At 34.5% G+C, this 72,089-nt stretch overlaps 2 protein-coding genes across 3 annotated transcripts; one reads left to right on the forward strand and one right to left on the reverse strand.

The window, feature by feature from the left end:
• The first annotated feature begins 6,068 nt into the window (after nucleotides 1-6,068).
• CHMP2B (charged multivesicular body protein 2B) lies at nucleotides 6,069-33,884 on the forward strand. Its single transcript, XM_028504972.2, has 6 exons — nucleotides 6,069-6,359; nucleotides 19,809-19,900; nucleotides 25,088-25,282; nucleotides 28,842-28,944; nucleotides 31,883-31,989; nucleotides 32,185-33,884. Exons 1-6 carry the CDS (start codon nucleotides 6,326-6,328, stop codon nucleotides 32,293-32,295), a joined length of 642 nt encoding a protein of 213 aa, XP_028360773.1. The 5' UTR covers nucleotides 6,069-6,325; the 3' UTR covers nucleotides 32,296-33,884.
• A 3,915-nt stretch (nucleotides 33,885-37,799) lies between these two features.
• Nucleotides 37,800-52,976, reverse strand: POU1F1 (POU class 1 homeobox 1). Of its 2 annotated transcripts, none has more exons than XM_028504957.2 (6): nucleotides 52,832-52,976; nucleotides 49,891-49,962; nucleotides 42,184-42,408; nucleotides 39,953-40,117; nucleotides 39,101-39,161; nucleotides 37,800-38,210 (listed from the first exon to the last, which is right to left on the reverse strand). In XM_028504957.2, exons 1-6 carry the CDS (start codon nucleotides 52,974-52,976, stop codon nucleotides 38,000-38,002), a joined length of 879 nt encoding a protein of 292 aa, XP_028360758.1. In that variant the 3' UTR covers nucleotides 37,800-37,999. The 2 variants fall into 2 exon arrangements, with proteins under 2 accessions (XP_028360758.1, XP_028360757.1); XM_028504956.2 differs by having other exon boundaries at nucleotides 49,891-50,040.
• Between the last annotated feature and the right edge of the window lie 19,113 nt (nucleotides 52,977-72,089).

Below are 72,089 nucleotides of genomic sequence, written 5' to 3' on the forward strand. Positions count from 1 at the left end.
GACTATAAAACCAATGATGTGCAGCCACACACATTTAGGGCGCTCATTTAGCTTTTACATTGAGTAAATGTCTGACTGGTCTGACTCATGCTTTATGGCATATATATTTAAAGGCAAGATTTGAGAAAGAGAGAAATGAAGTGAATTTCTGGGACTATTAAGGCATGAAGACAGAAATTCTAGTAAAAATTCTAAATTTTAACACTAAAATATGGTGAGCATGCTGAAACAAGAGGAAAATATTGCATATATAATTTGGCTTGAAATATACAGAAGTTGTCCATGTGTTTGAGATCATCTCATTTGAGTGTTGTCCTTTAGTCAGGTAGAGTAAGTGCTGCCTATCCTCTCTGAATTTGGAGAAGTTGAGAGCATGGAGAAGTGTAGAGGTAGTGCACTCAGAAGAGTTGGGAACCAGGGAGGAAAGGCAAAACAAGAGATCTTTCTCTAGCTTACTGTTCCCTGGAGTCAAACCTTGTCTTCTTCCGTGAGTGAATGTTGGAAGTGGCAGCCTTAGACACTCCACACTCTTCACTGTCCTTGATGATTCATAAAGGGGTAAATGCCTCAAACGTGCTTAACGTTAATCAATGCAAAAGTGAATGGATGTCTCTAGTGATACATGAAAAGTTCTCTGTTTGGGTTAAACTTATTTATTAATCAAATAAAGGATCAGAAGGACTGAGTAGGAATTCATATTTTTAAAAATGTACTAAAAGCTATACATAACTAAAAGTTTGAGGAATTCAAAGAGTATGAGAGTCAAAAATGCTAATGGAATCAAAGAGCACTATTAGAAATACAGTGCAGAACAAAGGAGGTAACAAAAGGCCTAATTCCATGATAGGACCTAAACCATTATGTTCCACCTGAGACACAAAATGAAAGGAAATAATTAGGTCAGCAACCTGGGTGGTAAAAATTTGGACATTTAATGGATGAATAACAGAAGTTTAATTTGGAGAACTGTTGGGAACTGCCCTGCCTGGTTTCAGAAGCTGTAACCCCCACCAAGGCTAAGGCTGAGGGAGCGACCTTGGGACTGTAAGCCACTAAGGAGACAAAAGCTATCTCCCTGACAGGAGTGCCACTTCCGCTCCTTTTACTTCATCCATAACTGGCCCCCAGTGCTTGGTCGGTTAGCCAATGATGGGTAAGATTCCCCAAGGGGGAAATGACCTAAGACAGGCACAATCACAAGGGAGGCCCCCAAGGGAGGACTTGGGGGCTACAGCAAAAGGAAGTGATGGACCCTCACCCCTTGGCTTTGACAAAGCCTGAGTCCTCATTCTGTTTGCAAGAAGTCTCCTAATCTCTTGGCTGCCTTACTTCCCCTGCCTGACTTAAGCCTGAAACAATGACAGAGGGTGGTGCAACCCTGTGCTGGAAAGGGCAGGTTCCCCAGGCAATTAGGCCTAAGAAAGGATATGTAAAATCCTGTGAAAACTGCTTTGTTTAGAATGCTGACAATGAAATGATAAGGGTCCAAGGAAAAAGTAAGTTTTTTCCTCAAAGTTTTACAGCTCTTTAGCTATCTGACCCTGACTCAAAATAGGCCCTCAGAGTTCTTTGTTATCTATTGTTTGATCCTTACTGCTTGACAATGATTAATGAGCTTTACCTGTATTCCTGTGCAAATGAACCCAATAAAAGCCCATTGAGGAATAGGCTCCTGGCCCTTCTCCTTTGAGAGATCAGCCACCTTTCTTCCCCAAGCAGATCATGTCTTGGTAGACTTATTCTCATCCATGGCAGCCAGAGGGTGGGGGGCTGCGGGCAGAGCTCCCCCCCACAGAGAACAAATGTGTGTGGGTGTGCACACAGGTGTGTGTTGTAATGATCCAGATTAGAGATGAAGGTGACCTAAACCAGGATGATTCAAAATGGTGAAATGCTATGTCTTTTTGGCTTAATCGTATCTTTAAAGGTGAAGCCAACAATATTTGAAAGTATTACACACCAAGGTATTGGAACTGAGCTATACATTATTCATAATAAAATTTCAGATGTTAAAGGAACTGTAGAAATCTTCCAATAAAGACTTTGGCCCTTTAAAAGAATGTCTACAACAACCTGCTCCTGCTTGAACATTTTCTTGCCAATGAGCTTACTATCTCACACAGCACACCTCCCATTTAAGAATAGCTCTGGTGCTAAGAGCTCCTTCTCTTTTTAAAATTATGGTTATATTAATAATATTATCATTTATAATTGGCATACAATATTATATTAGTTTCAGTTGTTGTTGGGGGAAGCCCCAAACGACTAAATTCAGGTTCGATTCTGGAGAACTGACATGTAGCCTTATTCAAATTCATAAGAGCTTTCATAGGAGAACATACACAGTGGGCAAAGCAGCTGCTTCTCCCCAGTAGTGGCCAACAGGGAATAAATCCACCCTCCCTCCAGGACAGGATCTCCTTTCTATAGGGGATTAATAGTAAAATCATATGGTAGGTAGTCACATAGACCACCAGAAAGAACAATGCATTTCTAGGTTAACATAAATTTACATAAAAACCTTTTTTTTGTTTGTTTCTTTTGCTCATCAGTTTTGGTTCATGTTCATGTATTTAATGTGTGGCCCAAGACAACTCTTCTTCTTCCAGTGTGGCTCAGAGACAAAAGGTTGGACACCCCTGTGGGCATCAAACTCTTTCCTGGAGCTGAGGTTCATCTTTGGGCAGCATGCTGGCTTTCTGAGTAGTCAGCCACGCCTGAGGCTATAGGGGGTTAAACAGTCACACAAAAACAGAGTCCAACATTTCCCAGACACCTTTATTGCTGGAGACATACTGCATCTCTGAATGGCGTCCCCTATAAGTATATGACAAAATGATTCAATATTTGTATACATTTTGAAAATAATCATCACAATAAGTCTAAGTACCATCTGTCACCATACAGGGATAATGCAACATTATTGACTACAGTCCCCATGTTGTACGTTACATGCATAGGACTTAGTTATTTTGTAACTAAAGCTCTTTCTCTTATACTAAGCCAAAGCCTACTTCTCCACAATGGACAAGTATAATATTGTGATTTATAATAAGATATATAATTTGGTCTTTGTCCCTATCTCTGACCGAGCTCCTAAAGCCCTTGGAATTTCTTAAGCCATAAGAGCTATAAAGGTGCCTTGAAATTCATAGCAAACCCCTCTCAACCATAAGTGAGTTTATGTTAGTAAGGTGAGTTTTAGAAAGTACTGCAGGTTGGGGGCTGGTCACCTGGGAAGTCAGCCATGTGATTAGAGGGTTGGCACTCTCAGTCCTATCTCCCCAGCCTCCAGGAAAAGGAAGAGGGACAGCAATTCAATTTAGTCAACACTAGCTAATGATTTAATCAAGCATGCCAATGTAGTGAAGCCTCCATGAAACCCAAAAGGATAGGGTTTGGGGAGCTTCCAGGCTGGTGAACCAGAATGCTTCCATGTGCCATGGTTCCTGGGATTCAAATTCCAAGGGGAACAGAAGCTCCTGCATTCAGGAGCTTGCCTGTGCATCTTTCTTTTCTGGCAGTTTTTACCCTTTAATATCTCTTGTAATAAACCAGTGATCTAGTGAGCAAACAGGGTCCCCTGAACTGATCTAACAAATTAATGGAACCCAAGGAGAGGATCAGGGGAACCTCTGATTTATAGCTGGTCTGTCAGAAGCACAGGCAACAACCTGGACTTGCTATTGGCATTGAACTTGGGGGAGTCTTTTGGGACTTAACCTTTAACCTGTAGAATCTGATACTATCTGCATGTCAAGAGTTGAGCTGAATTATAGCACACACCAATGGTGTCTCGGATTGTATGGTCTGGGGGGAAAATAACACATTGGAATTGGTGTCAGAATTGTAACAAATGAATAAGAAAGATGAAAAACCTGGTAGGAAGGTGGGTAAGAGAAAAAGGGAGAGACTTTTTTTCACTAGTATGTCCCCAGCACATAGCATGGTACGTATCATTAGGTATACAATAAATATTTTTCATTGTCTAAGCAATTTGGAAGAAGAGCATTGGATCATAATGTGATCATAGTACATTAGTCAATTATTTCTTAATGAGATTTCAAAAGAGTAAAATTAAAATGTTTCCTCTATCCACTATGCTTATATGTCTTATTGACTCAGTGAGTTGTATGGATGATGGCAGTTTTAAATACATAAAAAATACTGTATTATTTGTAGTTTACAGCTTCTTGGTGTCCCAAATCTCAGCTATATTTAAGTGCATACCCTCTTTAAATAAGTGATATACATACCAAGTATGTCACCGCACTTTGGCCGCCAACTAATCAGAGTGGATGTCAGGCAGTCTGGTGCATATCAGCTAAATGTCAGCCTGCTTCAAAGTATGGGAGAATCAAGCTATTAGAGTGCTGAGTTTAAATACCACATATTTCTATTTTGTCTTTATTGTAATGAACAAGCCCTGTCTTTAGCTCCTGCTGTGCACTTTTGGAGGGTCTTCCATATGGTTGCTGCTAAGTATTCTGGCATTTCCCCAACTGTTACAATTGGGTCAGTGGGGGGCTCTGTAGGAGTAATAAAACAAGGGTGACTGCAGCAGGGAGGAGTACTATTACTACACACATAACAGCTCATTGCTACTCAAGCATTCAAGCACAGCTCAATGCCATTCATTAAAACAGGCAGTGAAGGCAAACCTCCTTTTTGCCAGAGTTTATTCCAGGATAAGACGAGGCCTTGGATGCTGAGACTAAGTCTCTTCATTTACAATTTTCTCTTTCCTCATTTCTTCACCTTCCCATAAAATCTGTAATAACTTGAGGAGTAATACAATTTTATCTTGCATATTATTATGTCATTCTGAGAAAGTTTTCATGAACAAACTCTAGCTAAATTTTAGTAGCAACAGCAGGATTACCAGTGGCCCTGAGGGCTTCCACATCTTGTGAGGGGGGAAAAAAATTGGGGCGGGAAGTCTGAATACTACAAATACTTAAAAATCGTTGCGACATGATGCATAAACCCAAAGGTGGCTGATAATATTGATTTTGTTTATTGGAGTGTCTTCTGTACCAGAAAAAACATCTATAGAAAAAAAAGGCCATTATTATTTTTATCCTGTGGAAGGCAGTGTTGCTCAAAGCTCTAATAGATTGGGAGGGGAAAGTTCAAAGCAAACTTAAGATTCTAAATAGTGAAATAATACATTAAACTGAAATATGCGTATACACACAATGAAGTAAAACAATGAACTTAAAATCCTGATTCAAAGATTGTTTACATATTTATGCCTATACACACAAGGATTCTCTAAATTATTCATTATGCTTTACCTTTAACATGGCGTTTTACTTTTTCCACAGTATAACCAATATAGAGTTATGTGGTATTTTAATAGGTTCCCAGTATAGCCATTAATTTTTCTTTAGCGATTACAAGAAATCGAGATTTAAAAAAACAGGGTTGGCTACATACAAATAAGCATGGGCTTTTTTTGTTCATGTTTCCAGCCAAGCACTTTAAAGTGTTGCATTAAGAAAGTTGCTCCCATTTCCTTCTTCCTCCACCACCTTCAAGCCCAGAAACCCGATCCCTAGAGACCGACACGGGGTGGTCAGAGCCCTGGGCCCAGGGCCGCAAGTGAACGCTTCGGTCCTGCAGGCGGCTGCGCCGTGGACCACGAGAGCGGAGGGCACCGAGGCAGTCGCTGAACGAGTTAGTGAGAAAAAGAGGGTGAAATCCAGGGACAAGCACCTCAGCATTACAACCGGCCCCTGCACTTAAGAAAGTACTGATACTGACAGCAACTGGATAATCGTAATTCAACTGGTTCCAGACCACCCGGACTTGTCCTCGGACAGTGGAGACCCGTACTTCCAACTTCTCCCCGGACAAACGGGAAAGCGCTAAGCAAGGCTCAAGGTTGTCAGCACTGAGCCTGCCCACGAGGTCTCCGTCACCGCCCACAGCCTCCGAAGATCTGCTACCGCCGACAGCCTCTGCGGAATCTCAACGCCCAAACCCGGAAAGTGGGATACCCGGCCGCAGCTGAGGTGAGGGCAACTGTGGCGGCTTCAGGCGCCTCAGTGCGCAGGCGCAAGATCACAACGCGCAGGCGCCACCTACAAGTGACTTCTCCAAAAAGTGTCTTAGTTCGCAGTCACCTGAGCTCCGGGAGGCGGCTATTGCGGGCTTCAGGGACGCCGACTTCTGCGGTTCCTACTTGCAGACCCTGCCCTCTTTTCTTGTTCTTTAGCTTCGCTACCCCGAACCCTCCGAGGGCTAGTCCTTTCCTTCTTGTCCTTTCCCATTTGCGCACCAGACCGGGGCGAGCTGGGCCGCCTGGGCGCGGTTCTTGACCATGGCGTCCCTCTTTAAGAAGAAAACCGTGGATGGTAAGTTCCAGGCCTGGCCGAAAGGGCCCAGCTCTGTGTTTTCCAGACGTGTTTTGGGGGCTTCTGGCTGTGATTCTTGCTTATGTCCCTGGGGGCGGGGCAGGATCAAGGGGCCCCACAGGTGATTGACCTCGTGCGTCACTTTCTGCTTCCCATCTCCTCTAACTAGCCCACCTCAACAGCACCACCTGGGCGGTCTGGCTTCTCTCGAGTCGAGTAACAAGCCCCCCGCCCTATATTTTCCTTTAGCGGAATCCTGAGGAGGCAGGATGCTGCTAGCCCTTGAGTATCATTAGTCTTGATGATTTAATTAATTTCTTGATAGTTTTGCCTTCTTGGTTTCTTTAGTTTGTTGTGTACTACTTCTGGGGGCGCGAACCGGAAACCTGTGTCTACGGTGGGAGGCGTGGGGTTGGGTGCGGGTGGGGGATAAACAGGCTCCAGTTATCAAAATGAACTTGGGTTTGAGTTGGTCTTGTCTAAGAACACCCCATCAGCAGAGATGTGAAACAATTCTTGACTAACTCCAATAGAAAAATAAAAGAAACCCAAAGGAAGTGCCGGGATTGTTTCATAATGGATTTTTCTGGTTTGTGATTATCTTTTGCTCTCAGAAGTAAAAGATATGATATGTATTATCTACATAGAAGTTTACGTTTTAAGGTGCTTTTATTGTTCCAGACATTTAGGTCAGTGTCATCTTAATAGAAAAAAGTACATGTACAGGAATATGCAAATTGATGTTTATAAGCAATGCTTGTTTGTAATGTAAGTCCATATAACACTGGTTAGTCTTGATAGTCTTGATATTTTCATTGACTGCTACCAGGAATCAAATTCATTCAAGTTCTTTTAAAATAGTGTTTCCTATTACATGTTGAATCTGTGTTACTGGTGGTTCAGCCAAAGAATCACTTCTTTCTAAGGGTCTAACTCAACAAAAGGAGCAGTGGATATAGCTGGACAGAATGCACAATCCAGACCTGGGGTAACTCCTTCATTCTTTTTATTGACTATTCCAATGCCAGCAAAATTATTTTGGAGAGGATAACAAAGACATCATTTTTACTCTGCCACTCTGCCCTTTTCTTTAACACGTAACGTCATCTTACCCCTAATAATATACTTTTGCTTACTCTGAGTTGGTGAAAAGATTTTTTTTTTAATTTATTGACTTTTCATTAACTGAGACTTTTTAAAAAATCATTTACAATACCAGAAAAATTACCAAGTTGTTATAGGGTGTAATACAGTGATTTGAAGTGGGTTTTATGTGTGTTCTTCCTGAGAATGCTGTTTGTTTAATCTTTAACCTGGCACTTTATTTTTTCAGTGTTCCAATACTAACATTTTGATTTTCAATGATTGTATAATACTCCATGGAGGAAAAAAGATTCATTTCTTTATTATATAATTAGAATTTTACTATTGAAATTGAGATCAAATTGACAGTAACCAGAGGGGAGGGGAAGGGGGAAGGGGTTAATGGGGGAAAAGGGGGAAGGATTGTCAAGGAACTTATATAAAGAACACATGGACAAAGCCAAAGGCAAGTAGGATCGTGGAAGGTGAGAGGTGGGGATGGGTGGGGCCAGGGGACGTGGAGGAGGGGAAGTGGAGACAACTGTACTTGAAAAAAAAAAACACACAAGAAAACTTAAAAAATAAATAAATAAATAAGTATTTTACTAAGCAGAGGAAAAGCATTGCATCTTTCTTACTGTGATGTTACAAATTAATTTATTTAAAAAATTTGACATTAACAGCCAAACATCCTAGTTTTAATTGTTTAATATCTATTAAATATTTTTAAAGACTTAAATGTCAGTTCTATATTCTCATTGTTGTGCTTTCTGGTGCTTTTGCAATCTGGTGACTATTGTGTTTGAAGTGTAGAGCTGAATAAAAATAAAGTCAATGAGGATGTGCAATGAGGGTGTTTAAATGTATACTCATTTGCAGTTGGGTTAATTCATCCAAGAAATAATGTTTTTGCTAAATAGACTTATTTGGGTGGGGGGGAGTCTTAAAGACTTTTGCTAGGAACTATGCTACTGAATTAAAGATCTGTATGTGAAATTCCTGAATATAAATTTTGCCACCATGTACATTGACTATAACTACCAGACTACATACTTGATGTTTTCCGAAATTATCATGTCAATTCAAATCATTTAATGACATCTTAATTCTAGAACTGCTGTTATTTTGATACAGAGTTTTAATGCTGTGTTTACTCCTTGTTTTACTAAAAAGAAGTTGTTTTGTTTGTTTAAAAGGTAACAGCTTTCTTAGTAGTAATGAGGCTATATATTCTGAAGTTTAATGTATTATATGCATTTCTCCCAGATCTTTGGACTCGTTGATTATTGATCATAGTATCTTTTACTGTATGCTGTCTTTTTATCTGTTTCAGCAGTAATGAAATTCTGATATATAAAGGAAGCATGTAACTGTTTATACATCTGAAGAATAATTGAATCTTTTTGTCTCTTTGGATTGGCTGGAACAGTTGCATACTGTATCATTAAAGACTACTGCACATGTAAATTAAAAAGGGAGACAACATTACTGCACTTATTACTATTCAGTTATGTTTAATTCATTTTTGACACAGAGATGAACAAGTCTATGCACTGTATACTTTGTTACAGAAATTAATGAGAACTGTACCTCAATGCCATAGAAGAGAAAGATTCTTTTGAGTTTGAAATTACAGTTGAGTCCTTGATTTTCCTTTTACTGATTTATTTTATATATATATATATATATATATATATATATATATATATATATATTAGGGTAAAGTATTTTTTCCCTTAAGTGACAAATGGTGACCTATTTATTGGAGCTAATTATAAACCTGTAAATCAGGATGCCATGAGGGCTTGTCATAGATGCACAACTAAATATGCCTCTTAAAAAGTGAAGTTTTTTATTCACTGTTTAATTGTTGTCTGTTATTCTAAATAAAGACAAATTTGAGTTTCTACTCTAAGCCACCACCAAGTTAGTGTTTTGTATGCAGTATCTTATTAGAATTCTCACAACACCTGTAAGTACTGTTGTAACCCCTACTTTATAGATGAGGAAATTGAGAGGCAAAGGACTGAGTAGCTTGCCCAAGATCACACAACTACTAAGTGACAGAGCCAGGGCCTAATCTCTTTGAATATTATCATTGTTATTTTTTATTAGATAATCCTATGGCACAGTTTAATTTTGCTGTTCTTGCTAAGTACTTGGAATTCTCAACTTTTGGTAGATATCATGTTACCTTTAGTTTGTGAACCAGACTCTCTTCTCTCAGAATTCATAACAGAACTTTAATATCTAATGGTGGTAGAACTGGCAACAACTCTCCTTTTCCTTACTCTTTCTTGACCCAGCATTTCTTAGGTAATACTGTCCTTCCTGTTTTTGCTCTTCATCTCAACCTCCTGTAGAAGTAGCAATGTCTCCTATCTCTGCCTCTTTATTTCTCAGATGCCCCATTCTACAGCAGTTTGCTTACATCTCATGTAATGAGATTTTGCTAAGATCATCAATGACTTCTAGATAGCCAGACTCAATGCCTATTTGTGGGTGATCATCTCTCGGGCCTATGTTTTACATTTCACACTAGTAATAAGTTCTTCCTTAAAGCTCTCTTGGCTTCCATGACAAAATTGTACATTCTCTATTTGCATGATCTTATTCAAACTCTTATTATTTTGCTTATAATCTAAATCTTGGTGGATCCCAAATTTGTATCTCTAGAAATATTTTTCTGAGAGTCAGATCAGTATTTCTACCTTGAGGTCCCAGTGGGTTGGGACATCCCTTTGATGTCAAATCAAAGAGATTTCAAACAATTCATCACCATATCCTTTAAATTGGTTCCTTTCCTGGGTTCTCTTCCTCCATTGTTTGGGAATTCTTGATGTTGCCGCTTACCTTCAGTTAATTACCAAATCCTACTCCTTTTGCTTCTTAAATATTTGACACATAAGATCTTCCTCTATATGCCTTCAAATCCTTGCTGTCATTCAGATCCCGTTTATCTCGCACTATATTGCAGTCACCTTTCTGCTTTTTTTTTGCTATAACCAAACAGCCCTTAGATTGTTCATCTGCAAAGCTGCTTATGTGATTGATATACCTAAGACCTAGATCTTCCTATGTTACTCTTCAGTGTGAACTCCTTTATTGACTCTCTGGTACCAACAGGGTCATGTGGGTGCTTTTAATAAGGCAGTTATGGCTCTCTTTGATCTGACCATGTCTTTGGACATTTACTGTCCAACAACACTGTTCTCATATTCATCTGCATATACCATACTTGTCACCTTGACATATTTTCGCTTATGATTCTTTTGTGGAAAGAATTCTCTTCTAGATAACCTGGCCTATCTCAGGTTTTTTCCTTGTCTAGGAATTCTTCTCAAATTATGTTAAATCCCTTACTATTTATGGGTTTTTTTCTTTTTCTTTTTTGAAACATCTTCCTGATTTGCATTGATGGAACCAAAGTAGATCCTTGTGGTCTTCCAAAGTTGTATTATGTATTATGCTTATTCTAAGTTTTTCCTACATTCCATATTTGCAGGGTTGCAGAGTCCTGAGCATAATGAAAATATTTCTGTGCAGCAGTTTATAATTTAGAGACTAAACCCCAAAACAATAGGATTTACTAACCCAAAGTAGTGTTTCCAGTATCCAGAGCTTATTTTAGCCTACATCCATATTGCCACCTACCTTGAACTTTAATGCAAATTTAGAAATAGTTGGAAGGACATTACTAACAAACAGGATCAGAGGTACTTAGTCTTTGCCTCATTGGAGTGTTGTTATACATGTATTTAGTTGTCCAGCAAGCAGAACCTGTGGAGTTTTGACTCAGGAGAAATTTATCCAGAGGTCAGTTGTGAGGTCACATATCCAACAGCTCAAGAGGGAATAAAATCTACCATGTGTATAAACTGAATTCCCTCCAGAAACATATCTGCTTTCTTCCAGATAAAACACAGCATTCTCATGGTGCTACCCAGAGTACCCAGATCTTTCCTAGGATGATGTGTGTTCCCTTGGTACTTATTCTTCTGAGTATTTAAAAACTCAGATTTTACTTTCTATTTGGCTTCTACATTCTTGGCACACTAAAATACTACAGTTATTATTAATTATTGCACGTGGTATTCAGGAACACAGTACAGCCTTCTTAGCATTTTTCTGAGCAAAATTCTCCATACATTTAGAATGAGTATTTCTAGGAAGGTGACTTCCTTCTGTATTTCTCCATCGTTATCATGGCACTTGAGACTTCTATTTCTTTTCATGCAGTGATTGCCTACCTTCAAGTTCAGGTGTCTGAGACTTTTTTCAGAGGAGCCTTTCCTCTCATTCCCTTATTTATTTAAGATGAAAAATCACCTTGAGCAGTTTTGTGAACTTAAGTTGTTCTTGATGATAGTGCCAGAGTCTGTGTCTCTGAGAACCAAATGTGACCTAAAGATCTGCTGAGAGCCCATTTCAACACCTTCAGCTCTTCAAAAAAGCTGATATTTTAATAATAGTAAGAAATTCATTTCAATGAATTCCTCAGGGCTTGAGTGACTTTTGAAAGTTTACTGGTAGGAAAAAGAAAACATTCCTTTTTACTTTTTTTATGTTACCCTAGAGCTAGATCTCCTATTTTTTTCTTTAGTATTCTGTATCTTCCACGCAAGTCAACTTCAACCTAGTTCTTAAGTGGATCCTTGGTTCCCTGGACCATATTTAAAGCTGTTGATGCGATCTTCTACTGTCCTTTCTGCTTTCTGTAGTTTTTTTTTTCCTTTACCATGTATCAAAACTGATTGATTAAGCTGATACCGGTAATTCCTGCCTGATTTCTAGTATACTATTTCTGAAGCCTAAAAAACAAATTTACTTTGCATATCAAATTCTGATTCCTCCTCACCCACTTTCTCATTGTCATTTTCCTTTGGTTCCTAGAGCCAGCATTTTGTAGGTAATGACCTTTAATGTTTCTTTCTTATTCCTTACTCTTTGAACTTGTAGCATTTTTGTAGTTTTTTCTTCATTAACTCAAGAAGATTGTACATCCCTACATAGGCAGGACCCTTTTCTACTTTCTTATTCATTGGTGATCTCTGCTATGACTGCTTTTGCTGAACTCACATTCCTGGCTCTTCTTTTCATAGTCATGGTCAGGGTGTATCTAATACCCAGTATCCCACTATACCAGGGCCACAATGTCCGCTATTTCCAGGGATGACAGCTGAGGCAGAGCTGGTAGATGAAATCTAAAGGGTTACTCTCTCCTTGGGATCTAGATCCTCAAAACCAGTTAACAGAGATGGTAAAGCAGGATGTGGGAACATTCTGTGTTCCTATCTCAATGCATGTGATGGTTAGATTCAAGATAATTGACAGGAATAAAGCTGCATAAGTCAACATGATTTTTTCTTAAAGAAATACATTTAAAAGCAGAAAATGTAAACCTGAGCATTGCTGTCATGGGCTCCAGGTCTGGCTGCCCTGCAGCTCCACCATCTCCTGGGGTGCTGAATGGCTCCCAGCGGGCCTTACGTAGCACATGGTGTTCAGGTGTCTGCAACTCCTTTGGGCCCCATGCCTGGAAGCTTCACGGTTGTAGATGTTACCAATCAAAACAGGGCTCTGGTTGGTGGACTGTGCACTCAAGGTGACAGTCTGCCTTTCAAATGCATGCAGCTCACTGACTTCATCCTCAAGTTCCCCACACAGTGCCCACCAGAAGTATGTTTGACAAGGCAGATATCAATACAAAATAGGCTAAGAAGGTTGAAGCCAGAGGAACTGAATAATCAAGCTTGAAGTTAGGAAACTTCAAAAGGTGGCTAGCTTTTCTGAAAGCTTCTCCCAAAAAAGCACTTGCTGCTAAAGGTGCAGCTGCAGTAGCCGCTGCAAAAGTTCCAGCAAGAAAGGTGACGCTGCAGGCAAGAAGGCCCCAGCCCACAAAGTTCCCACCCAGAAAGCCACAGGCCAGAATGTAGCTCCTCCAAAAGCTTGGAAGGACCCAAAAGCTCTAGCCCAGAAAGCACCTGCTCCAGAGGCACCTGGCAAGAAAGCGTTAAGAATCTAAGAGGCTATTTTAAAAGTAATAGATGCACCTTTTAAAAAAAAGCAGAAAATATGCTGTATTAGATTACAACGTCCATCATGACCTTATGGTAAAGCACAAAACCCGGTACATGGTAGAGTGGATGCTGCTGTCTAATAGACTAGCTGGAATCCCGCTGAGAGGTGCGATCTGCGTGTCATGCCTCAGTGCTCATGAGACAGTAGTCCTGAATGGCCCTCCAAGCTTGAGACAGCCCCTTTTCTCAGAGGACAGACACTTAAAACAGTATTCCTCACTGATTAATGAATGTCCATAATTACAGTTGATAATTACTTTTTTTCTTTAATCCTCAGATTGCAAATTGCATGTAAATGAGCAGGTCTGGAAAGACAACCTTAATTCAAGTTGAGGCTTGGCCTCACACCTCACTACAGAATTTCAGTGAGCTAGACCGCATGGGAGGCCCTTTTAGATTTATTTATAATTTTTTTACTTTTTTTTCCTGTAAACAGATAGACCTTACTGACTTAGAACCAAAGAAGGCAGAATGACCTTTTCTGTCAATATCTTCTTAAGTCCAAAATTTAAGTCTGTGATTTTATTACCCTTAGTGCACATATGTAACCTTGTTCAGTATTTAGAGACTTAAAGGCTTGAAACAGGCTTTTAATGCCAAGAGTGGCCTGGGTAGCCTTTCTAAGTGTAGTGCTGGGTATAAGACAGTAGGGTAATGGCGGAGGGGAGAGCCGCCAGATTCCTTTTACCTCACCAAATGGTGACAGCGAAAGTATATAATACTTATCCTTTTGATATTTTTAGTTTGAAAGTATTCTATTACCACCTACTGTGAAATGCTTCACAAGAGATCCATAAGGTAAATGCAGCGCAGGAGGGTAAGAATTCAGGAGATGCTCTTTTACCTGGAGATGGAAGCAGAGGATGAACAGGAGCCAAGCACTCCATCTCTCCTAGATGTCAGCAATACCCTGTTCATGTTTCTGTCATTGTCTGGACTCAGAATGAAAAGAGAGCAAAGCAGAAAATTATGAGAGAAATAACTGATTATTTCAATGCTCTTTTTTTTCCATTATAGAACGATATATATCATAGTTCAGATTTTACTATTGTTAATATCAACCATCTTTCTTGATAGCCAGTAGATACTATCATACATTTTAAAGTAATGTGTTCAATATGTTTCTGAGGGAAATTCTTTTATATTTCAGTATATAGGTCTGTACTCCCTTAGATCACTGTTAACTAATATATTGGGATAGTAGTTGGCATTAAGATGGGAATACAAATAGATAAATAAATAAAATACATGCATTCCTTGCTCTTAGATGTAATTTGGGGGAGAAATCAAACCTACTAAGAAATAAATATAATGGAAAATAAACTTGGCCTTAAAAACATTGGAAGTGCCTTAGAACCTTTCTCATATTATTTCTTCTTCATTATCTAGAAAACAAAATCATTAAATGCTGGTTTAGCCTAGGAATTGTGTTTTAAAAATTAAAGAGTAATTTGTTTGTTTTATAGGATATACTGATCATCTCATATGGAAAATATTTTACTACCTTTTCCTACTGACCATAATATGTTTTAAGTATTATGACTCTATTTTAGTATATAACATTATATGCTCTCAGTTTATAGCTTAGAACTGTTTAAATATTAATAGGTTCTATTAACAATAGACTGTGAAATTTGCAGTAGTTAATTTTCTTTATTTTTCTTTTTCTAATATACAGTGACAGTTATGGGATACATAGTTACATAAAACTAAGAAAGGGGAAGTCAAACTATTTGATTAAATTATGTTTTGTTAAAGTTTTATGTCATAATTCTTTTTTTTTCAACAAGATGGCTACATCTATTCTTTACTCTGATTCTTTGACACTATGTGTCTCAAAAAATTCATTTCCATTGTAACACTTAACTATCTGGGGTTAGCACAGACCCCACAGGTTATGGGCTCAGTCCCACAGGACTGCCCCCACTCAAGATGTCAATCACAAGTCCTAGGTTGCCACCATTACTCCTGACCAACTGGCTATAAATTCAGGTGTCACTACAACTCCCTTGTATTTGACAATTCATTAGAAAAACTCTCAGAACTCAGAAAAGTGCTTTAGTTACTCTTACTGGTTTATTATAAGGATAAAACTCAGGAACAAGCAGCCAAATGGAAGCAAGGTATTGGGGCTGGGGCACAGAGCTTCCATGCCTTCCTGTGGGCCTGCCACCTTTCCAGTATGCAAATATGCTCACCAACCCAGAAACTCTAGCAGTCTCTTTGCTCAAGATATTATATAACCCAGTCCTTTCCTGCTCCCCTCTTCTCAAGGGTGAAGCTGGAAGTTCCCACCTTCTAATCAAGTATTTGGTCTTCGGGTAACCAGCTCCATCCTAAACGTCCCCCTTCCTGAGTGAAAAGACATTCCTATCACTAAGGACATTGCAAGGGTTTTAGGAGCCCTGTGCCAAGAACTCAGGAAAAAGACCAGCTATATATATTGTTTTCATTATGCCACCATAGTAATGAAAAAGGGTGTACTGATAGAATTCTAGATATGAGCAATCAAGGCTTCAGCAGTTGCTTTGCACCTGTGTTAATAATCTGGCCACAGTGTAATTTATTAATATGGTGGCTTCAGCATCACTATCAATATTTCATCTTATACTAAAAACTAGGGAGTTTTTAGAGCACAAACAGGTTATACTTCAAAAGTTCATTTGTAATTTCACAATTTTAAATTCAGAGCCTGTTTTTCTATTGAAACAGTAAGTAGTAAATGTTTTCATACCAATCATTGGCTTTAACAAGATAGGGAACTAAGTACAGAAAAAATGGGAGTGTTTGAGTATTGATGATGGAAAGGCTTATGATTTCTTTGAAAGATAGAGAAATGAGAGCTTTCTTTGCTGTTTGGTTTAGTGTCACTCTATAATGTCAGAGGAAAGATATTGTGTGTTATCAGCTGAATTGTGTTCCCCTCCCCAAAATCATTTGTTGAAGCCCTAATGCCTTATAATTATGTTTTTTGGAGATAGGGTCTTTTAAAGGTTAATTGAGATTAAATAAGGTCATATGGCTGAGCCCTAATCCAATAGAATTGGTTTCCTTATAAGAGGAAGAGACACCAGTGATGGCACAGGCAGAGAATTGGCCTCGTGAGGACACAGCAAGAAGTCAGCTATCTACAAGCTGAAGAGAGAGGCCTCAGGAGAAATACCTGCCAAGACCTTGATCTTAGCCTTCCAGCCTCCAGAATGGACAAAATAAATTTCTGTTGCTCAAGCCACTCAGCCTGTGATGTTTCTAATGGCAGTACTAGCAAACTAATAAATCATGTCATTTTAGGAGAGGATTTTTACCAGTGCTCCATGGAACATTAGGAAATGTTGATAGAGATCTCTTGAAAGGGGTCCTTGGCAGATATATTTGTCTACAGATACATGCCCTTCTTTTTTGTTAAATGAATTGTGTGTTTATCATCCAGAAGGAAGTGGCTGAGGGAAGAGACGTATTTCTCTTCATCTCCCCTAAAGATATGGCATGGTTTTATATTTATGTATATGAGGAACACAGATAATGTTTTCTTTGTCAGTCCTGAGCATGAGATATTCACCAATATAACTTCACTGAAAAACAGTAAGCAAAGAAGGGGAAATGGATGTCTTGTATGTAGGACATAGGAGCCCTGGCATCTTATTTTAACTTTTATTCAGAATATATGATGACTTGAATGTTTTTTATTCAGTATGAAATACTGTATATTTTTATTAATATGGGCCTATCATTATTAGGATTATATCTCTGATGACTTTATTTCTAGTTTGTCCAAAAGGCTTCTCAGCAGCATAACATAGTAGTTAAAATCAGAGGCCATGGAATCAGACCCCTTGTGTGTTCATCCTTGTGTATGAATCCTAGCACTTTTTCTCCCTTGGGCAGATTATCTCAGCAAATACCAATTTCCTCCTCTGAAAGAAGTGTCGTAATAGTACCTACCTACCTTTTGGGGTTGTGAAGCATTTAATATTGTGCCTGTTACTCAGTATAATTAGTGATTTTTATTCTGAGGAAAGGCATATTATACACAGAAACATGTAGTGCTTCATAAGTTGTGATGCTCCATCATTAAAAAGAATAATGGTTGCTGTTTTTATTGTTATTTTAGCTGAGGTGAAATTCACAGAATATTAACCATTTGAAAGTGGTCAGTGGCATTTAGTGCAGTCATAGTTGTGTGTAACCATTACCTCTAGTTCCCTCACCCCAACAACTAGCAACAAACTACTAATCTGTTGTTTTTCTGTCTTTATGGATTTATCTATTCTGAATATTTTGTATGGGTGTAAGCATAAAATGTGACCATTTGTATCTGGCTTTTTCCACTTAGCATCACATTTTTGAGGTTTATTTATGTTGCAGTAGTATCAGCACTTTATGTCTTTGTATAACTGAATAATATTCCATTATACTTACATACCTACCATAGTTTGTTCATTCATTTGCCTGTTCATGGACATTTGGGTGGTTTCCACTTTTTGGATATTGTGAATAGTGCTGCTATGAACATTTGTTTAGAAGTATTTGTTTAAGTACCTATTTCAACTTTTGTGTAAATAGCAGTGAAATTATTGGGTCGTAAGATAATTTTATGTTTAACTTTTTGGGGAACCATCAAACTTATCCACAGGGGCTGAAATAATTTACATTTCTATAAGCAATATACAGGGGTACCATCTATATCCTTATCAATATTTGTTATTTTCCTTTTTTGTTTTTGTTATAGACATTCTGGTGGATGTGAACTAGTATTTCATTTTCTTAATGACTAATGATATTGAGCATTTTTTCATGTGTTTATTGGCTGTTTCTTTATTTTCAGAGAAATGTCTTTTCAAATACTTCACCCAGTTTTAATGGGGCTGTTTGTCTTTTGTTTTTGAGTTTTTGGAGTTGTATTATATTCTGGATAATAGATTCTTACCATATACTCATAAATAGCATGCATATATTTTGTCCCATTCTGTAGGTTGTCTTTACACTTTATAATGTCCCTCAATGCAGTTTTTAATTTTCATAAAGTCCCATTTATTTATTTATTTAGTTTGTTGCTTATGCTTTTAGTGTCATGTTTAGGAACCCAGTGCCAAATTCCAGATCATACAGATTAACTCCTGAATATTCTTCTCAGAGCTTAATGATTGTAGTTCTTAAAATTGAGACATTAATCTTTGAGTTAATTTTCATATATGGCATGTATCAGGGGTCCAGTTTCACTCTTTCTCATCCTGTTGCCCCAGCACCATTTGGTGATGAGACTATTCTTTCTGTTGTTTTTTTTTTTTTTTTTAATTTACCTCCTGATTAAAAAAGTATTCCAGTGAAGTAATTAAAATAATTGATTCTGGAGACAGAACACTTAAGTTCAAATCTGGCATGGCACTTACTCCCTTGTGACCTTGGGCAAGTATTTAAACTTTCTAATATTCAATTTTGTTATATATAAAATAATAGAAAAATCAAACTTCTAGCATTATTGTGAACATTATATATTATAATATACATAAAACACTTAAAAGATTCCTGACAATGGTAGATCAGTTTTGGTAAGAATTACCATCCATATCTGTGATCCTTTGAAGAAATCACTGTTTAGTAACAGCTAACCATGATTATTGTTCATCAGGCCTAGACTAATAGTTTAATTCTTCAAAGGGTAAGACTGATGGATCTAGATGAACTGAGATAAATTAGACATCGAGGGACACTTACAGTATTTCAGGGCATTGTGTATGTTATTTACTCCTTAACAACAATCCTATTTCATAAGAAACCTGAGATTGAGAGTATTAACTAACTTTTCCAACATATGATCAAGTGGCAGAAATGGGATTCACTGGAAGATCTGCTGCTTCACTGTTACAATGACTTAGTGTAGAAAAAAGATTTAATAAACAAATGACCTTATTTCTTTTCCCATATAATACTGGAGTAAGAAAAGATAAAAAGGATGTATGTGTGTATGTGACATATATATGTGCCATATAAAACATTGTATACTAATCAGTTCTCCAAGGGAATGTTTTATTGTGATTTATATGTGCTTTTGGCTAAGCCTCAGACTAGAGCACACTTGCACTGACTTTTGTGTATAATCAATATTTATCATTGAAGTTTGACTATTTTACTGATTTTTAGTATTGTATATTAAATTGAAAAAAATTAACATCCAATAAATCAAGGTTTATTTTTGACTGACATCTCTCAGTTCAATATTTTAAATGGTATTAAGGAAAATTTTACAACCCAGGTACATTTAGGTTTCTTCTGTGCTTTTCCTTAGATGTAATAAAGGAACAGAATCGGGAGTTACGGGGTACACAGAGGGCTATAAGCAGAGATCGAGCAGCTTTAGAGAAACAAGAAAAACAGCTGGTAAGTAGAACATTAGAGTTCAGTTTAACTTTCCAAACAAATTTGGAAATTAGTGTCAGAATAATTAGCTAACCAGGAAGAAGACACATGGCAGGTGGTAAGTAATTTGTTTTACAAAGAAATGACATTTAACGTCTTTCTGCAGTTTCTGCTTACCTTTGTTTATTGTGTCATTCTGCTGACTTTTATCAGGATTCTGTGTATTCTCTTGATTATAAAATCAAATTATTGTTCAGTTTGTAAAAGTCATGAGTGCCTAGGAAGAAATACTGCTGAAAACAGCCAAATTATTCTCAGTTAATAACAAAGATAATGCAATCCTTGAAAACAAAAGAGAGTTACAAGAAAATAATTCGTAGGTGTCTTTGTGTTTTAATTTTCTATTTTAACCATCATTTTGTCTGTGTTAATGCTTGTCCTTTTAAAAATAGACTGTATGTTTTAAAATATATATTGCTTAGGATACTTTAATAAATAGCATGATTGCAGTATAATTAACATGGAATGTACTGTACATATTTAAAGCCAACAATTTGATACATTTTGACATATGTGTTAACTAGTGAAACCATACTGCAATCAAGGTAACGAACATACCCTTCACCCCTAAGTTTCCTTACTCCCTCTGCAGTCCCTCCTGTTCATCTCTCCCTTTCTGCCTCATCCGCAGTCAGGCAGACACTGATCTGTTAGTGCAGATTAGTTTACATTTTCTAGAATTTTATATAAATGGAATTATACATAATACGAACTCCTTTTTTCATACGGCTTCTTTCACTTATAACTATTTTGAGATTCATTAGTGTTGTTACATTTATCAGGATTAATTCCTTTTTATTGATGAATGTTATTCTATTATGTGGATATTCCACGATTTGTTTATCCATTCACCAGCCAATGGACATTTGGGTTATATCCGGAGTGTGGCTATTTTGAATAATGTTCCTATAAATATTCAGTTGAAGTCTTTGTGTGAACATATGTTTTCATTTTTCTTGGGTATATTCCTAGGAATGGGATTGCTGGATCATAGAGTAAATGTGTACATATTTAATTGTATAAGAATGCTCAACAGCTTTGCAAGTGGCTGTAATGTCTTCTGTTCCCATCAGCTATGTGAGAAAGTAAAGTTGTTTCATATCCCTGGCCAAGAGTTGAGTTAACAGTCTTTTTTTCCTTTTAACCACTCTAGTGGTGTGTAGTAGGTTGTCATTTTAAATTGCATTTTCCTAATCGCTATTGATGTTCAGCACCTTTTCATGTGCCTGTTTGCCTTTTACATATCTTCTTTGCCAAAGGGTCCCCTGAAAAATTTTACCAATTGTTTTCAAGTTGTTTTCTAATTTAGTTGTAAGAATTACTTCTCTACCTGGATACAAATGCTTTATTAAATATATATTTTCCAGATACTCTCCCCAGTTCTTGTCCTTGCCTTATATTTACCTAATGGTATCTTTTGAGGAGCAGAGAGTTTTATTTTTATCAAGTACAATTTATTATTATTCTATGATTAGTACTTTTAGTGCCCTGTTTAAGAAATCTTTGCCTAACCCAACGTCACTAGTATTTTCTCTTATGTTTCCCTCTGGGAGTATTATAGTGTAGTTCTTACATTTAGAACTGTGAACCGTATTGAATTAAATCACTATGTTGTCAGGTGAGAGTAGAGGTTCACTTCTGCATATGAAAATTCAGTTGTTCCAACATTTGTTGCTGACATCCTTCCCTTTTCAAATACCTTGTCATCTTTATAGAATATCAGTTATCCAAATGCATGTGGGCTTCATCCTGGGCTCTGTGCTAGTCCATTGATCTATATGACTATTATTAAGCCAGTGTCACATTTTTTATTAGTACAGCTTTATAGTAAGTCTTTAAAAAAAATGTTTTATTTATTTATTTTTAGAGAGGGGAAGGAAGGGAGAAAGGGAGGGAGAGAAACATCAGTGTGTGGTTGCCTCTTGTGCACCCCCAAATGGGGACCTGGCCTGCAACCCAGGCATATGCCCAGACTGGGAATTGAACCAGTGACCCTTTGATTCACAGCCTGGCACTCAGTCCACTGAACCACACCAGCCAGGGCCAATATTAAGTCTTATAACCCATGAACATGGTGTATCTTTCCATTTATTTAGATTTTTAAATTTTCTCAGGAGTGTTTGTACTTAATAATCATATAGGCTCTATACTTTTTTTGTCAGGTTTATCCCTAACTATTCATATTTTTGATGCTAGATATTTTTGAAACAAAATCAGTTGCTGCTTTTAATTGCTGGTATGTAGAAAGAAATACATTAATTGTTTTGTGTATTGATCTGAAATCCTGTAGCCTTCCTGAACTTACTTATTGGTAGTAGCCTTTTTGTAGATTCTGTTAGATTTCTACATTGACGATTATGTCATCCATGAATAAATTAAACCTTTCATCTTTTGTTCCAATCTTGATGCCTTTTTTTCATACCTTATTACACTGGCCAAAACTTTCAGTGTTAAATAGAAGTGGTTGTAGCAGATATCCTCATATTTTACTTAGAGGGATACATTCAGTTTTTTACCATAAAGTATGACATTAAAACTATAGGAGTTTTGTGGATGTTCTTTCTCAGGTTGAGGAAGGGAAGTTCCATTCTATCTAGTTTGCTGAGCCTTTTTATCAGGAATGAATTTTGTCAATTTTTTTTTTTTTTACTTTTTTGCATCTATTGAGATAATTATCATGTAGTTTTTCTTTGGTGTATTGATGTAGTGAATTACTTTGATCAATTTTCCTAAGTTGAATCAAGCTTCTGCTCTTGGAATAAATGTTATTGGTAATAATGTATTTTTTAAAAAATAACATTAGCTTCAATTTGCCAAAATTTTGTCAAGAATACTTGCACGTGTATTCATGAAACATACTTATTTGTGGTTGTATTTTTTGTGTAGTGTTTTTATTTAGTTTTGACATCAGAGTAATGCTAATCTTAAAGCAGGAGTTGGCAGGTGTCCCTTACTCCTTTACTAGAAGGGTTTGTGTATTCTTTAAATATTTGGTAGGATTCATCAGCAAACACATTGGGAGTGAAATTTTGTTTGTAGGTTGGTTTTAAACTGCAAGCTCATTGAAAAAAAAGCTATAGATCAAGTTATATGTCTTTTTGACTGAACTTTGGTAGTTTGTGTCTCTCAAGTAATTGGTCCACTTGTAAATTTTACAATGTGATGAGCTACTGTTGTTCATAATATTCTTACTGTCTTTCGACATCCTTAGGATATGAAGTGATGCCCCATGTTGCATTCCCAATGCAAAATTTGTAATTTGCTTGTTCTTTCTGTCAGTCTTAGTTGTTATCCCTCATCTGTCTGGCTAATGGTACATCAGTTTGATCAATTTTTGCAAAAAGAACAAACAAAAACCTTGCTTTGGGTTTCATTAATTTTCTGCATTTTTTTCTAGTTTCTGGATTTTGTTTATGTTTATATTGTTTCTTTTCTTTTGTTTACTTTGTGTTCTATTTTCCTTTTTTCACTTTTCAATGTTGAAGCTTTTGACATATTTTAATATAACCTTTTTTCCTTTACTATTATTTTGCTTAATTCATTTTTTTAAATTTTTGAATTACAGTTGAAATTCAACATTATATTAGTTTCACATGTAAAGCATAGAGGCTAGACACTTAGATAACTTACTGAGTGATAATTTTAGTGTACACTTGGCACCACATATAGCTATTGCAGTATTATTAACCATATTTCCTGTGCTGTACTTTACATCCTTGTGACTATTTTGTAACTACAATTAGTACTTCTTAATACCTTCACCTTTTTTAATATGATTTTTAATGCTATAAATTTTTCTTTAAGAATTCTATTAACCCATGCATTTTGATATGTGGCATTTTCATTTTATTATGTTCAAAATATTGTTTTATTTCCCCTGGGATTTTTTTCTTTAATCTATGACTTATTTAGAAACATGTTAATTTCTGCTCATTTGTGATTTTCCTTTCATATTTTCCTTACTGATTCTAGTGTAATGTGATTAGAGAATGTACTTTGGCCCTTTTCACCCCTCTTAAATTTATTGTCTCTTATTGTCTGAAGGAGAATATGGTGTATTTTGGTGAATTTTTTTCAGTACATGCTTGTAAATGAGTATTCTTCTGTTGTTGAAGGAGTTTTCTATAAATGTTGGTTAGATCAAGTTGGTAATAGTGTTTTTTGTAAATCTGTGTCATTACAGATTTTCTATCCGTTCGTTCTAACAGTTACAGCAATATACTTGAGAGGAGTTGTTGAAATCCCTCATGCTAATTGTATAATTTGTCTACTTTCAGTTCTTTCTGCTGCACTTCATATATTTTTAAGCATTGTTATTAGGTGTGTGGACCTCTAGGTTGTTTGGACATCTTTATGTATTGATTCTGTTATTATGAAATGCCCCTTTTTATTTCTGGTAATATTCCTTATTCTCAAGATTTGTTTTATCTGATGTTAATGTAGCCACTCCAGATTTCCAGATTTTAATAAGTATTTATATAAAATATATTTTACTGTTCTTTTACTTAGCTGCTTTTTTAAATTAAAGTTGGTTTCTTGAGATAGCATATAGTTGGGTTTTTATCTAATCTGATAATCCGCCTTTTAATGAGATATTAGACAAGCCTTTTCACTTTATGTTTATATTATTAGCTTTAAATCTACCACTCTGCTCTTGTTTTTTGCTATGTCCCACCAACTCTTTATTTATTTATTTCTTTTTCTATGCCCCACCAACTCTTTGTTTATTTATTTATTTATTTTTTCCTACATACTTTGGGTTGAGTGTTTTTTAATTTTCTTGTGGGCTCTGTGTAAGGACTATTTCATAGAACAGCTTTGTACTTGTGGATGAAGGTACTGGTTTCTCTCTTTCCCATGAAATCATGTGGAATCAATTGCCCTCTCAGATGACTCTCTTTCTCTGTTCTGGTTCATTTCACAATCAGGGAGAAAGGCTGTACTATACAGGGGTGAGCAAAGGTAGGTATACAGTTGTGAGTACATGAAACATTTTATTCTTGTATTATTATTAATTATTGTACTTTCCATATGAACAACTGCAAACCTATTCTGACTTACTCCATGTATATTTGATCTATTCTTTTGAAATAAATCTTGAAGTCTCCCCCTCAGTGATTTTATTCCCCTTTTTATTTCCTGTCTCAGGAATTGGAAATTAAGAAGATGGCCAAAATTGGTAATAAAGAAGCTTGCAGAGTTTTAGCCAAACAGCTTGTACAACTACGGAAACAGAAAACAAGGACTTTTGCTGTGAGTTCTAAAGTCACTTCTATGTCCACACAAACTAAAGTGATGAACTCCCAGATGAAGATGGCAGGTGCAATGTCTACTACAGCAAAGGTCAGTGGAAGCCTTTATATCCATAGACTTAAGAGTTTAATCTAAGATGTTTAAATATAAACATTCAAGTCAATTTTAAAAGCACCTCCTGATATATATGTAGTATAGAATCTGTGTGATTTTTTTGGCAAATTGAGTTATAATATTAGATAATCCAGATAACCACTTCTAGGTTTTTATTGATTTGTTTTCATTAAAAAAAATTTTGTTTTAGGACATTTCCATTGTTCCATGGCTACATGAAGCTTCTAAATTTTTCAAATTGACTTAAAACGCTATTTCCTTTTTCTCTTAAATTGTCAGAGATTTGTGGGCTTCTTATTTCATTAAGCTATAAGTTGTGATTACTTTGGAGTAGTAATTTCCTCTTGACTCATTTTCATAAATGTGTGAGAGGGACACATGAATACTGTTACAAAGATTTATCAATTAATTTTAATAGGGATTTATGTTTTAACTTACAGTCTTTATATTAAAGATGTTTTTACTCTAGACTTTAAAGGACTCTGAGCCTTTTGATTTTTTAAAATAAATAATGAGCTACTTAATGCATATGAAGTGCTGTGAGGAACAAAGATGAAGACTCTCCTCTCAGAAATTACAGTTCATTGAGAGGTGGTATTAAGGTATGTTTGAAAAGGAAACTACCCACTGTACATCAGTCTGTGCTAAGCTTCAGTGAACCACACAGGTCTTTGAATAGAATTAATGATCTGAATGACTGCAGAAGACCTCGGTCTTAAAAGTATCAGTAGGTGTTAAATATAAGGAAGGGTGAATATTTGTATGAAGAGCAAAGGGAAGAAAGCCACAGAGGAGAGAAAGTATGAGATTCTTATTAGGAAAATGGTATATATAGTTGATTCTCATTTTTTGCAATAGTTAATAACAAAGTTGGGAATTAGTGAATGCCGAGCCATTGCTCTGAAGGAAAATACAGGGTTAGGTTCCTGGTGAGCCTTTGGTTAAAACATTTTTGTCAACCAATGTATACCTACATCTGTTTTTTGTGTGTTTCTGGTGAAAGGAGCCATATTTAATTGTTGTTTTATTAACATTGAACTCATGGCAACAGCACTCTAACTCATGCTTGAACAAAGCTCTTCTTACAATATATTTTCTCCATAAGCACATCACAGCCTTGTTGTGTACTTAGGAACAAAAAGTGACACTTTAGTACTATGCTTGGGGACCATTTTAAACAGCAAAATCACTAATAAAGGCACAAGAAATTGGCAATATATAAACGGGTAAAAGTATACTTGTTTACAGTATGAAAACTGAAACAAGAAGGCAGGGTGTTATCTTGTTTGACCTCGGCTGAAAAGGTACATGCTGGGTGACTAAAACTTTTGGTGTTCTGTGCACGTCCACAAATGAGCACTAAGCACTCATTATAATTATCATCATCATCATCAGTAGCAGTAGTATAAATATTACCATGTTTATATTATATATTATTTGTTATTATCATTATAAAGCACTTATAATTATTATTACTAGTATTATTTACAACAATAATGTCAATTGCGAGTCAAGTATTATAATATACACCAGTAAGTATAAAATTTCATGTATACCGAGTAGGATTTAACCAGGGGTATGCATTCTAATCTGGGTATCAGGAACTACTTCTTTAAGAAAGTGATATTATGAAGGGGACCCAAAGAAATGTACAATTTATTAAAAAATTGTGTATTTATTCTTACATGTTTAAACTTCAGTCACCTTCAAAATACTCTCCATTTGTTGCAATATATCTATTGAGATGTTTTTTCCCACTGCTCAAAACAGTGTTTGAATTCGTCCATTTTGATGTCTTTTAGTGCTTCTGCTGTATTTGTTTCACTTCTTCCACATCAGCAAAATATTTCCCTTTAAGGACTTTTTTCATCCAGGGAAACAAACAAAAAAAAAGTCAATTGGGGCAAGATTGAGTGAATACAGAGGGGAGGGCATGGGGATGGTGCCTTTTTTGGCCAAAAACTGAACACTCCACACAGTGTGGGCAGGTGTGGTTGTAAATCACCATCATGAAATGGGCAAATGCATTGAAAGAGTCTTAAAAAAAAAAATTCATTGAAGCCAAATGCAGCCTCTCACAACAATGCGAGCTGATACACTGATAAAAATTGGGCTCCTAGTACACTCACCTACTGGAGGAAGCCCATACTACATGGGGCTTGTTCTCCAAGATAATTTTGTTTTTTGGGGGGATCCCCCCTCATATGACCTGAAGTCTGAAGTGTTGATAGTAAAAGCAGATGGGGGAGCATTGCAGGTGAGGGAGAGCAAACGCAAAAGTCCGGTGCTGGGAGAGAGCATGGCATATTTAGGAAATAAAAGATCAGTGTGACTAGAGGGTAGTGGTGCAAAATGAGATTGGCTTATTAAACAGAGTTCAAATGATATTTGCTCTCAGAGGTCAATTATGAAATTTAGCTTTTAATACTAAGAGCAGTGGGAAGCCATTGCAGAGTTACTAGGTATGTGTGGACTGGCGGCTGGCAGGGGATGGGGAACGTAGAGTCCTACTTAAAGATTACTTGGGCTGCAACATTGCACACAAATTGAGAAAATACTGTATGCTTAACATTTTGAAACTAGTATTTTTATATTGTATAGTGTCTTTTAATACTAAACTAACTGTATAATACACATACATAATATATATTTTATATATATATAAGACATTTTGTCTACAGGATGGCATTCGTCTCTTTTGATAAATGGGTTATGAACATAAAATGTAAAAAAATTCTTTTCACATTTTTTACGAAACTCAATGTTTTGTTTTTTTCTTTAAACCATGGTTTAAAATGTGTTAATGGATTAAATATATATGCTAGTGTTTCCTTTTTAGTTTTGATATTAAATTAATGACTGATTATGGAACCAGGAGGCAGGCTGGGTAGAGGGGGGCAAAGGGGGGAAAAGTGGGACAACTGTAATAGCATAAAAAATAAAATATTTTTTTAAATTTTGTAAAAATCAAATTAAGATTATTTTTAATTTAGATATTATCTACTTACCATATAATAGGCAAATGGAGCTTTCCCATCTGCATAGCAGTGGATTTGATTGACACAGTTTTTTTGTTTTTTTTTTTTAAGATTTTATTTATTTATTTTTAGAGAGGGAAGGGAGGGAGAGAGAGAGAGAGAGAGACACACACATCAATGTGCGGCTGCTGGGGGTTATGGCCTGCAACCCATAACCCCCCTGGCTGGGAATCGAACCTGGGACACTTTGGTTCCCAGCCCGCGCTCAATCCACTGAGCTATGCCAGCCAGGGCCTTGACACAGTTTTTTTATTATGTAATTTTTTGCCTACAGTTGAGATACGGTTTTTTCACACTAGTATTTATTATACAGATGTTAAGCAGATGGTTTCCAAATGGTACTTTTTTCCTAGAATACTTAAGAGTCTTATGTTTAAGTATGGAAGAATGTATATTTTTTTCAGAGCCTGTGTCTATTTGATGCGTTCTCTTAGGAGTTATCCATAGTAAAATTTTCATAATTGTGTAGCTCACTTAGATATTTTCATATTTTAAAGACAATGCAGGCAGTTAACAAGAAGATGGATCCACAAAAGACATTACAAACAATGCAGAATTTCCAGAAGGAAAACATGAAGATGGAAATGACGGAAGAAATGAGTAAGTTTAATAATTTGTAATGAAATTTATAGTTTTCTCCTGCTTGAAATAGCTAAAGTTTATTTACTAGCAACCTCATATTACCATCCATGAAAGCACAAATATTGAAAAAAGAAATAATATAGTACCCTTCTAAATAATCAACTTGTATTATAACTCTTGTATTTTGAAATTGGCAATGTATATGGCTTAAAATTCTATTAATGTTTAACTGGAGAAAAAAATATAAAATATGTTATGCCATATTTCTATGCCATACTGTCCCCAGCTGTTCTACTATATTGATTAGTGGACCAAAATCATCTTGTGAATAAAATAAGTTTCTGGTATAAACTGGGTAATTCCAGAACTGCATTGATTCTTTCATACTATGGGTATTAGAGGTAGAGATAATGGAGCTCTTTCATTCTTTTTTCCTCCCAAAATTATTTAATACTTAGTTTTCTTTTCTTTCTTTCTTTTCTTTTTTGAATATAAACTAATTGCATGTTGTGTAGAAATATGGAGACTACAGAGATATAAAGTGTATTTTAAACCTATCTTCACACGACTCAGACACCGTTACTGTTAATGTGTTTTTTTCCTATATTTTTCCATATCTTACTATAGTTAGGTCATATTACATGTTTTATTTTGAACCATATCCACCTTTTAAAGAACATAATAGTATAACATGAGCATGTGCTCATGACCTTAAATCTTCTCTGAAGCCTTTTTTAAAAAAATGGCTTCAATATTGTATAACATCAACATCAAATAACATCAAACCTAATTTACTAAATCATTCCTAAAGTGGTCAGTAAGATTGTTTTAAAATGTTTAATGTATTCGATAGTCTTTTCATAAATGTTTCTATTTTATCTTTGCCTAAATGTCTTAAATCTCCTTGGAGCACTAACTTAATTAAGGTTTTGCTTCACACTACCAGATTCTTCTCAGAAAGACTATACCAGGCCCTGTTTCATCAGTGATGAATGTCCCCTTATAGCATCCTGGTCAGCATTCAGTTATTACTTACATGATAGTCAAAATTGGCATGATTGTTTTATAAAGATATTTTCTAATCATCTTACAACAATGTAGGGATATGCTAGTTTAGTGCTGCTAGTAGCATTTTAATTTTATAGCATTTAGTGCATAAATGGTATCTGATTAAATTACCAAGGTTTCTAAACTACCATTGCTCTAGTATTCTATTTCATGTTATCTATTTTGCTTTTAGAATTTAATAATACTGTATTTTTATAAAAAATTCTTTAGTTTTCACCTTGAATCTTTACTTTGAAAAATGAAATTTTTGAAACATCTTTAGTGCATTTTTAGTGACTGAGAATTGTCATTTATATAATGATCACAGTATCTAACATGTTTATTTGGTTTCCAATGATGGCACAGGTGTGAGCAGATCTTATCAGAGGAATTAACTTATCCATTAACCTATAGTGAAGAGAATTAATAAGCTCACACATAAAACTCATACTTATCACAATTCTTACTTGTATGTTACCACTTTGCAAATGATTCTGAAGTAATAGTAGTTATTGGTGGTTATTTGTTTTTTCTATAACCAAATAATGTATGTTAGCATTAGTATTTTCATCCACAAATAAATTTTAAGTTTAAATGGACATCTTTTTAAACTTAGAGTTTATATTATGCAGTGTTGCTCTAAAACTTGTTTACATTCAAGTTTTAGGGGGAAAAGTCTTTGAAAAATCTTTGTGACTAAAAGATTCTGCTAAAAGCAGAATCCGGCTAAGAGCATTCCATAAACAAGAACTCTCTTCACTAGAAAAATGCTTCTGTTTATCAATCAGCAGCAGGCTTACGAGGAGATCTCACAAGGCTACCTGTCTCCTCTCCTTTGGGAGCATCCCCCAGTGATCAGGAGACCGATCATAGGCCAGGTGGTTAATTATTTCCCTCACAACCTTTTTCCATTCATGCACCTTAAATTATACCCCAGTAGAAGAACTTACTTTTCCTTGTATGCATCCCTGTTGTCTTCAGCCGTGTCTTTTTTCACGGTGTTCCCTCTGTGCTCTTTGGTCATATCCTTTCCGTCCTTCAAGGACCACTCCACATTACTTCCTCCCAGCTGGAGATAATCTCTTCCCTTTTTATAATCATTTATTTTTCTGTTAATCACAATCTATTGTCTCTTTTTTTTTCTTTTCTATTTAAGTGTACACTACCCCAAATCTTCATTTTTCTCCGTCTGTCAGTTGTATCTGTACCACACTTAGTGTTGAAGATAAATGAAACATATTCCCAGGCCTTCAGCAATTCCTTCCCCACAGCTCCTGACAGGATGCCTTCTATGCAGAAGACTTTCCGTAATATTTAGGAAGGTGAGGGAGGCAGGGGAAAGGGTATGGCAGTAATAATCATTGCAGGGCTGGGTTTTGGACAAGTTCAATACAATATTGAATCTTAAACTTTGTTAGAATATTTTACATACATCTTAAGTGAAAATTTTAAAAAGTTGAAAATATAATTATAGGTATAAAAAGAATAAATTGTCTCGTAGATACTTATAAGATATTGGATTCTTAACATATTCTTCCACAGGTTTAACAGCTACCAGCTGAATGGGTTTAATTTGTGGAATCATATTTAAACTTTAATCCTATAGCTGTGGCTATCATACAGTTCTTGTTTATTAAAGATATAATTTAAAAAAATCAGAGTAGACTTGTTTCATTTAAGGATAATTTGTGTTGAAACAAGTGTTATTCCAGGTTTATAGTGCCTTAAAAATTGAACTGTTTTGACATTTGAAAATGACTTTTGTAATTTGTTAGTTCACCTAAGTTTGCTATAATATAATAGTATAGTATAGTATATAGTTGGGCTGCCTTCTAAAAATGTAAATACAGCCTGAAATCCCTGAAATATTTTTGAAAGTAACTGCTATTTTCCTCCCCATTCTCCCAAGTCAATGACACGCTGGATGACATCTTTGATGCCTCTGATGATGAAGAAGAAAGCCAAGATATTGTGAATCAAGTTCTTGATGAAATCGGAATTGAAATCTCTGGAAAGGTATGAATGTCTTCTTAGTTGGAAGTAGTTTCTACCACTTTTGTCACTTAAATGTATTAAGTTGTCCTTTACTATTAGATGCATATTTTTATATCTGAAAAGTAAATTAAACCTCTTTGTAGCACATCCTTTGTGTCCTAGGCCAAATGTTTAATGACACACACTTTTTTTTCTCTTTTCCTCTCTTTAATATAGATGGCCAAAGCTCCATCCGCTGCGCGAAGCTTACCATCTGCCTCTACTTCAAAGGCTACAATCTCCGATGAAGAGATTGAACGACAACTCAAAGCTTTAGGAGTAGATTAGTCAAAAAAGCTGTAATATTTTGCATATTTATAATTATTTAGTTATAATTATAAACCAGGCATATTGCCATTTTCTCCTTACAAGACATATTTATTTTGCAAAAATGAAGACCGTGAGTAAACAGTTGTTTCCTAACCCATGGCTGTTTGACTCTTTTGCCAAAGAATGATAATGGTGCAAAATGGGAACTCTTTGTGTTTTAATTAGAACTGTTTAGGAGTGATGATGTATAAAAGGTTGACAACTTCTCTGCATGGCATAGAGAAATTATATTCATTACTTAGTGTAGTTTATGTTCTAAATCTTTTTACACTGAAGACAAAAATCTTGTTAAATGCCATTAAGCATCAACTTAAAGCTTCCTGTAAAAATATTAAAAGTATTATCATTAATTCTGTATCTGTTGCTTGTCCTTTATAAGTGATATGTGACCATAGGTGATTTGGTTGCCAAATTAGTTTTAAATGATCTGAAAGAAGAGTGCTATTTAAACATCTGTCTTAAACAAAAACTGTTCCTGAGCTTTTGTTTTCTGTCTTTTCCTCTTTGGAGGACATTCTAGTTGATAAGTGTATTACCTTTGAAAATGTGCTTGGCACCTGCCTTAAATAGCACAAACATATTGTGCACATCTTTAAATTACTGTAACTGACAGAAAAGAATTACATTTTAAATTAAAATTGGGCCTCTTAACAAAAATTTTCCTGGCTGTCTTTATAGCTTATAAAAGTGAATTGAATATATTAGCAAAAATGGATTCTGAATTAGTAATATTTTGTAGTAATAAAGTGATGTATGTTGGTCTTCCAAAGGAGTAAGATTTTTTCAATGTGAATTATTATTTAATCTCTGCTTAATTTTGAACTTTATTAATAGGTACATTGAACCCTCTAAATTGAAGCCATCATTTTCAAATAAATAACAGTGCTATGGCAGTACTCTAGCTAAATTCTAAAATAAACATTAGCTTTTTTTCATGCTCAATAAACTAAACCTTTGTAAGAAATTATTCCCTAAATGTTTGTTAATGTCATAGCAGTATTTTTAAAGGTAAAATTGCTTTGGTATTTAATGTATATATTGAAAGTGAGAAGAAATGAAGTAGCAGAGTATAGAGATAGAATGTAGAATTAGTTTAGCTTTGAAAAATGATGTTGTAATAGATGGATTCTAGCACATTCCACCATAAAAACCCTGGAGGAGATTATGTAGACGTAACCTGATTAATTTGAGATGATGGACATTTTGGATTAATACTGATGATATGAATACATTTCAGAACTAGCATACATGTGTCATACGGATTGGGGAAAAGAATGAAAAGCTAAACAATATAGTTCATAATCCATTTTGTAATGTTCAAAGATATGGTTTCATTATATAGTATTAAATATCGTTACCCTGCACATTAATTGGTCAAAAGATCTTACCAGATTTATAGAATTACCCAGAACTCTTTTGATTCTTGGATGTACATAGTAATGCCAACTAACTTTATTTACCTTCTAGTTTACATGTGGGAGCTTTTGCTTTTAAAAATTATTTTGTTAAAAATATCTCAATAAAGATTTATTGCTATTATGCTTTTATATATCTCTTTTACTATATTTTGGCTTCTGCTAAGTTAAAATTTTTATGTGTATCTGGTGATTTTTAAAAATTAAATTAGATAACTCTACAACTTATATTGTAACAAAAAAATTGTCTTTCTAAGAATTAGCAGTGGATCTTGACCAGTGTGGCTCAGTTGGTTGGGCGCTGTCTCACAAAGAGAAAGGCCAGTTTAATTCCTGATGCACATGGCCTGGGTTACAGGTTCTATCCCCAGTGGAGGTGCGTTCGAGAGAGGCAGCTAGCTGATCCAGGTTTCTGTCTCACATTGATGTTTCTCTCCCTCTCTTCCTCCCTTCCCCAAACCAATCAATAAAACCTAAAAAAAAATCCACATTTCTAAATATATGTTATAAAAAGCCATTACGCTAAAAAAAATTAATAATAATTGGCAGTTGTGAATGGAATGAGCCTAAGAATTAGGTTGTTTCAGAAGAAATTTGATCTTATAATTCCTTTCCTATAAATATTTAGGGGATAAACATTTTAAAATATATTTTTTAAACAGGCAAGTTTTAGTGATTCCATTTCAGTCAAACATCGATGCCACAGAAGACTTTGGGAACCCAAAGAAGAAAGTAGACTCATTCTGATTTGACTACATTTATGAAGTGTTCAGTGGCACTTTTCACAATCACTACAATTTTGTAATGTTATAATATCCTTCGCTAAAAATAAAACTTTCTTTGGTCCCTAAAGATTAGGAAACAAGGATTTTTACACGTTGATGTTGATGAAAATACTGAACTTTAAAAAAAATGTTCCCTAACTTCCCTCCCATCTTTGGCAGAAGAGTTTCTTTTAACAACTCTGTTCAGACAGCAGGTTAACAGTAGCAGAACAGTGTAGCAGTTTCTGTTACTGAAAATGAAGCAGCCCAGTGTTGCATTCGGTTACCTGGTGGAGATTTCACAGTATCAAAGAAGTAGAAATATGGTACAAAAGTATCAATACTAATGATAGCACCTAATCTTAGAAAACATAAAATGACCATCTGTCAGATAATCATGTGTAGAACTGCCCTGAGGGGAGTACCTGGTTATGGCCAGGCCTGGTGGCAAGGGGCTCAAGATTGTGACGCTATAGGTTAAAAGGGGAATCTGGCAGCCAGCTGGCTTCACCTTATTTGATATGCAATGACGTGTATTTTATTATTTGCATTTGAATGCTTTTAGGAGAAGCCTGCATTCTCACCTTCTCCATATGCACATTCCTTACCACCCCAGAAGCCACATTTCTAGCCTGATCCCTGTGGGCCTATTTAAATACATAATCCTATTTCAGACTCTCCCCAGTAAAATAGTATGTGTTCAGGTCTGAAAAAAGATCTATGAGGACTTCTCCTATGATGCCATTACTCTGCATGAATACATGCTTGTAGCAATAAGAAAACAGCTTTCCAATTTCCTTTCTGTAGAAGCTGAGTCTCAAAAAGGGATTTAATCTCTACTTCTAACTTTAATTCCTTCAAGAGCCAATTGGGTCAAATTTGCCTTAGAGGACACCTGAGGATTGTGAAGTCCAATTCCAGGTACCCTACTGCTGGAACACCACACACACTTTCCCCACCGCCACCACCTTCCCAAGAACTTGAAAGCCTGAACAACTTCCTCCTATCCCCAATCACTGAAAATACTTAACTATGCAAATTCTTCCACCGTTAGAGATGGAAAAGTAAATTCTGAGTTTGTCAACTACTACCAGGTAAAGCTGAATGTATCAATCAGCATAAGCGACAAATAGGTCTTTCCATTTTAATGCCCTACTCTACCGAATTTTTGAAAATTTATACATAAGAGCTCACAAAAACAGCAGATCGAAGCGCTGTATGGCTGAAGTCAGCTTTTGGCATTTATTCTTGAAAGAAATGAACACATAGGTACTGCACAGGAAGTTACAGATTTGTCATTGGTGTTTAGGATTCTAAATATCATTAAACCATTTTATATTTTTTAAAAAAGATCAGTATCTAGTTAAGATAATATTGTTAGAAAATTTTTTTAACATTTTATTTATTTACTTTTAGAGAGGGAAGGGAGGGAGATAGAGAGAGAGAGAGAGAGAAACATCAATGTGCGGTTGCTGGGGGTTATGGCCTGCAACCCAGGAATGTACCCTGGCTGGGAATCAAACCTGGGACACTTTGGTTCCCAGCCCGAGCTCAATCCACTGAGCTATGCCAGCCAGGGCTATAATATAGTTAGAAAATTTGATCTCAAAACTTAATAACACAAATGAGTTAATAGTAAAGTATCAGTGCATTTACAACTAACTCGTGACTAAATAATTGCTGTTTTAATATTAAGTATTGATTTAGAATAATTCCTTTTAGGGACAGAAATTGGTTCCCAATGCTAGTTGGATCTAAACTTGAAAAGAATGACCTTATTGGTGAATCTGATAATATGAAATGAAGGAAACATACATATGTGATGATTATCTAAGCCTTTGTACATGCTTGTGTTTGTATGTGAAGTCAGATTAAACATTTCCAGCAGATTTATATTGAAAGTGCAAAAAGCCACTATCCTAGATTTATATTGCATTACATTTTGCTTCTGTTTTCAAGTTTCAAAGCTATGCATAATATGTGTATTTTTATGGGTGCATGTGTATATGTGCATCCCACACTGCCTTTTGCAAATTAAAGAATCCCTTTACCACTTTATGTTTTCAGTGGGGGATCTATCCAGAGACAGAATTTAGACATCTACGTATCTGAATAATTTGAAATTTGCTCTTGAATAAGAAAAGCCTTTATATGTTTATTGCCTTAAAACCTCCTGTACTGAAGCATAAATGATCAGGCCACCGAAAATCTTTGTTCTTGCTAATACACCAAAGTTTCTAGTCATCTAATTGATGCTGATCGTAGGTGCACAGACATGTGTGATCTACATAGACTATAACCTGTGTGATACTTGGTCTTTGTCAATATTACAAAAAGCAAGAGACTGGACAGTATAATTTATTGAGTAAGCATTCCAAATCAATCATAAAATTTGATATAATTATTCCCATTATCGTTATATAAAATCAGTTAGATAAACTTTGCCAGCAGGTTCACACTCAAAATGCAAAATATGTCACTATATGATATTAATATCACATTACAGTTTGCTTCTACTTGAAAGTTTCAAGGAAGTACATTCTTCTAAATTAAATATTTCTTGAGCTACAATTCCCTGAATTCAAAAGCATAATATATCAATCTTTATTAATAATAAATCATATTCTAATTAAACAAAAAATGATAGTCTTTTTTGATAGGACCCCAGATAATTTTGTGGTTATGAGATTTTAAAAATAAATTACATTGTTAAATTTAGTCAGTCACTCTTCAAGTTTGTAGGCATTATTAACAGTACACTCCTTCCTTCATTTAATGATGAACAAATCATTAATCAATTAAATTAAAGATTTCATGCCTGCTATAAGCAAATGCTTTCCAAGGCACTGGAAAAAAACAGCAAACAAGCACACATCTTCCCTGTACCCTCACAGTTTACAGAAGAGCCATTTGTGGCTTAAGGATCCATTAAAAAAGCATATTTCTATAGCTAAACATCAAGAAAAGAATGCCTAGGAAGAATAAAAGGTCATAAATTAATGTTTCTGCAAATCTCTATTGAAACATTTCTTTGGGCACTATGCCCTAACTGTATTAGCTTCAGAGGTGTCACTTCTGGTTAAGATTTATTCCTAAATGTGATAAGGCACCTCTGGCTCTTAGTGTAAAACTGGAGTTCAAACAAACTATTAAAGCTGATGGTAAGCAAGACATTGGTTAAGGAATTATCTAATTGGATTTTCTCTGGTCACTGAGCCACACCAATCAGGGAAAGATTATTGTTTTATTACTATTAGTATCTTTTAGTTTAAATGTACAATGCAGCTTTGGAGAATTATTTCAAAGAAAATAATTCATCAAAATAATTTAAATTGAATTTTTTAATGTAGAAAAGAAAAGCTTCTGCAAAAGTTATTGATGTAAAATGATTTTTGAAGCCAACCAAACAACTAATTTCCATGTTTGTTGGAGAACAGAGAGGAATAACCAGTAGAAAAACTTGCAATTACACAATAGGAAATTTTATCTGCAGTCAAGATTTTCCTTGGGAATCGTAAATAAGCTCTGATTCAAACTTGTTTTCACCCGTTTTTCTCTCTGCCTTCGGTTGCAAAACCAAACTCTTACTACTTCTTTCTCGAGATTCAGTTCTTCTGCCATCCGCATGATCTCTTGAGAGGAGGGCTTACTCTGCTCTCCAAAGTGTCTCTCCAGAGCCCCTTTAGCAGCAATACTGGGAGATGGGGTTGGGGCGGCAGGTGGGGGTAGAGAGGGTGATATTAAGTTTTTGGCAGTTCAGAATTAAGTTAGGTTGAATTTCCTAAATATTTACATGAAGACAAAACTTAAAGACTCTGAAAACATTTTTAAAACTCTTCAAAAAGACAGATGTATGACTTGTCATACTTTTAGATGCTTGTCTTTTTCAGGGTACCATTTATTACCAGAGTCACAGGAAGAAAGGAGAGGAACCCAGACTTTGTTTATCCCACTTTTCACCACAAGAGGGCACTGACTTCCTGAGAAGGAAGGAACACTTTGCTAGGCATTTCTACAAGTTCCTCAGAAATCATTTAAGGTGTTTACCATGCAATAGATGAAATGTTCAGTGAACAACCAACCAAAACAAAACCTATATGTTAGCATTTCCTCTGTGAGCCTCATGGACGTTACAAAAAGATCAAACAATCTTTCTGGTTTAAATTTCAAGAAGTTGCCTTTGACTTGAAAATAACTAAAATACTAATTACTAGTTTTGTTATTTTTAATAACACAGATACCAAATTGCCAGAGCAAGACTTATATCTAACACTTCAACAGAAACAGTCGCTACTTTTAGAAGTAATTGTTCAGATTCTACTTTATCCAAAACTTGTGGAGCACAAGTGTTCTTGAATCTAACAATACGAACTATTCCAAGAATTGTTTAAAATTACTAGCTCTCTGCTTTTCACTATTAAGTTATTAAAATATGCTTTTTTCCACATACCTTGTTTTTATTCAGTTGACTATATTCACCTTACATTTGTATGCTATGTTGCACCTATTTGAGCTACAAACCAATTTCTATTAGTAAAATATCCTTTTCTTCCTCCAGTAACATTTACTGTCTCCAAAGCGTACCTTATAGTTGTTCTGCGTTTCCTCTTCCTCTCATTGACTCCCACTTTTTCACTGTATAAAGCTGTAATGGGAAAAAGAGGGACAATTACAGAAGCTCAGTAGGGTTAAAACAAAACCTGGATTTGGATTTGAAATGTTCATTATAAAGCAATGCAAAATAAAATCACTGTACATTTTTCTTTTAATTTTTTGCAACTGATGCCATTTTATATTGCAAGCCCTAGATAGAAATGCAGACAACTGGAATTGAACAATAAAATAATCTAAAAAAATGTTAATATAGAAATATTAACTTTTCAAAAACAATTATGTATAAATCATATCGCTACTCTGCTTTTGTTTCCTCTCTTGGTCTAAACACTCTCAAACCTTGCTCTTTATCCAGCCTTGACATATTAGTGTGAGTAGATAATTCTATCACATTAAATTGCTCATTTGGCAATCGCTTATGCTAGTCACTTGGAAGACTACTGTGTGAAAATGCTCTGTTTAGGCTAGTACAAGGTTATAAAAATGATTGCATGTACAATCACTACAGTACAGAACAAAAGGAAAGAAAATCTGAATGTGTTAAAAATTCATCTCACCATTTCACACCTGTGCCACATTGTCTTAGAAAGCTGTCCTCATACAACTTATTCTTCCACTATTTACCTTCTCAGTAAATTTATCCCTATGCTTGAATTAGCTTTCCTTTCAGTGTGATGAAATAAGACAGTTATTTTTTTTTATCTTAAAGAAGAAAAACTAAACTAAACCTCAAACCTCTCACTTTATTGTTAATCCCACCAATAGAAGCCACTATTTTTAGGTTAAACCATCACAGAGCCTTCCGAGACACAGCTTCAGTACCTCCCACTTGCTCCGCTTCCTCCAGCCATTTGGATAATATTGCTTTCAGTTTGCATGCATTTTTGAAGCTGAGCTGCAGGTTTTCAAATCGGCAGATAGTTGTTTGACTGAATTCAGAGCCATGCACAGCTGCCAAGGCCTCCCCAACATTTGTTTGGGTGTATCCTGTGGAGGGACAGTAAAGACCATTAGCTTCGGCTTTCAAGAAGCATTCATTTTGGTCCAGTATTGCATAAATCTGTGTATCTTTCTTTGTTCAGTACTGCTTTTAAGCCTATATTTGTTGGAAATTTAGAATTATTTTGTAAGGTTCACTGTAAAATTGTCCAGTATTTAAAAAAAATATTCCTTCTAGTTAATTATTTTTTCTACATGTCAAAATAATTCATATGGGAACTCCTGCCATTCACAGTATTTAGTCAAATTGTATAGCTGTATCATCAGATACTTAAACATTCTTGTACTCTATGGTATTATTATTAAATATCTCATGATATATGCTCAAGGCAATAGTATATTTAATATAATGCATAACATATATGGTACTATATCATAAATATTTTTATCTCAACTGTAAGAGTGAAAAAATCAACTATATTGTTGAAGGGTACCAAGTAAAACTAAAAATTATCCTTAACTTTCTTTGTTTCCCATGTTTATTATGAGACTTTGATCACCCACCATTTTATTTACACATCCAAACACATTTATTACCTCATTTGGTAATGCTTCTATCTCCTGGCAAAGATGCTCATTGATTGTCCTGGACATTGTTACTGTACAAGTTGCTAGGAACCATCAATATCAAATTATAAACATTCACAACAATATAAATACCAAACATAAAATGAATGTTATAAATTGCTTACTGCTATGTTTATTGCATATAGCAACTACACATTAATTTAGGGCCTACGGCTATATACCTGTATTCATAAAGTGGTTGCATATGATACTCATCAATAAATTTTATTACCAAATAACTTATGGTTCATTCCACAAGTACAGAAGTTTGAACTATAATTTTCAATCCATTAAAAAATTCACTACTTCATGAATTTAAATCAAGATTAGTTGTTGCAGTTGTTTTATGATGAAACACTTTTCAGTAGAAAGTGAGCAAAGGCTATGAACACAAAATCCACAGAAATGAAATTACAGGTGACTGCCCAACACCTAACACAACACTCGAATCTTCACTCAGACGAGAAATTGGATATGCAACTACCATGAGATATGACTTTGACCTGTTTGATTTGCAAAGATACAAAAGATTAAGCACATATTTTTTCTCAACAACTATTTATTTATTCTATTTGTCAGTCACTGTTCTAAGTGCACAGGAGATGTCCTTAAGGAGAAAACAAAAACAAACAAACAAACAAATCAACAACCAGCAAAAAACTCCTGCCTCAATGGATATTGCTTTCTGGTTGATGGCAAAAGAGGCATTCTGATGGCAGCAAAATTTGGTACAATGTGTACATGGACATATTTGGCATCTATCAAAATTATAAGTATGTGCACTCTGATGAAGCAATTTTGCTTTTAACAGTTTTCCTGCACATACATTTGCATAGGTACAAAATGACATTTATGAAGTTTATTATTGTAATATTGATTTTAACAAAATAATATTGGAGACCACATAAATTTATCATCAGTAGGGGATTGGTTAAATAAAATGTAAAATGGAATATAAGAGATCCATTAAAAAAAAGGTTTCTAAAAATGGATATGGAAAGCTCCTCAACATAGTTATTTTTTAAAAAAAATCTGCATGAAGAAATATATGTATTTGCTTATATATTATAATATCTGTAAAAGGTTACACAAGAAACTAACAACATTGAATAGTAGGAAAGACAAAGCAGAAGGAATACACTTTATTTATATTCTTTTATGTCTTTAAATAATATGGATGTATCATCTATTCAAAAATTCAAAGAAAATACAGAGAAAACGGGGCACTTTGAAACTAATTTTGAGGTAGTTAAGTTGAGAATGAATGCCATTAACTTGAACATCTATGTATTGAGGGTATGAAAAGTTTAGAAAGAAATAGAGGTTTGTGTAGGAGTGTCACACTTGGACGAACTTAAATCCACGGTAGAGATCTGTAGACTGAGAACTGTCTTGGGCTTTTGAGCAGAGTAAAAGAGATTGATCAGTATTATAGTCAGGACCCGAAGACCAAGTTGTGTGGCACATTGCTCTTAAAAAGCACATACCTAATTTGATTCTTCTCACTTTAAATTCATTGGCAAACTTTTCAAGTTCTCGAATTTCTGGAGAATCCATGTCTATGGGCTCTTCAACCAATTTACTTTTCCGCCTGAGTTCCTGCTTGAAATCAGCAGCTGTGGGGTCCTCTGCCAGGAGGGGCTGGTGCATGGTCGGAAAGCCGTGGCTCAGGGTGTGGTCAGGAAACTTATAGAGACAAGGGGTTAAACTGCCTGTGAATAAAGAAAGGAAAAGGCCATTTGTAGGTACCCCTATTTCTATACAGCCGAGGGTTTTTGCCTGTTAGAGCCCATTATTTTGCTATAACCAGTCTCCATTCTAAAAGGTAAACTGACAATTAGTCTTCTAAAGTGTGAGCAGCTTAATATAAATGTGATTATTTATTTCCCACCTTCCCTAGAAAAGCAAAAACTAAGATAATGCCAAAGGAATTGAAATAATTAAAATAAACAATAAAAATAAGCAAGTTCTCTCAGAAGTGTAAGTTTTCCATCATTTTTTCTATTAAAGTTGCCCATTTCTAGGAATCTGAGGTTCAACTCTAAGCAGAGCATATATATATTTTTAAAGTTTAATCTTTATTGTACTTTTTTCCATTACCATTTAGTCCCCTTATAACCCCCACCCCCAGCAATCATCACACCGTTGTCCACATCCATGAGTCCTTCTTTTTTGCTCAGTCCCTCCATTCTCTAAGCCACACGTCTACCAGCTCTCATCTGGTCTCCATCTATGAGTCTGTCTCTCTTGTGATTGTTAGTTGAGTTTGTTCATCAGAATGTATATTTTGATTTCTATTTTCTTAATTCATTGAACACATAATCTGTGATGTTTTTTAAAATCAAGTCTCATAAGTGCTATACTGGAAAATTTTCTAAGGATCAGAAAATTGATTTTACAATATTTAGAAGCTTCACTTTTACCAATAAATGCTTAGCTTCAAAGGGAAATAATCGTGTCTTTTAAAAATTTAACATAGGGAAAAAGAATTATAAGAACATACAGTACATTAATGTGATTTAAATATATTTGAGGAGTGAATAGATATGAACAAAAAGTAATGTTTAAAGTTCTATTAAAAAGTCAACAAGATTTTTTGAAAAGTATTCAATATAATGAAATCATTTTTTGATAATTTTTAAAGTATGCACACAGAATTTTAATGGAATTTGTTATACTAGCCTACTGGTAAGACCTGGACATAGGCAAACCTGGGACTCTTGCCCCAGATTCCTGCAAGAACTGGCCGCAAGGGGTCCTCGTAGACCTACTGTCTCTTAGAGGGCAGGCGCAAAGATGGACACCCCAGTCTTGACTCACTTGACTGAGCCGTCTCTTCCCAGGCGGAGAGACCACAGACAATTGGCTCTGTGGGTGGGGAACCCAGCAGGCACCATCACTACAATGCCTGTAGACTTGTATATAAGTCCTTTAATACTGTTAAGGTGCTGATGTACAATTGCTGTGTTTCTGTAAACATACTATGTCCCAAGTTCATGCCATAAATGATGCTATAAAGGAAGAAAAATGTCAAGGAAGAGTTCAGTTCTAGATATGATAGGTAATCACCCATGAGTAATAGGGTACTGTGTTGATTGAGTGGTTTAAAAAATAAATCACAAAAAAATAAAATATCTACAGAATTTTTAATTGCTTCCAAACTTTATTATCTATTAGTAGAGAAGATACTATCTCATTTGGGGGGCATGGGTGAGAGATAATAGTCAAATTCCCAAACATTTTGTTTTCTTCATTAGTCCATTACATTTTAATTGGTAGAGAGTTCACTTCAATTTATGTTAAATGACATATGTATCCAAGACATTTTGATATAAATATTCAGTAATCAATCATTTTTGTTATGAATATAAATAAATATTTAAACCAAAAATAAATTACTACCGAATATATATAATAATCATCTTGGAAATGTTGAAAATATACATCAAATTTATGCTACTTATAATATCTTCATAAATATACCCACAAGTCAAAGACATGAGTAATAATGTATTTTGCCAGAATATATAGATCTTATATTAATATATCAATATCTAATGAGTAAAGAATACTGTAAGTCAGCATACTGTTGGCTTGTTTATGAAGAATATGTAATTATAAATCAGACCCTTATCCAATAGACTATATTCTTTTTCTGAAGCAAAGTAAACATATACGTGAAAGATTAAACAAAAAGCATAAAATCAATTAGGCTGTTTCACAGGTATTAAAAATATTTGAAAGAAAACATTCATGTCTAGAAAACTTCATGTTACTTTTACAAATCAAAATTATTAAGTTTTACTTTTCAAAAAGTCAGTTAGTCCTCTAATTAATGTTTTAGTGGATGTTAAACTGATCAGACCAGATAAAAACTTTAAACACAATTGTATCAATGTTGAATTTATTATATAGTTTATTTTTGAAAATGATTATTCATTTGGGGGTTAATTTTTAGCTTTCTATTAGTTTTAGATTTTTGCTAGTTAAAGTAAAAGAAAGACTAGTACATAAGAAAACTGATCACATTTAGTTTAGCATTTACTTAGCATTTACTTATCATTTATCTCAAGACTTTTCTTTCACTAGTGTTTTAGAGTTGATTCTTATATATAAAACAATCTTCTTTCATCATTCAGCAATTTCAAATGCAACATAATGCACTTAATGATAAAATACTCTGAAACACAGTCAAAGCAGAGACAAAAAATGAGGCCACTGTTACATTTTGCATATCTAATATATTTTAAGGTATTTTTCAGAAGTACCCAACCTTTTTGGCACCATGAACCTATTTCATGGAAGAAGGACCTGGGGGCGGCAGGGACCTGGAGCTCAGGTGAGCCTCATTCCCCCATTGTGGATGGGGTTCTGGAGGTAGGACAGGAGGCAGAGCTCAGTTGAGCTTTGCTTGTTGCTGGGCTCATAACAGGTGGGACAGGACTTGTCCACCACCCAGCCCCAGAGGGTGGGTACTGCTGCTTCAGATAACTCACTTAACCTACGTTGAATTATGTTTATTTTACACAGGTAATTTTTTGCATATCTTTTACATGAGATACCATGAGACCTGAATTTGTTAGCAATCTTGATTATTCAATTTTTGTTGCTGATCTTTGTCACACACTGCTGCAAATTTTCTGTGGCTCTTTGTTCTGTGCTGCCATTTTCTTATCCATATATAAACAAATGATAAAGGAAGAATATGATTTTTTACCACAATTTAAAATGTAGGAAACTTAGGTAAAAAGAAGTTAAATAACTTTCCTTGGGTGCCACAATGAATTAACTATACAGTTGAAACTAGAACTGAAGTCCAATGAACATTGCAATAAACCACATCAAAATAATTGCCTCATCTATACTCAGGTAAATTAAATTCTTTCTTATAAAAACTTCTACAGTTTAAACACATTGGGCTACATTAAAACAAACACTTTCAAACAAAACTACTATAATTATTTATTAAAATATTAGAAGTGGGTATCTCTAGTTCCAGAAAAAATTAAGAGTATTTTATATATTATAAGTGGTCTGCAAAAATAGACATTTAGAAAATAAACTTGATCATGAGTCTGTGAAAAGTGCATAGGAAGCACAATACTCAAAGGCTAGGCACCCAGAACAAAAAGGAAAACACATGTGATAAGTTTTTATTTTTCACTAAGTGAACATTTCCACAATTATCCACAGGGACACAGTTTTTCTGGAACTAACCCTAAACAGAAATTTATAATGAGTCATAAGTACAGCCAAAAACACTGCAGTTTTTATTACCTGATCCCATATTTGGGGGAGACTGGTGGGAGATTGGTATGGCATATTTGGCACGACATTTTTAAAATCTTTCTAAAGCCTGGATTAGTGGAAAGGGGGAAAGGGGAGAAGACAAAAGATGCTGTGACTCATGTGCAGCAGCGAGTCACATATTCAACTTCCCAAACGTCAATAAAGCAAAGTTTTCTGTCAGTCTAGACAAGTGCTCACCTAAATAGCTTGGAAACATCTGCATCTTCTTCACAGCCCAAAGTCTATTTTCACATTGCAAATGAATCCCCTACAGCCTCACTGGATTGCTCTCTGTGTATTTCTGTGTGGTGGAGGTGGGAGGACACAGGTGAATCTTTAAAGCAGGCAATGGGGAGGCAGAGGTCTGGCCCGCCTTGCAGGACACTGGCTCAACGGACCATGGGATGGGGCAAATTGCCGTTCTGCGGCATGTGGCTCTGACACATACTAACCAGCAGTGCCTCTGAGGTAATGGCCTTGAAGCCTTAAAAGAACAAACGTGAAGTAAAGAGACAAAGCAAAATACTGTGCCTTGCTGTAGACATACCCAGGAATATGCATTTAAATAGTTCTATTTATTTTCTTTTGTTCCTCATGCATGACAATGTGAAGAAAGTCATAAATTTGAGTTGTGACCTTTCTCTTTTGTGTACTGGTAAATCCTTTCCATATACAACAGAGGGCCTCTGCCTGGTTTTGTAAGTTAGGTTTATTCAAAACCAGCCATGCCCATTTGTTTACATATTGCTTATAGCTGCTTTCCTGCTACGACCACCAAGCTGAGTAGTTGAGACAGAGCCTAATTAAAGAACAGGAAAAATACATTAGGTCATGGCTAGTGCAAGGCCCTTTATGATTCGGAGGAAAAAGATCTTCAGAATTAAAAAAAAAGAAAATTTGAGAATGAAGAGATGGACTTCAAAATAGGCTATTTCTCTCTGTCAGCTAACAAACTGATTTCTGTTGCCGTTTGTATTAGTCCACAAGAAGTGGGCATTTTCAGCCACAGTAATTTTTTCTCTTATTCTCTACTTCTCATTAAAAAAAAATGGACATTCATTTTCTTGGTTGATTCCCAAACCTCAGCTATTTTGCTTTTCTCTTAAAATTAATTTTTAAACAAGGACTGTCACATTAGGTCTTGGTTTGGCCAACATGTGATATAATCCAGCTGGGTTAAACATTCATTACCACGTAGATGATTTGCTCAGTTTCCGCAGGTGGGCGGGCAGGGTGAACCGTCCACTGAGCTTGTTTCCTAACTCTCACCCAGCATAGGAAACTGGAAAACAGAAACAATCTCAGGTACTCAAAAACCAAAGTTTTACGGATGTTTGCTGTTGTTTTGTTTTGTGATTAACTAAATGAGATTTTGAATAGCATTTATAATTCACTGGTTGCTTTTATCTACACTGTAGGATGTTGAATTATCTAAATTCTCAGAAGAGACAGAAGAAGGAATATAGTCGCAAGTGTATCTAAAGAGAAGATCAAAGGAGAAAGATGGGTTGAGTTGCTAAACCTGAGCCACAACTCAACTCTAATCAACTTGAGGTACCCACACAACCTAAATATGAAGAGATTGAAACTCAGAGATGTTAAATGACTTCAACAGAGTTCATAATTATTTCATAATGCAGCTAGTTCATTGCTCCCAATTAGTTAATCTTTTTGGTATGCCTACACCTGGATCATGAGGTACAGTGAATTAACCTGTAATTAAATTCGGCCCTATTAACTTTAACAAAATATTAGCTATAGCTTTTCTTTTTCGGTGGGTTACTAATGTAATGAAATGCTCAAACTTAATGTAAGCATCAGAGTGTGGGTAATAGATAAGCACATTAGCAGGTGACAGGTAAGGTGGGGGGGTACAGTGTGGAGGGATTGAGCGAAAAAGGACAAAGGACTCATGGACATGGACAACAGTGTGGTGATTGCAGAGAGGAAGGGAACATAAGGTGACTAAATGGTAATAAAAAAATACAATAAAAATTATTTTAAAAATATAGCAATTTTGCTTCCTTTGAAATATAGTGCTTTCTGTAGCTTCACTTTTGTATGGAGTATGTGGCAGTGAACCTGTCTTTGTTCCTGATGATAAGAAATGTCTGTGGATTGTGTGATTTGATGAATGTCTTAAGACTACTCAGAAAATTCAAATGATATAACTAGGTTTCTCTCCTGTATTTTATACCTTTGCAATCTTACTTGTGAATCCTCGTGTTTTATTACTCAATTTGTGTAGCATCTCTAGGGATAAAGGCAGGAGAGCTCAGATTCTCTGAGTCAACTCTGCTGTGATACAAATGCTAATACTGAATATGTCAAAATAATGACATTCTAACAAATTAGAAAGCATATCACATTTTAATGATATTATTCTAAAAAAAATAGTTCAAATATAATTTATATGCTTGCTGTGGTGAGTTTTTCTTTCGGCAACATACTTAATTTTGTTTTAAGACTACAGCGATATTTCCAAATCTTAGGTTAACGTTTTGTTTTTGCTGTCGCCCAGCCTTTGAATCATTTTAAAGGGCTTTTCCAGGGGCCCCTGTGGGTTTGTTGAGTGCCTGCCAGGAAAGTTGAGCCAGCACGACCTAGGCTGCCTGAGCCTGTTTGCTCCAATCCTGGAAACTGTAGGATGTTAGAATTTCAGGGCAGCTGGGAACTCACTAGGCCCTCAGCTCTGGCCTAGATCAGTGGGAAGGAAAGGGGTAGCAAAAACCATTTTAAAGTATTTGGTCTGTGACTGATTTGACCTTTGGGCTAACCTCAATCTGCTGCTGCCTGTTGCTGGGTTTTGAGGGCACATTAAGTTGCACCTGACTCCAAGGGAATCACTGTGAATGAAAAGCAAGGCCTCTCCTCCAGAAGAGCAGCGCGCCAAGCAGCGTGCTTGTCGTTTCCCATCTTCATAATCAAAATGTGGTGGAGGCCACCAAAAGCGTTCTACCTGCACCTCTGGTGGTTAAACGCGTATCATTTTACTATTTTATAATGAAAGTAGTTCATCATCAGTGAGGGGTGTTCTCATTAACCAGGAATACGGATTAACTACTAAGTGTCTGAATCATAAATTATCAGTTTTCAAAGGGAAAGAAAAATATATGGCTTTCCTTATTTCTTAATCATTAAAAAGAAACATTAGAATGTATAGGTAATCTTTAAGAACATCAGTCTTCGTTTCCATAAAGGTGATGATACTAGCTTATTCAGAGAGCTGCTTTCACAGAATGTAAGAGAAGATGATTAGTTCTGGAATATTATATTTTTAAACTTTTAATGTTTCACTTGGTTCTAAACAGAGAAATTCTGAGAAATTAAAGATTGGTAAATTCAATTATTTGTTTAATTTTTTCCAAATTTATAGGCATAAATCTATGTTTGACTTTTTCATTACTTATTCTGGATAACAAAACACAAGAAAAAATGTTCCTAATATGCGATTACTTTATCCAAAGTTCCCCTCTCAGTATGACACAGTGTGTGCACGCACATACACATGCACTTGTATTCTCACATAGAGCCTTAGTACTTATTGTCACCCATAATATTTCTCTCCCTGAAGTTGTAAATATAAAAGATAAAAGATATCTAAAAAAATGAGGCATAACAAAATTTAAACCGTTGAAATATTAAACCATTAAAATGTTTTCTCTGGTCTAAAATTAAGTCACGAGTTTTGTAATGAATGGATCCCTTTGGTCATATTTTTCTCTTCCTTAAGAAATATGCTCGCAGTGCCCCATATGAGCATTGGTAAATAAGTAGTCTTGATCTAGTGATGATTTATTTATCCAGAAAAGAAATGTATGCAAATTTCTGATCAAGATTCTCTCAAGCCCAGGAAATTCATCTAAGTTTCTCCAAACTCAATATTTAAAGACAATTTTTCTTACCTGCCATCACTCCATAGGTTGATGGTTGGTTTCCATAATGACAGGAAGGAACAGAATAATGAAGTCCGGTTGCTGTATTTCCCAACATTGTCACCGAGAAATATGTATGCAAACATGTAGAAGTTTGGATCAAAGACAAAACAGACGGGACTGGTAAGAAAATGTATGAGGATTGAAGACACTTTCATTTCAAAAATACACATTTATATGATTCTTAAATTTACATGCAATTGTTTGTTCTCATTTGGGGGAAGTTCTCTGAGTAAGTTAAAACTAGTGGTTAAGCTTATCTCCACTAATGAGACTGTAAGTCATCGAAGTGGAGCAGAGCCTTCACTGATAGTCCTATACACTGTGAGGGGATGACTGGCCAGTTTAGACCTTGGCTAATTGAGAACCGCAGAATTCTTGTAGGTTCCACTCAATATAATCATTGCAACAAACTGACTAGAGGAATAGTCTCTTAAAATCCTTATATAACATGATATTACAAAGTGGTCTTTCTCTGGAAGAATGAATACCGAAATCAACTCTTGGACATTCTTTACTTTGCTTATTCTCCTAACAAATTTCTTCCATCAAAGAGGAAATGGTAGAGCAACTAGGCTCCTCATAAAAATCCTGTTAAATTTAGAGGTTTGTGAAAATACCTTGACAATATATGATGTATTTATGTTGATGATGAAACCCTGAGGTGGTAAGTTTCTGCATGCACGCAATCCATTTAACAATTCTAATGATAAAGCAGGTCAAAGAGTAAGTTGATTGCGGAGTGGCAATGTCTATAAAGGTTGAGAATAGTGTACAAACACAAGCTTGTTCATAGTTAACATACCTTATGAGATCAATGTGTATTTTAAAAGCAAATTTAAATTACTAAGATTTTTAAAATCAGGCTTTAAACATGAATCACCAAGATGACTAAAAGCATGGACTATTGACAATAAAATCTCTAGCCAATGTTTCCTCATTTATTTAATTTTCTTATTCTCATTCATATCCTGAATATAGTGTTGGCTTTTCATAAATATAATATAATTATATCCTCTTGAACAAACTCAAGAGATATTAAAAAGTAGAGAATTTGAATCCTTTGAAAATGTTGAGAGATATGATAGCGACTAAAACCATGAGGTCTCTTCAGAAAATAAAACATATTTTCTCTAACTATAGAACAATGTTTAATATTTTAAAATATCTGTATAAATTTTCATTTTATAACTGACATGTAGAAAGAATTAAAGTAATTTTGCATTATCATTATACATAAAAACCTTGTTATGCATTTCAAAATTAAACAAGTAAATGAAAAACATTAAATACTCAATTGTTCTTATTATACCCATTATTTCTAGTTCCTTATTTGGACAAATGACTATGATTTGATGAAAAAAATATAAATGCAATGTTATTATCATTTAAAATATCTTTAAGTCATTTTTACTCATATTTTTTTTAAATTTACAAAGTTTAAACATATTTTGTTTCTATGATTTTGAGAAGATGGATAAAGGATAGGCTAATTTACTAAATATATCATTTATTTATTTAAAAATACATTTAAAAAATAAGTAAATGGGGTTTTGAGCCTAAAGTAGTTAAATCATTAATTCAATTCTAAATATTTCCATTCTGAAATAATATTCACACACAATAAATTAAACAAACAATGCATTATTCTCCTCAGCTCTTATTTATAGAAAGCTTTATTATTAAAAATATACAATTAGCTATGTGATAGTTTAAATTTTTATAGCACATATTTTTGGTAAAATATTTTATTATATATTTTTAAATGTTTGCATGTACTTTCAATATTACCTTTTAAATTAAGTTAAAAGACTCTTAGGTAAGTGAAAAAAATCTCAACATTAATGACTTTACCAAAATCTAGCTATATAATCTATATTCTTTAAAATCCAGCTAAAGATTAATGCTGAATTTATACATATATTTGTAAACTGCCTAATTATAATAAAAGATAAAGCCTAAATAATTTAAATCATAATATGAATTTATCAACTAGAATTTTGACTTCTAAATGTATAAAATTTATCTCCTATTTCAATTGCTTTCAAAACAAGTGGAAAATAAATATAGTATATTGTTATTTAATAGAAGAAATTTATTCAACTCAATTTAGTCTTTTTATAATTCTACTTTAAAACATTTTATTTGTTACTGCATAGTTAAAGAATGAATTATGGTTTTGCAAAACATGTTACAAAATTGTGTTTAAGTCAATATATTTGAATTCTCAAGTTTAATTTTTATTTAGGAAAGTTACATAAAAAAATTAAAACTTGGTTAGAGGTTGAATTCTCTTCAGAATGCAGACTTGAGAAAATTTAACACAGTTCCTTAGCTCTAAATGTTATATATTGCTTCTACTTTTCATTTTTGAGTTTTGAATTATGCTAAAAAGGTAAGTTTATTAAACTTATTTAATTAGTTTACTTCTTGACATGCATTTTTGTTGTTATTGGGAGTCATTTAATTGTGTTTACTATGAGGTATTTTGGCTGATTTTAGAATTGTAGTAAATGTTATCTAAAAACCAAATAAATTTGTAAGTTAAAGAAGTTACACCTTTAAAACACTAAATTATTTTAGATTATTTCTTTAGTTTGGCTCTTTACCCATAAACTTTTCATTAAAATAATTTTTGGATTAAAATTGGCCCAATTCACTGTTTAATTGTGTAAAAAACACATCTTTATAATTAAACTAGAAATAATTTAAATTGCTACATGTATTAATATTTCTTGAAAAGTTTCTTAGACATTTTGACTTCTTCAATATCCTTTATATTTAACTTAAAATATATTAAACTGAAGGGGGAAATAAAAGAAACAAAGAGATTCTGAACTAACAAGATTCAAATAATATACTCTGAAATCCTTAGGCCCAGCCACCTGCAGACTGTTACCAGAGTCAGTACCTGTGGACATCACATTGGTAGCATGGTTGGAGACCGGTAGGCACTCGGCGGCAGCGCTGTGATGCATTATCAGTGGTAGAGTTGCAGAAGACTCGGAATTCAGAGGTATAAAGGTATCAGCCGAAGTAAAAGGTTGGCAACTCATTCCCACAAGAGAGTAGAAAAAGGAAGAGAACTGTTGCTCCCAAAATCAGAGTTTTATTATATTACTGTCTCAAAGGGCTGTTTCAAGTCTCACTACCTGCATATATACATCAGGAAGGCTCTGAAGCCCCAAGAGGGCGCGTGCTGGCATTTATACTGCAGGGAAATCCCTTTATACATGTTAATCATCTTTTCCCAGGGGTATTGCTTTATCAGTCTGAACTGCCTTCCTTCTAACTCAAACATAATCCACGCGGGAGACGAAAGCTGGTTATGGGGTATAGATTGAAAGGAAGGGAGAAATCTGAAACTTTTTTTCACAACTTTAGTAATTCAGACCTTTTAGAAAGAAATCGAAAACTTAAAAAAAGTGTCCCTCAAAAAATAATGCTTCAATAAATTGAAAAATAAGGGTCTTTTCGTCACTAAAAAATGACAAATTTATATATATGAGATTTTTTCTTTTTTGATAACTTTCCATTAAACTTGCAAAATGACAAGAGAATATGCTACATACTTTTGAGAAATTATGAATATTTAAGTATTTAAATATAAATTGAAAGTATAGAAGACTAAATAAATATAAGAATGAATCTATAACTACTAATTCATGCAGTGATACATTTTTTAAAAACAATGAAAACCAATTTAATTTTTATAATATTATAAATGAAAAAACATTGAATAAAATTACAGTAATCTGTAGAGAAGATGAACATGAGTGATAGTATCTCTCCCTTGATTTCAACTTACTCATTCAAAAATGAATATATAGTAGGCTCTTACTGTATGCTGGTGAGATCTAGGCACTTTCCCCAGTTATGCCACGCAAATCTCACAACAACTGCCTGAGTCATACACCATACCATCCTCTCTACACCGGACCATGCCCAAGCCTCTGCACTTAACCATTCTGCTCCCGAGCTGGTAGTAACCATGGTAGCACTGGGTGCAACTTCATATACAGAATAGATTCACAATGTATGAGAATGGAAAAAAAACCAATACACTACAAACAATTGATTTGAAGATAAATATCAGCATCAAGATTTTGCAATGATCATGGTTTCAGTATATAAGTGAATAAATGTGACACTTTTAAAAAATGTACACTAGGAGTAAGATAGCAAACAGAAGTAAACTGACAAGCATTGATGGATATTGCTGACCTAAGCAAGGGCCATGCTTCATTAGAATTTTTTAAACATTAATATTTTGGAATATTCCAATTTGGTTGTTTTGTGTTAATTTAATGTTAATATTGAGAAGAAGGTAGTTTCGTAAAACTTAAATGTTTTCTTAATAACCCAATTGGTATTTTACAAAAAAATACTGGTGCCCCAATCATTAGCTATTGCTTCAAAAATAGTTATTTTTAAAATGACACATTTTTCCATATTTTCAAGCCTTATTAGTCTTCTCTAATGAGAGGAGATTATAGGTAATCAAAAATAATGATCTTGCCCTGGCTGGCATAGCTCAGTGGATTGAGTGCGAGCTGTAAACCAAAGTGTCGCAGGTTTGATTCCCAGTCAGAGTACATGCCTGGGTTGCAGGCCATGACCCCAGCAACTGCACATTGATGTTTCTCTCTCTCTCTCTTTCTCCCTCCCTTCCCTCTCTAAAAATAAATAAATAAAATTTAAAAAAAAATAAATAATGATCTTACTCTTGCAGAATTCTTATAACTTTTCAGAACTTCACATATTCAAAAAGTACTTTTCCAGTGTGTTTAAAAAAAGAATTTGCTAACAAAACTAAATAGAAATAAGTTTATTGGGCATTGCATATCTTAAAAATTAAGTAAATGATATACAGAAAGAATAGCACCTGAAAATTTCCCCTAATAATTTTGGTATTATTATTTAGAATCATTGGAATATATTGGTGAAATATATCAGCCAAATGATAGATAATGAAGAGTATCATAAAACCTGACTGGAATTACTATGCTATCTAAAATTCTAAAATTGCAATCATAGACATTATTTTCTTAATAATGTTTAAATTTTAACTATTTGTTTTGTGTAATGGAAACAAGAATGTTATAGTTGTAATTGTGGAAAGCCAGGAATAGAAATTCCCATTATAGTATTCTCAGAACTATAATCTATTAATTTATCAATTTTTAAATCAACTTTTTATAACACAGTTTTAATTTTACATAATATTGAATTGTATAGACCTATTACATTTTAACTATTTCTTTATTGTTGGGTGTTTGCATTTTTTCTTCTTTTCACTTTTATAAATAACAATGTGATTAACTTTTTTAGCCAAAATATTTTCATACAATGTATTTTTACCACATAACTATTTTGAATTGTTTTGAATATCCTCCCTTAGGATATATTGCTAGAAGAAGGATTATTGAATTTGTCTTATAATATTTTTAAAGTTCTTAGAATCATTTCCAAATTTCTTTTCTAATTACAAAAGACATTTTTAGAGTAGTTCTAGGTTCAAAATAGAATTAAGCAGCAAGTAGAGGTAGACCCCATGTGCTCCTTGCTCCCATACCTGCATTGTCTTCCCCATTGTCAGCATTCCCCACCAGAACGGCGCCTTTGTTATAACTGATGACTCTGCACTGACACATCATTGTCACCCAAAGTCCACAGTTTGCTCTTGTACATTTTATGGGTTTTAACAAATATATAAGGACTGTGTATTGTATATTCTATGGGTTTTAACAAATCTATAATGGCTGTATCTACCATTGTAATATCCTACAGAATATTTTCACTGTCCTTAAGATTCTGCATTTCATCCATTTGTTTTTTTTTTCCCTCCTAATCCCTCTGGCACTGATGATCTTTTCACTGTCTCCTGGTTTTTTCAGAATGTTATATACTTAGAAACCTATAGTGTGTAAACTTTTCAGGTTTACTATTTTCACTTTTATCATGCACTTCAATTCAGCTTCCTTGGTATTATTTCATGGCTTGGTAGCTGTAGTGCTAACTAATATTCCACTGTCTGGATGTACCAAAGTTTGTTTATTCATCCACCTACTGAAAAACATCTTGTTGCTTTCCTGTCTTGGTAATTATGAGTAGGGCTACTATATACATCTGTCTTTTGTGTAGGCATAAGTTTTTAAGTTCCTTGGGTAAATATCAAGGTGTGCAATTGCTGAATCATATGGGAAGAGTGTATTTAGTTTTGTAAGAAGCTGCCAAACTGTCTTCCAAAGTGGCTGTACCATTTTGTATTCCCACCAGCAATGAATGAGAGTTCCTTTTGCTCCACATCCTCATCAGCATTTAGTGTTGTTAGTATTTTGGGTGTTTGCCATTCTAATAGGTGTGCAATGGTATCTCCTTATTGTTTTAATTTGCAAATGATGCCTAGCATCTTTTCTATGTTATTTGCCTTCTGTATTTTTTCTTTAGTGAAGTGACTATTCAGATTGTCCATTTTTAAGTTATGTTATTAGTTTTCATACCATTGAGTTTTAAGGGTCATTGGTATATTTGGGGTAATAATCCATTATCAGTTATGTCTTCTGCAAATATTTTCTCTCAGTCTCACTGCCCTCACAATTGGCTTGTCTTCCAAATTGCTTTTTCAAATAATTTATTCTACTGTGATTTGGTTTCAAATACCAGAAACAATTTGAGCAAAAAGTAGAACTCATAGAAAAGGCTAAAACACAAGCTAAGACTAAATAGAAAATGGAAAGCCATTCCATCTCTTTGACTTCCCTACTCTTTTTCCCTGTATTCCTCACATTTCACATTGTCTACAAAACAGCCTGGCTAATTCTCTATCTATACTACCTCACAGATCTCCAGATCACTCCCTAAGCTTTTAGCCAGGCAAGGAGATTACTTGTCTGCTTCGCAATCAACATTTTTGAGAGAGCCATTCTGATTGGCTATGGCTATTCACTGGCTGTGGCTATGGTATGTTCCAGCATGGTTCCTGTACCCACACTTGTAAATGAACTGGTTTGCATTGGAAGCATCCCAACATTTGTAGATGCTGAGAAATTGTTATCTGAAAAGATTCTTAAAATGTGATGGATGCTGTTCTATCATTTTACAATAGCACCACAAAAGAAAAATTGACATTTTTTTTGCATTCTCAATGTCAATAATAAAATCTAATTACTGATGCTTTATGTTTACTAAGACTATAGCATTTCTTAATTTAATGTCCATTTTTGATTGCTAATATGTTATAGTTCATATCTATATTAGCTATTCGTACTCATCATTTTGTTAATTAACAGATGGTATATATTGCCTTTTTATTTAAAAACCTTCAGTTTTATTACCAATTTGTGTTTTAAGTGTATTAAGTATATTAATTTTCATTGTTTTTATAATTTTATGATTAAATTTCTCCCAATTTCTTGCTTGTAATTTAAATGTATATGGGACATTGACATACACGGAGGCACCTCAAACAAAAAAAAACAGAATTTATTTCTAAAAAATTATGAATTTATTCTTATGTGTTTAAAGTTAGTCACCTTCAACATACTTTCCATTTCATGCAATACACTTACCAAGATTTTTTTTCACTGATCATAACAAACAGTTTTTAAACTCTTTGATGTTAGTGCCTTTTAGTGCTTCTGCCATTTTTAGTTTCATCTCTTCCACAGTAGCAAAATGTTTCCCTTTGAGGACATTTTTTATCTATGGAAACAAAGTTGCTTGGGGTGAGATTCAGTGAATAGGGAGGGTGGAGCATGGGAGTCATGCCATATTTTGGTCAAAAACTGCTAAACATGCAGTACAGTGTGTGCAGGTGTGCTTCTAATTCACCCATTATAAAGTGGGCAATTACCTTGGAAGAGTTTTCAAAACAATGCACTGAAGATGAACGTAGACTCTCACAATAACACTACCTGGCACTCTGATACAGATGGGTTCCTAGAACACTCACCCTGCAGGAAAGCCTATACTACAAGGGGCTGGCCCTCCAGAATATAATTATGTTATTTTGGGGGGGTCCCCCCTTGTACATAGTATTTTATGTATGCGCTAAATTTGTTGATATTTTATTTGGTGTGTTTCTTAATGATTTTAAATTTAAAAAATGTTCTCTCATTTGGTGGTGTTTTTTTTTTGTTGCTATTTTGGAGTCTTAAAAAATTCCTCTTGAGATTTTAAGCTGCTACTTTAGAATTTATTTACAGTTGCTTAAATACTAATGAAAATAGTAACATGGTCTGAAAACTATCAGGTAAATAAAAAAATCCAATTAAATTTAAGGTAATATAGCAGAAGTCTTACTCAGGAATATTTATTAGTCTGGTTCATTTACTATACCTCTTATTCAATTAAGCAAAGGATTATTTTTGAAAAATACACAAAGGATTATTTTTGAAAAATTTCAAAAATTATTTTTAAATATTTTTATATCATATCATATTATATCATATCAATTCACATCCCATCAAACATTTTAAGAAATACATAAACCTAGAAAAATGCTAGTATGCTATTTAAAAGTGAGATTCAAGGTAATAGAATTTATAGTTTTCCTTTTTTTAATCTATGCTTTCTAATTTTTTCAACATTTTTGATTGAGTTAAAAATGATAGCATAATGGTTTTAGTATGTAGCTAGTTTGTGCAGTTAAATTGTTTGGGCTTGAATCCAAGCTTTACACCTTAATACTATGTAGTGACTGGCAAGTAACTTCACCTTTCAGTGACTTAGTTTATTTTATCTGTAAAATGGAGATAATACTGATACTTATTTCATTTAGAAAATGTCAGACATATAAAAAATTGTTAATAAAAATTAGCACTTGTTAATAAATTTTTATAATAATGAATATTTATTATTATTAAGTCAATGTGCTTTGTATTACTTTATTTGATCCTCCCATTAATCCAGTGAGGTAGGTACCATTTCACAGACTAAGAAATTGAGTTACAAAGAGGTTCAAGACTTACCAAAAGCTCTGCAGTAAGTAGTAGAGGTGGTATAGGAATCCAAGGCACTTAAAGCCTGAACAAGTTAATAACACTGCCTTATGTTGTACAAAAAAGGTATATTGATATTGAGGTTTATCTAACTCTAGTCCCATATCTATATCCATGTATCTCTCTATATAGACTTTTTGTTTATATATGGTTCTAGAGAAAAAACATGAGAAGAAACAAATGATCTAAAACACATAATATTCTCTTGTTTTCAGCATTTGGATCTCCATATAACCCTGTATTAGAACACAGGTATAATGCATAAATAATATCAATATTATTTCTTGTATGACAATGAACTAGCACTGCTGAACAATTTAACTTTATACAATAATATGCTCAATTGCTGTTAATTCATTCTTCATCAACTTGCAATTCATATCACATCAAACTAATTAGAATGTGTGGTTATTTTATACTCTCTCTCTCTATCCCCCCCTCCACCTTTTACAGGGGGAGAGAGAGTGAGAGGAATTAAGTTGGGGAGATTCGCATCCAGCTATGAAAATGAATCTAAATTAATTTATTCAGTTAGTCTAAGTGGCAATAAAATGTAGTATTCCCACAACTCATAACTTTTAAAAAGATGATAAATTTTACTCAAAGCAGTGTTTTAAGAAAAAGATTATACAGACATATGGACTCAAAAAGGACCTCAGTCACATTGGAATCAGACATTACTTAAAGTGCATGTCAGTCACACATGTCATGGTTGGCTCTTTACTGATAATGAAAGCAGCAATGATATGCAGATTATTCCATTTATTCTTACTTAAATTTTTTTCATATCCAGAAATCAAGGTTCTTTATTGCCCAGGGAAGAGATAATGACAATGGCTTGCAACCTTGCTGAAGATGAATGATCTCCTAATGCTGTCTAAAGGGTAAACTTGTCACTTACGGAAAATAAATGGCAAGGCAAGCCATTGACTGAGGAATGATGCTCGTCCACAAAGGGCCATGTCCCTGTTGTACTGGAGTTCATGGGGAGATTTGTCAGTTGCCTCACTCACTTAAATAAAGTAAGTCTTGTCTAAACAATGGGCTGCTGTGTCTGATTTAATTTAGTCAGAAAACCTCTTTGCTCTGAGTTTTATTAGGCAGCATTAATAAGTGATGGATACAGGTACATTGTGGAGTGCATAAATCTTTCACAAAAGATGTTCGTTATTGGGACCTGAATCAGAAAATGTATACTTTTATCTCTTATACTCATGGTGTAAAAAAAAAGTGATTAGCTCCTTAGTAGTCTTCCTAGGTGACACAAGGATATCATATGATGTAACAAGAAATGAATACAGAACACAGCAACTTAATTGATATTGTACCGAAAGAGCCTGACTCCTTTTTCATTTAAGCATCTCTGAAGATGAAAGAAGCAGAATGCTTTCCTTAGTTACTACAGTGAGATTATTTAATTATAATCATCTGGCTATGGCTTAGTTCATGACCCAAGATAATCTAATGTCGGGGTTGTAGAAGGGAGACAATGTAAACAGGGGTGCAAAGAGGGAGAAAGAAAGGTGTTTCATTTCCTCTGCTAGAGATCAAAGGCTATGTTTGATTATTTGGGATTTGCCTCAGTGTTTTGCTTTGTTTTTGAGGAGAGCCAAAATATGTCAAGTAAAAAATTCAGTCATTTATGTGTAATTCACAAGGTTTGGTAAAAAAAAATCATAAAAGTAAGCAAGACTTATTACAGATCACAGTGAAGAACTATGTCTTTTAGAAGACATGTTCATGCCCTGTTCTGCTTTAAGACTACCTATCCTAACATGCTGTCTAGAGCATGCATACTTTCTTCTGCTTATCTTTCTTTACTGCCATGTTTAAAATTCTAATTTGTGCTGCTTTCATCTTTTTTGCTTATCATGCAGAAATGTCATAAGCAGATGAAGTATTTTAAAATTTCTGTGTGATCATCTGAGGAACAGAAGATCCAATAATAGAACCTTTCATAAATCTATACTATTCTGAATTAGATTTGGCAAAGTCGTCTTCTATTAATAATTTAAATGGGAAAAAATAAATGGCTTGATGAATGTGGGAAAACTAAGTGGCAGCATAACTAAAAGCATTGAAATGTCTCAGTGACTGGGAGAATGTTATTTCAGAATAGTGCTGAGGGCTGTTCTTGGCATATAGGCACATAGCACTATTCATTCCTAATAACTGGAAAAGACATTTAAAAAAAAGACATTTCTTTCTAAACCAAATTTAAATTCTATAATTGTTTATTGAACATGTGGCCCATCTGTGCTTAGTTCTATGTAAATTTAATGATACAAGTAATTTATGCTAGTTTCTGTTCTATATTCCAACTATTGTTAGATATGTGGATTATTAAATATAAATTTATTTACATTTCTTCAAAAATACTTCTTTAATATTTCTTGTGGTGTTACTATCACAGAAATATCCACATATTCTCTCGTACTTACTTCAAAATTATCTTAATCTCTGCACATATATTTTCATCAAGTACTAGAATTCTTCAGTGTAGTAACTGAACAAGTCTTGGGAGGTAAACTCAAGTTTAAGTATCTTTACAAAGCAAGTAGAATGTGTTTGTCTCTGCCAGGAAACTTGAAAAGAACAAACAAAGACAATTTGTAGAATACTTCCTCATGACCTGTACCATAATAATGAACCATATATGTGGTATGTGTGTGTGCTCTCATGTGTGTGTGTGTGTGTGTATATATATATATATATATATATATATATATATGCTATCTATATCTTAGTTCTCCTAAAAAGACAAATGTAATTGCATTATTTTTGTCAGGAGCCTAAAAGTTTAATTAAACAACAAGCGCTGGCAAGGATGTAGAGAAAAGGGAACCTTAGTGCACTGTTTGTGGGAATACAGACTGGTGCAGCCACTATGGAAAACAGTGTAGAATGTTCTCAAAAAATCAAAAATGGAACTGACTTTTGACGCAGTGATCCCACTTTTAAGAGTCCCAAAACAACAATTTGAAAGAATATATGCACCCCTATGTTCACAGCAGCATTATTTACAATAGCCAAGATCTGTAAAGAGCCCAAATGCCCATCTGTAGAAGAGTGGACAAAAAAGCTGTGGTACATTTACACAATGGAATACCACGTGGTTATAAAACAGAAGGAATTCTTACCTTTTGCAGCAGCATGGATGGACCTGCAGATTATTATGCTAAGTGAAATAAGCTAGTCAGTGAATACCAATACCATATGATCTTACTTTTATGTGGAATCTAATGAACAAAATAAACTAAAAAACAAAATAGTAACTGGCTTAGATACATGGAACAGACTGACAGCTGAGGGGAGGTGGGGAGAGGGACTGGATGACAGAAGGTGAAGGGATTATCCGAAGAACATATAGGTGTAACTCATAAACACAGACAACAGCGTGGTGGTGGCCAGGAAGGGAGGGCAAAGATGAAGGGAGGTGAGCAAAAGGGGGAACAATGGGGACATTTCTAATAGTGTAAACAATAAAAATAAAGGAAGAATTATATAAGTAAAAAAAAGAAAACTTGAAGAGTTCAATAAAAGGTAAATGAAATTAGAATTTTCCTTCCTAAGAGAGAAATTCTGCCTTGTCCTAGATTGGTTCTGAAAATGAAAACCACTCTGTTGGACCCTGAAAAGGGGAACTATCTCTAAGCTTAAAGCTGTTTTTCCCATGGTTCTCAGAAAACATGTAGGGTATAAACAAAGTGTTTTGATAAAATTTTTAAAACTAGATTCTGAATTTTAAAGGATCATAAATAATCAATCTGAGTAAAATAGTGAACTGACCTGGAAACACTCATGACAATAAAGTTAAACACAAAAATAAATCAATCCAGTGACACTGATATTCTTTGGATACTGTGAATAAATACAAATTAAAAAGTTTTTATGGAGTCATTTAATGAAATAAAATTGAATATAACTAAAATCACTTAATTACTTCAGTCTATGACATAGAAACATATTATATATTAGACCAAATGTGATCATTATATTTCTAATGAAAAAATATATCAGTAACTCAGAAATCATGAATAATGAGTAACTAAGATATTGACAATATTTATAAAATATAAAAAACACATAATTATTTGGTAAAATACATTTCCCTTTAATAAACACACATATTGACTAACTGATACACAGTGAAATAAACATGTTTCTTACTCATGTCACTTTAATTCTGCATATTTTCCAAGAAGTCAGATAGCTTGAAGAAGGTGGGAAAAAAAGATGAGGATGTAAAAGAAGAGGAAGTTTGGGGAAGAGAGGTGGAGGACTGGAGAGGATTAATCACATACCATGTTTTTAAAAGATCCACTGAGAACCTAGCGTAATGGCTCATAGGAACACAAAACATATATGGCAGGGAGTGCTGGTCATGTTTTGGTGATATATATAAAAGTATATCATAATATTAATCAGTTCATTATGATAGAGATAGTAAACACAACCTAAAATATAAAGAATTTTGTCTTCTCAAATTCTTCTTAGTTATTCTCTACTTTTACTTGATATCCATAATATTGGGAGAAAATTTAGGGACATAAGAAGGATGAAAATAAGAGTGGAATGAGTTCCTAGAATTAGTCAGTTATGCAAGTTTGTAAAGCTAACTACAGAATTCCAGTTCAAAAATGATTAGTAATGAGAACAAAAGTTCTTCTGAGTTCATGGGGGCTTTATAATATTATAATTGCTTCTTTTATATTGAAAAACAAAGTACAAATCATAATGGTATTGAGAAATGATGACCTAATTAAGATTAACATGTAAGCATCCAGAAAATCCATTTCATTTTTATTCATACCTGAACTTTGGACACATACTTCTGTTTAATGAATGTTGGTGCATTAGGCAGAAAAACATCATCTGTTCAAACACAGTTGGTAGTTTAAGGTTTCATTTTTCTATCAAACATCTTGCAGGCCAAGCGATTTCATCAGCATATTTAAATCAATTTCCAGCACCTGTAAAAGGTCACTTGTAATGCTTTGAAACAAAAGACAGAGAAGGGAAGATTTTAACCTAAAAACATAATAATTAAATGTTTTTCTAACAAAGTAGTTTTTAGTATTTGATATTTACAGTAAGTTTTCAAATTATATTAATAATTTCAAAATTATTTATACAAGTATCAATGTGAGAATTTCATTTTTGATGGAGGTGTCTTTAAAAACCAGTAGGAAAAGAAAGTGTTATTTAATAATGGTCCTGTGACACTTGGCTTACTTTTGAAAACCACATTGGAATAAGAGCTTCATTTCCGAGCATATATCAAATAAGTATGCATGGATTAAAGTATTTGTTTAAAAAATGTAATCTTGCAAGTAGGATTTATAGGTGATTATCTGATCTTATGATGAAAATTGATTTTTAAAGACAAAGAAAAGTATTCTTTTAGGAAAAGACATACATATTTGGCTTTATATGCACATGAAAAAGTTCTATATATCAAGATCACCATAAGTACAACAATTTTAATACTTTCAGTTCTGGAAAATTATACTTATGTAACCAAGAACCTTTCTGCCAGATAATAAAAACAAACAGGGATAAATATGCTGGTGAATCTATACCAGGTCTGGGTCTGTGTGTGGGAAAATGAATGTTGGGCTTAGTAACAGCCAGGGTCCTGAGTGTAGTGGTCACACATTCTCTATGCATCAAACATTACATTCAACAGAAGGTGTAGCTATCCAAAGAAATAGTAAGATTTAGCTAAAGAAGAAAATACATTGGCAGAGAAAGTCAAGAACTATCCAATACAAAACCAGATCTCTCAGTAATTAAGTGAAAAAGGGATCAGAAATTAGAGGCTGAAACTCCAGATTGTTTTTGCGGTTTTTAATTTTATTTATTTTTTACTATTTTTATTATTTAATTACAGTTTACATTTAATATTATTCTGCATTAGTTTCAGATATACAGCATAGTGGTTAGATAATCATGTACTCTCAGAGTCGTTGCCTCGGTATTTCTAGCGCCCACCTGACCCCATACATAGATATTAGAATGTTATTGATTGTACTCTCTATGCTGTACTTCACATCTCTGTGACTATTCTGTAACAAGCAATTTGTACTTCTTAATTCCTTTACCTCTTTTACCCCTCCCCTCTGTCAAATGTGAGTCTGATTGCTTTTTGTTTTTAAAGAGGTTTGAAGTAGAGGAAAGTAAATAAATTGGTAGTTGTAGTTGGTGTGAATAGAGATACTCAAAGGAAAAAGCAGACGGTTCTGTATGGGAGCCTATGAATCTTTTGGCTCTCCCTGTTCCATATTGTTTTCCTTGACACTCTTATCTCACTGCAATGGCCCAGCTTATGCATTTTGAAGATATCATGGTCCAAGAGACACTTTCCCACTACATCTGGGAAAACTATGAAGGGCAACTGTACATTTGACTTTAGGAATGGAGCATCTAAAAGGCAAAGCAAGCTCAAAAACAATAGTCACTGTCCAGAGCATAATTTCAGTGAATATTAATTCTAAAAGGCCTTCCTCCCCCACCACCATCAATAACCAGAGGTTAGTTTGGTAAAAATAAAAAAAAATTGTGGTGATGGAGTCTGAGATCTCAGCTCTAGCCATGTTTAAACACCTGGAAGTTTATAAGAAACTTCTTCCTACCAGCTCTACTTTAAAATGTAGAATAGGGCATAATTTCTTCCCATAAGACTCTATGAAATAATTTCAAAGTGTGTGAATTTACATTCATAAGTGCAGCAATATAAGAAATACTAACCGCCCTGGCTGGTGTGGTTCAGTGGATTGAGCTCTGGCCTGTGAAGCAAAGGGTTGCTGGTTCTAATTCCAGTCAGGTCACATGCTTGGGTTGCAGGCCAGGTCCCCAGTAGGAGGCGCTCAAGAGGCAATCACACATTGATGTTTCTCTCCTCTTTCTCTCTTCCCCTTCCTAAAAATAAACAAATAAAATCTTAAAAAAAATACTAACCATGTTAACTTCTCTAAGTCATTTTCTTTTTAACTCTAGTACCTCATCTCTTAAGGATGGTGGGAAATTTAACTCAAAGGCATTTCTGGAGATTTCCAACCTCACTCTTTTCCAGGGTCTCAGGTCCCTGAAGTTGTGATCACCTGATTGCAGTGGTTACTGTTTAGGTACATTTTGTTGTGACCTACATGGTCACTTCATGCCTTGTTACATTTCTGCCATGGCTGACACACAGAAATCTTCAGTGCAGAGCTCTGGGTGTGAACTGAACCTCACCAAGCACTTCTGTCCATTCTTTCTGAGGTCCCTGTGTCCTGTCAGAGAGTTGCCTGCTAGTCCCTCTTCTCCAAGTACCAACACCACTGTATTCTCTCAGCTGGAACAGTTTGAAGGCTCACACCTTCCTTTCCTCAAGTCTTTAGACTTTGGGAAACAAGGCAGAAAGCCTTGCAACAGAAGCCATGGAAACACTTGAAGAGGTAGAAAGGAAAGATAGAGAAAGAAAAGACAGAGAATGCAAGAAGAAAATGTAAGCGAATATCTCCAAAAAAATATCTTGCTCTAAGTTCTAAGACTACTTCAACCTACTGTACTTGCTGTAAGTACAGTAGGTTGAAGAAAAAGATATTACTGAGATGAAGTCATTATAAAAATTATTTATGGAGAGCTTGAGGCTGGAATGCAGCCTTGCAGAAGGTAGTATTTAACTTGGAAGAAAGGCACTGGGGGCTGGCGGCAATAGGAGACCAAATTAGAAAGCTGCAGAGGCTGTGGGAGGAAATGCAGTGAGCAGTGGGAGCTGCTTCCCACTCGTCTTCATGGCCACTAGGGCAAAATCCTAATTATGGCGCTGTTTTCTAATATCAGCTTTAAAAAAAAAAAAGTCCAAATTTAACTTTATCCAAAGAAACAAATAAATAATCTGGGATGTGGAAGGGAGCTGGAAATTATTGTCTAAATTTTAAAAAAATCTAACAAGAATATTGCTATCATATAATCTTTCTAAAATGTCTTCATATATACTTCTTTCCAGAATAATGGTTTTACTACATTTTTTTAATCACACCTTTGAGATAAGTAAGAATCCTGTCTGCTTCCACTTATTTTCTGGCCTCACCCACCACATTTGGAGGAGATAAGTTCTGGCACAAGCATGTCTTGATTTTAAAAAGTTGTTGGCAATGCAATGATTATCTTGTTTTTTGAAAGCATAACATGGAGAAAGGACATCTACATTTTCTTCAATTAATATTTAATACTAGAATCTAAAAGATTATATTTAAAAATGACATGAATAATTTCATGGGAAGTTCAAAAAACTCAAACTTAACCCCTTTGGCTACACTTAAATCAGTCTTCTTATGAAAATACAGATTAAATTATAGTAATTTATGAAAGTACAAATAAATGAGACACAATAAAAAGTAGAAGTAACCAAAGTAGATGTGGTGAACTAAAGATATGCAGTTTATTAAAGTACACAATTCATTTTTGGTAACTATTATGGGAGATATAATTAGTAACCAATGAGAAAATTGAGGTTCGAAAAGTTATTTCAATAATGGCAAAAATGGGATGATCATAATTCAATGATCAATTTAATTTCTGATTAGTCCTACATGAAGGCTACTTAATAGCTGTTTACATGATATTACTGAAAAAACCTTTCTTACTCCCTGATAATTACATCCACTGACAAGTCTTTGATGATAACCACTGGTTACTCCTTCCTTGAAATAGTCTGCTTCTCTTGTGATTAGAGTTGGCCGTATAATTTATCATCCAAATACGGACAGTCTTTAGAAGGAAGTGGTACCATTAACAATTACACTGGGTAACAGATGTGAACAGAGTAAACCAGGACAAAGGGCTCTCTCTCATGCATCTCTGGCATAGCTGAAGAAACACCATTATGACTCATCATAACTAAGTTGAATGATTGATATAGTAGAATGGAACCTCACTGGACATATAACAGGCATACATTGACCTGAACTTTAGGACTGGATGGTGGAAAGACTTAATTTGAGGATCCAAGTGGGGCAGCCTATGACTTAGAAGCTGACACGCATCCAAAGCTGGAGGAGGGCAATTATATTTATCTTGTAAAGCTTGATGGAAACAACAGAAAAACCACCAATCCATTATCCAGATTTGCCTGTGGTGCCTTAGGTATTGAAGGGTTTTTTTAATATATATTTTTAAGCCCTGGATGGCATAGCTCGGTGGATTGAGTATGGGCTGTGAACCAAAGAATTGCAGGTTTGATTCCCAGTCAGGGTACATGCCTGGGTTGCAGGCCACGGCCCCCAGCAACCGCACATTGATATTTCTTTCTCTCTCTATCTCCCTCACTTCCCTCTCTAAAAATAAATAAATAAAATCTTAAAAATAAATAAATAAATAAAATCTTTTTAAAAAAAGATAGATCTCTTTCCAAAATATTTAAAATATATATATATTTAAATTGATAAAAATGATCAGGTGTGTTTCTTCCTTTTATTAGCTAGATTGTGATAGCTATGTAAATGTTATTGAATTAGTATTTGAGTTCTAATTTAAAACCTACAGTTTTTAATTACATACTATTTTATTTGCCCAAAATAACATTTGCCCATGTTAAAAAAAAAAGACAAGGCAGAAAAGACATTAAAAGCATTTGGCAATATGTGTTTAATTAGCCAAACAAATATAATTTGGTTAATAACTTCTGTCAATATGTATTTACATCATCTTTATGATATAAATAGCATGAGTATTTATGATATAAAATATAAAATAGCATGAGCATTTTTTCATGTTTAAAGAATCTAATAAAGATATTTTAAATGTCTATAAAATATTTTATCATGTATATTATTGTATTTGTTAATTTAAACTTATTTTCAAATATTTAGGAAAATTTTAATATTTAACTAATTACACATAATGCTACAATGAAATAATTGATTTTAACTATTTGCTAACATCTATGATTACCTCCTTAAAGTACTAAAATGAATTGTTACAAAAATGAAAATAAATTGTTCAACAGATAGAAACAGTGTGGTGATTGCTGGGGGCAGGGGTACAAGGGGATTAAATGGTAATGGAAAAAATACAGTAACGATTAAATAAAAATAGAAATATTTTCAGGAATGAGATGTATATTGCTAAATTATGTTCTAAAGAGATTTTAAAATTTATATTCTTACTAGCTATGTATGAGTGTAAAGTTTTCAACATACCCCTGAAGTATGGAATAATTAAAACATAGGAAGAATATGGTATTGATTATTGCTTTTTAATTTTATTACTTTTTCATTACATGTCAGGATACTTGTTTATTTATTTTTTGGCCATTAAAGTACTTAATACTTTTTACCAATAACCTCAATAGCAAGTAATAGAGATGTTAAAACTTTACATACTGATCTTAGCTTAAGTAGATAAGTGGACCTGAGTCCATGTATTTCCTAGCACAGGATCGTCATGACTGGGAAATACTTTCCAAGGCCCTGCATTTGGGCATTTGATCAGAAGGACATCAAATGTACATTCACATTGACTACTACTGTGGGCACTTTTTCACTCGAGCAAATCACAGCCACAGTTTTCTGTGCTTGAATTAGCACATAACCACTAGTGAGAGAGTTGCAATGAGCATTAATAACACAAAAGCAGAAAATTTGTTATTTTCTGTAGTAAATGATCTTCTATCATATAAGCAGGTACTTTTCACTAAATTAGTACCAATTTTTATTAAATCTCATTTTCCTAGCTTTTGGTAATCTGTGTATCTTCAAAGGGCATCCAATTTACTCCAACAGAGAGATTTATTCACTGAGTATGCCCTGTGAGTTGTCCAAGATGGACTAGACAGTCTCCAAATTTTAAGCGTAATGGCATAAATTGAAGTTTTTTATTCAGACTGAAACTGTCTCTTAAAACAGTTCTTTAGAGACAACAAAGGTGCTTTTGGCAAACTTACATAAAAAGATAAGTTGTCTAAGCAAATAAAAGAAGGCTTCCTCAATGACATGCCAACTCAAATCCTCAACTAATCAGCACCAGAATGAATTAGTCATTTTCCTGTTGCTCATTCAAGCAGATGGCCAGCATTGACCATCATTTAATGATAAAGCAACACAGGGCAACAAAATGAATTTCATCCTCAGAAGATTAATGCTTTGAATCAATATACAGTATTGTCCATTCAGGTCAAGTAATGTGCCTTCACAGAGATAGGTGGTAATACATGGCTTTGTTACATCTTGGTAGGATATATAAGCATCACAAAACATTGAATATTTTTGCTATAGAAGGCACATTAAATTTCTTTTACATTAGCAAGCTCACAAATGTTTGAGAAATTTTATTTCTTTGTTTTGTCAAAATGGTCTATGATGCTAATAGAAACTAAGATGAGAGTTGTCCTGGCAACTTCATTGTTAAACTCCCATTGGGTCAGCTCTGATGTTAGGTAGAAAAAGCAATATTCAAATTGTGGACTTCCAGGGGCCACAAACCTTGCATCTTCCCCATAACCTGGCACTGATATATACGGTAGATAAAATGTTAACATTCATATGACTCCTTTAAGTTTAAGCAAAGTTTTTTTTAAAAAGTCAACCATGTAAAGCCAAAGCCATAACCAAGAATTTATTAAACCACTAGTTCTACTGATAACTTTTCAGAAAAATTTCTTCAAGGGAAAAAAGCCTACAACAGATATTTATTTGTTACATATGTTTATTCTTGCCCTGGCTGATGTGGCTCAGTAGGTTGGAGCATTGTCCCATAATTGAAAGGTTGTGGGTCCGATTCCCCAGAAGGGCATATCCATGGATTGCAGTTTGACACCCAGTCTAGATGTGTATGGTCCCCATCATGTGCAGATCCCTGGTCGGCGCATTCCGAGGCAACAATTGACGCTTCTCTCTCACATTGATGTTTCTCTCTCTCCCTTCCTTTCTCTAAAAAAGCAAGTGGAAAATAAAAAGGGTCCTCAGGTGAGGATTAAAAAAAAATTAAATGTGTTTATTCTTTTTTAAAAATCCTTACCTGGTGATATGTTTGTTTAATATTATTGATTTTAGAGAGAGAAGAGAGAAGAAGGAGAGAGAGACATACACACGTGGATGGGTTGCCTCCTGTACACACACCAAGCTGGGATTGAACCCCCAACCTAAGTATGTGCCCTGACTGAGAATCAAACCCTCTACCTTTTGGGGTACAAAACAATGTTCCAACCAACTGAAACACCCGGCCAGGGCTAAAGGTAGTTATTCTTTATATTCAGACTATTTTTAATTGAGTTTGCTTATGGCAAAAGCATTTAAAATTAGACCATTAAAAATGGAGCAAAATAGAAATATCAAAAGCTACATAGCAGAAGAGAGGCAGGGGGTGATACCACGGTTTTTGGTCCAGGGAAGGTATATTGATGACTGTATTAAGGGAAATAGTAAATATCCCAAATATTCAATATTTTAGCAGCAGTTATTGCATAGCCAGAGGGCTGCATGAAGACATCAGTACTAAATGTGGGATGGTTGGTAGAGGGACTCCAGAAATGCTCAGAAAGGTGATGTGAAGGAACTACTGTATTGATGTAAACTTGGACTACTCCACACTTTCACCCTCAGCATGCATCTGTTTTGCCAGTGCTCTTCTAATTTTTCTGTCCTAGGAGAAAAAAGGCAATAGACAAATTGTGGACTAACTCTTATATAAAATATATTGTAGGAATAGGGTGAATGAAGAGTTGATTCCGTTAGGCTTAACTCACATGATATTAAAACTTTTGGTTGATTCATTCATTAAAAAAAACTTTCTAAGGTAGAGAGATCTGTGTTTTCTTCTCCTCTACAAATATGCTAGCTTTAAATTATAGGTCTTTTTTGTAAGGTGACACTAGTAAATCCATTCTGATTATTTTAAAAGAAGTTTTAATTTTAAAAAATTGTTCAGGTGGCTTATTTGAGTACAAGAAGTTGGAAAAACAAATGTAGAGGGGCATAGGAAGGCTAATATGTGAAATACTCTGACTATAACATATAATAATGGCTCACCAATTAACGTGGAAAACAGAGTGTAAAGTTGGTCAAAGGCATGTTTACTATCTATCAAATGAGTGCATTCAGATAAAGTATGTTCTGAGTATGTGTTTGAGAAAACTGAAAAGTATAAAGAAATTTTAGAAAGAGTGCAAAGTAATTGAATAAA

This window comes from Phyllostomus discolor, chromosome 2 (assembly GCF_004126475.2).
Source record: "Phyllostomus discolor isolate MPI-MPIP mPhyDis1 chromosome 2, mPhyDis1.pri.v3, whole genome shotgun sequence".
Lineage (NCBI taxonomy): Eukaryota > Metazoa > Chordata > Mammalia > Chiroptera > Phyllostomidae > Phyllostomus > Phyllostomus discolor.

What these genes read in the sequence shown, in the direction of transcription:
- CHMP2B (XM_028504972.2), top strand. Translation starts at nt 6,326, where the DNA reads ATGGCGTCCCTCTTTAAGAAGAAAACCGTGGATG. An exon ending in GGAAATGACGGAAGAAATGA is followed by an intron (nt 28,945 to 31,882) that starts GTAAGTTTAATA and finishes CATTCTCCCAAG; the next exon opens with TCAATGACACGCTGGATGAC. An exon ending in GAATTGAAATCTCTGGAAAG is followed by an intron (nt 31,990 to 32,184) that starts GTATGAATGTCT and finishes TCTTTAATATAG; the next exon opens with ATGGCCAAAGCTCCATCCGC.
- POU1F1 (XM_028504956.2), bottom strand. Translation starts at nt 52,976, where the DNA reads ATGAGTTGCCAACCTTTTACTTCGGCTGATACCTTTATACCTCTGAAT. An exon ending in AACCTATGGAGTGATGGCAG is followed by an intron (nt 42,409 to 49,890) that starts GTAAGAAAAATT and finishes CTTTATTCACAG; the next exon opens with GCAGTTTAACCCCTTGTCTC. An exon ending in GGAAGCGGAGCAAGTGGGAG is followed by an intron (nt 39,162 to 39,952) that starts GTACTGAAGCTG and finishes TTCCCATTACAG; the next exon opens with CTTTATACAGTGAAAAAGTG.